General features: G+C 48.8%; 1 protein-coding gene and 1 pseudogene across 1 annotated transcript; both read left to right on the forward strand.

Moving 5' to 3' along the window:
- LOC130034683 (histone H3.1-like) overlaps nt 1–1,065 on the forward strand; it is a 1,810-nt pseudogene extending 745 nt beyond the window's left edge.
- Nucleotides 1,066–30,495: 29,430 nt separating this feature from the next.
- TAGAP (T cell activation RhoGTPase activating protein) lies at nt 30,496–39,474 on the forward strand. The gene is made up of 10 exons (XM_056126286.1): nt 30,496–30,557; nt 31,103–31,186; nt 31,278–31,331; nt 31,618–31,684; nt 33,506–33,672; nt 34,511–34,672; nt 35,166–35,275; nt 35,932–36,127; nt 36,945–37,059; nt 38,243–39,474. The coding sequence occupies exons 2-10, from the start codon at nt 31,160–31,162 to the stop codon at nt 39,472–39,474; spliced, it is 2,130 nt and encodes a 709-aa protein (XP_055982261.1). The 5' UTR covers nt 30,496–30,557; nt 31,103–31,159.
- The last annotated feature ends 13,426 nt before the right edge of the window (nt 39,475–52,900 follow it).

A 52,900-nucleotide genomic window follows, 5' to 3' on the forward strand; every position in this document is an offset into this window, starting at 1 on the left:
CATGCAGGAGTGGCTGAGATTAGTACCAGCAATTTTGCAGCATGACTTGGAGGCCAGCCACACATGCTAGGGGAAAAGGAAGCTCAGATAGAGAAGAGAGCACCAAATAAAGGGTGCTGTGAGGATCCTCCCAGGGTGGGAGAAGCATGCTGAAAGTAGACTGTAGACCAAACATGATTGCCACTCAATGCCTCTCTTGCAAAACACCCAAAAGAAGAGAGAGAGAACAAGGGGGAATGCCCTGCCACAGAGGCAGGGTGGGATGGGGGGATGGGGGGTGGGAGGGATACTGGGACCCGTGGTGGTGGAGGATGGGCGCTGGTGGAGGGATGGGTACTGGATCATTGTATAACTGAAACCCAAGCACAAAAATTTGTAAGTCTACAACTGTACCTCATGGTGTTTCACTAATAAAAAAATAAATAAAAATAAAAAATTTAAAAAATGACTGCTTTGGAGCCCACGAGCGCTTAGTTCTGGTTTTCTGCTCCTGACTTCCAAACAGAAGATCCTGGCAAGTTACTGAGGGTATCCAGCCCGCACGGCAGAGCCTGGCAAGCTCCCCATGACGTACCAAATATGCCAACAACAGCAGCAAAAATGGGTCTCATTTCCCTAACCCTGAAGGAGTCTCCAGCTGAGTTGGGAGGAACGAGAGGACTTGTACTAAGCAGATGACCCGCAAGTCAACGGGCGGGAAGGCGCCCCGCAAGCAGCTGGCCACCAAGGCGGCCCCCAAGAGCATGCCAGTCACGGGTGATGTGAAGAAGCTGCACCGCTATAGGCCCGACACTGTGGCATTGCGCGAAGTCCGCCACAACCAAAAGTCCCTGAGCTGCTTATCTGAAGCTGCCGTTCCAGCGACTGGTGCTCGAGATCACACAGGACTTCAAGACCGACTTTTGCTCCCAGAGCTCGGCCATCATGGAGCTGCTGGAGGCGTGTGATGCCTACCTGGTGGGGCTCTTCGAGGATACCAACTTTTGCATTATCCACACCAAGCGCATCACCGTTATGCCCAAGGACCTCCAGCTGGTGTGCCGCATCCGTGGAAAGAGAGCATGAAGTTTACGATGCTAAAATCTCAGGGCTGGGACAAATGGAGATGCTACTGGCGCTCACTCAAGCAAATCGGTGATGAATGGGATGACAGTGCTACGGGGCTTCAGTGCTACTGTACAGGCCGATAATCCTGTGGCAGCCAACATGAAGCACACATGTCTGTCCCGTCATGCACCTGGACCAGCCCACACGTTCTCACAGGCCGTACAGGGTCTGCAGTCTGACTGAGCCACTGCATAAAGGGGAGGATAGAGGAGAGAGTTGAGCAGCCAAAGGAAGACATGCATAGGATGAGCCCCAGAAGGCCCCGGGCATATGGACCCTGTGTCTGCAGAGCTGGGTGGGCACATGCTCACCAGACAGTGCTCCATGCCCTGCAAGACTGCGCGCTCACAGGGTGCCACTTCCTCTTCAGGCAGGACCCACCCTTCACCTCATGTTCAGCCTCTCGTCTTCCCAGATGGCACAGAGGGACTGAAAGTTGCCGTATAAGGTTCAGTCTTTCTACTGGCCAACAAGCACCCCGAAGCTACCTAGAAGCCCACCGAGATGAAAGTAAGAGATGCCCCCAGACCCGGGCGATTAAGGGATTGCGATCAAATATTAGGATAGAAGATGCTTCTTTCGCTGAGACCCATCATGAATAGCTTTGTAAGGGCCTATCTCACAGTGATTCGGTAAAACAAAATTAAAAATAAATAACTCGTCATTCAGACATTTTACCCACTGGTTTTAAAGGTTTAATTTTCCTTTAGAAAAGGAAATTCAGATTTACTCCCCCAATCCTTCCTCCTCTTTTGTTTACTGTTGTTGTGAGACGGCGGATTCATACAAGCCCACGAGCCTGGTGAATGATTGTGTGTCAGGGGTCACACACCCTGTGATTGAGTCCTAACATCAGTGGCCCTGGGATCCCACCAGGCACGTGAGCTGTGCCGGGGGACAAACCCACAGCCTGATGCCTACAAGGGAGCAAACTCACAGCCTGACGCCTACAGGGGACCTAGGCTTCCCACCACAGAGCTCCGAGCCCCACAGGAAATTCGTATTTCTAGAGAAAATGCCCTCTGGTAAAGAAGAAAAGTCCCTGTCATAGAGACAGGCTGGGGTGGGGGATGGGGACTGGGGGTGATGGCACCAGAGAAACTGGGGACATTGGTGGTGGGAAACGTGCACTGGTGAAGGGGTGGGTGTTGGAACACTATATGACAGAAACCCAATCGTGAATAACTTTGTAACTGTATATCTCATAGTGATTCAATTAAAAATTATTTTAATCGAATTTTAAATGTTAGTTCAATTAATTAATTACATTCAATTAATTTAATTTTAATTCAATTAAATATATATTTTTTAAACAAAAATGCTCTTCAGGCTCTTGTCACTTAGGAAATGAGACTTTCAGGGGTAAAGTCAAGAGTTGTGTTGGGAAGACAGAGAGATCCCCCAACTCTCAGGAAAAAAAAAAAGGAACGTGTTTCGATTTCCTTTTTTTTTTCTTCACTGGAACAAATGTAAAATAAAAAATACGGCCCAGTCCCTGACATCTGGCTTCTCAGAGCCTGTGGCAACAGACGTGGGGGTGGGGGGGCGGTGTGTGAAGGTGAAGTTCTGCAGAACAAACTGACACAATGATAAGAACCCGAGAAACGTGGCCGGTGCCTTTCCCTCTGGCCCGCCCTGCCCTGGGCCCTTTGGCTTTGAGGCAGAAACACAAGACACTCCTGCATCTCTGTATTCTGAGCTCTGCAGCGAAGTGTTGCTGCCAGTATAGAGTTTGCCCAGCAGCTGGGCTATTCCAGAAGGCCAGCGCCTCTGAGGCCCTCTGAGAACTGCCACTGGAGCCTCCACTGCCTTCCACCCAGGGCCCCTGCCCCGTCCCCAGGTGCCCAGGGCGTGGAAGGTTGGGCAGCTCTGAACCCACAGGAGCTGAAATGTGGCTCCCTCTGCACACCCCTCCTGCCTCACTCCTCGTACGCATCTCCATCCACATGTGCAGATTAAACAAGCTCTGTCCCCTGCATCCGGGGCAGGAGGAGGTCACTCCGACCCCGCCAAAGCCACTGCTCACTGCCCATCATCCTCGCTTCCTGGAAAGGAGAGCTTGAGGCTGGAGAGATAGCACAGTGGGTAAGGCTCTTGCCTTGCATGCAGCTGGCCCGGGTTCGATCCTGGGCATCCCATATGGACCCTTGAGCATTGCTAGGAGTGAATTCACAGCCACGAGTAAACCCTGAGCACTGCCTGGTGTGGTTCCCAAGCAAAACAAAACAAACAAACAAACAAAAATAGAAAGGAGAACTTGTGGCCAGGGCGATAGCACAACGGGTAGGGCATTTGCCTTGCATGCGGCCAACCCAGGTTTCATTCCCAGCATCCCATATGGTCCCCTGAGCATCGCCAGGAGTAATTCCTGAGTGCATGAGCCAGGAGCAACCCCTGTGCATCGCCAGGTGTGACCCAAAAAGCAAAACAACAACAACACAACAACAAAAATAGAAAGGAGAACTTGGGACTGGAGCGATAGCACAGCAGGTAGGGCATTTGCCTTGCACGCAGCCAACCCGGGTTCGATTCCTAGCATCCCATATGGTCCCCTGAGCACCGCCAGGAGTAATTCCTGAGTGCAGAGCCAGGAGTAATCCCTGAGTATAGCTGGGTGTGGCCCAAAAAGCAAATCATCATCATCATCATCATCATCATCATCACTGTATCACTGTTCTCCCGTTGTTCATCAATTTGCTCGAGCGGGCCCAGTAACATTGTGAGATTTGTTACTGTGTTTGGCATATCGAATACGTTATGGGTAGCTTGCCAGGCTTTGCCGTGCGGGCAAGATACTCTCGGTAGCTTGCCAGGCTCTCCGAGAGGGGCAAAAGTATCGAACTCGGGTCGGCCATGTTGGCCACGTGCAAGGCAAATGCCCTAACAGCTGTGCTATCGCTCCAGCCCAATAATAATAAATTAAATAATTAAAAATTTTTTAATTAAATTTTGGGCTGGAGCAATAGCACAGCGGGTAGGGCGTTCGCCTTACCAGCGGCCAACGTGGCCGACCCGAGTTCGATTCCTCTGCCCCTCTCGGAGAGCCCGGCAAGCTACCGAGAGTATTCGATATGCCAGACACAGTAACAACAAAGTCTCCAATGGAGACGTTACTGGGCCCGCTCGAGCAAATCGACGATCAACGGGAGGGCCTTTACCTTTACCTTTTAATTAAAAAAAAGAAAGGAAGGAGAGCTTGAAGGGGATCCGGAGTCAGGGGCAGAGGGACAGCTCAGCGAAGAGCCCAGCCTGCATGCACTGTCCGGGATATAGCCCCCTGTACACAGTGCCCCCTGAACCGCCTGGCATCACGGGTACTTCCTAGGCTGGGTTCTGCCAGGAGCGGCCCCTATCAAACAGAGAGACCCAACCTGCACGCGGTGCCAGCTTCTGCCTGAGCAGATCCGCTTTCTCCTGCTTTCCAGGAATCGTGGTCTAGGACATGGTGGTGACCACGTCGATGAAAAGTGACATTTGGCAAGTTTGTCCTCGTCCGGAAGGAGTTTCCCAGCATCCGTTTGTACGCCTGAGTCTTGATTTCACCTCCCAAGCAGCTCCGGTTCATCCATTGAAAGGAACGCGACTCCACAGGAGTTTACAGCCTCGTAAGTAAAGCATGCCAGACCCCAGGGGCCTGGACATAAACGCCCCTGACCACAGATAACAAGGATGATTCAAGCCAATGGAACAAGTTGTGCTCACAGCTGTTTCACTTCTTGTCTGCTCAAGGCTGTGAGAATGCACCTGGCAGGGGGCACCCAGGCACTAGGCAGGAGGGCGTGGGGTTTAAAAACATCTCTCAGGTGACAATTGGGGTTCCGAGTCTCTTAGGCTTGTGAACCCTCATCACTGAGTCCCCTGAGTGCCCTCAGCAGTGAGTCCCTTGTATGTGTGTGTTTTGGTGTGTGAATAAAACCTCGAAATATCTGTCCTGTCTCTGCATGTCTCAGTCAGTGGCTGAGCTCAGACTTGTGACCACTTAACATTTGGAGGTTCCACCGAGATCTCTGGCCACTTGATCACACTTGATCACTTGATTTCCAGTTAATCTTCGATTTGCTGGGGGGCGGGGGGTGGCTAGTAACGTCTCCATTTGTCCCTGTTGCATGCTAGTGTAGCCCAATGGCATCTGTTCATCCTAGGAAAACAAAGAGCCTCAAACTGATCGTTCATGATCTTGACGAAGAAGTCTGACCATCTGGTAGGTGGGCGGCCACGCGGTCTTTTGACATCCTGTGGAATCCAGTCGGTAACGGCTCTAGTCCAGCGGTCATCTCTAAATCTCATTATGTGTCCAGCCCATCTGATTTTTGACGCCTTGGCAAACAAGACAGTGTCCCTGACTCTTGATCATCAACTCTGGCCACTTAGCACCACAAATATCTCATTTTAATTTATTATTATTATTATTATTGCTTTTTGGGTCACACCCAGTGATGCACAGGGGTTATTCCTGGCTCTGCCTCAGGAATTACTCCTGGTGGTGCTTGGGGGACCATGTGGGATGCTGGGAATCGAACCCAGGTTGGCCGAATGCAAGGCAAACGCCCTACCCACTATACTATCGCTCCAGCCCCAATGTCTTATTTTTAAATGCCTACGATAGGCCTGACCCTGTGTATTGCTTTTCATCTGTCCTGTTATGCCTTGGATTTGAACCAGCACCAGCCACGGTCTTCAGAGAAGGGAGAAGGAAACGTCCTTCCTGACTTTTGTTGCTTTCTCTAAACAGCAGGATCAGACATGTGAACCTTACTGGCTTGATGATGGAGACAGCAGCCCGTCTCCCCACCCCCAGCATCACAGACTAGATGAAGACGGGAGGGGAGGGGAGGGGCACCCTGACTCAGTGGCTGACGTCCCATCCTTGGTGCTATGACAAATCTCCCTTGCCACCAGGGCCTGGGCATCTGCTGGGAATGACTCACATGTGCCAACAGGCTCCAGGTCCGCCCTCACAAAAATCCTCACACTTGTGGATCTAGAAATGTCACTAGTGAGTATCTCGTCTTTCCAGGCTGCAGGGGATAAGGGGCGCCCTGGAGCCCAGCTCTGGACAGACACAGATGGGGACAGGGCAGGCAGGTGAGGGATCCTTGGGTTGGGGAGAGGCAGCATCGCTGGGAGAGCCCCCCAAATTTCAGACTTGGAGAGCACGGATCACATTCTCATTCCCCTTTATTCCAGGTCTTCCAAGAACTCGCGATACTGACAGAGTCCATCTCTCTGACGCGGGTCATCTCCTGGGAGAGAGACACACAGGGCCAGGATGCTCCATGCACCCCAGAAATGCCTCAGTCCCCTGGCGTCTGCAGTACTGTGTCCCGCGTATCGGAAACTCACAGAGTCCCTTTCACTAACGCTTCCGGCTAGTAAGGGAGTGTGGGGGCAGGCATTGCCCTTGCTCAGAGCTATTTCTGCTTCCCAATACAGTTGCTTTTAAAGAAATAAAAGTAGGTTGTGGGCAAAAAAAAAAAAATCAGGAAGAAAGTGAAATAGTACATTCATGCCACTTCAGTTACCAATTAGGGGGCCCGGGTTGTTAGTCTGACTGTCTGATTATCCTCTACTGCACAGCTTGAAGAGTCCAACTTGAGGCCAAAAGTAATTTGGGGTCCCACAGCAGATACAAGAGGGTCTCAAAGCCTCACGCTAAGGAATCGAGGCCCCCACCAAGTCTGAGGCGGTGCTCAAGGGCAGGAAATGACTGGTGTGATTCTGGTCATGCTCCTGCATTCTCCCCGGCCCTGTGGACCTGGGGTCCCCACACAAGACAGGTGCTGGGTGAAGTGCCCACCCTATGAGCAGGGAGGCCTGGGAGGCTTCATGGGGGGAGGGCCAGCAGCTCCCTGGGGCGCCCCCTGTCACAGTCCAATCAGGCCCCAGGACACTCCATAGGTGACCCACTTCCTCTGACCACGTGCCTTTGTCTCCGGTGAGGCAAGAGCCTTCCAAGCGGGGTTCACCCACGGAGTTTCCTTTTCCAGTCTTTCTGCAAGTCACCCCCAACTCTTCCTCTTGACGTACGTTGGAAGGTTCACGCCATCCAGCCTCAGGTGACCAGCAGATCAGGGGGGAGGAACCCCACTGATGCCAGTCTGACTCAGCCCTTAGATAGGGCCCCTCTGATGTAGGCCTCTCAGCGCAGGCCCTCTGGGAAAACCCTCTGCCTGGCATGTGTCTCTGAGTCCCCGGGAGGGAGCGTGGCCCAGGGGGTCCACAGAGCTGTGTCTGCCACAGCTGCTACAGGAAGGGCCTCTGAACGGAGGAGCAACTGCAGGCAGATGGCCCAGAGGGGAGTGTGATGGGCTGTTCAGGTGGGATCATGGGGGCAGAGAGGGGTTCCTTCGGACGGTTAGCCTATGACGCAACCCGGGCCGTCTCCTTGCTGTGCCTGCTCCAGCCTCTCCCAAAGTGGGCGACAGGGTCCCTCCGAGTGCCTCTGGGCTGATGGGGAAGGGGGCTGGTCTCAGGTGCTGTGGAGGATGCTTTCTGCCTGTTCCCTTAAGAAGGTGGGTTGCAGGACAACAGGACAGCAGGCAGGGCTTTGGCCTGGCATGCAGCCAACCAGGGTTCAACCCGTGGAACGCCATGTGGTCGCCTGCACCCCCCTCCTGCCAGCAGTGACCTCTGAGCACGGAGCAATGGGTAAACACTGGGCACCATTGGTGTGATGCCACCAGGGGACAAAGGGGGCGGAGTAGATCCCAGTGGGCACTGAGTGACACTGGTTTCTGGGGACGGCGCTAGGTCCAATGAGGCTGAGACCTCTGGCCTCCACCTGCTGCCGTGTGTGCTTCATGCTGGGTCCCACTGTCCCCTGTGGAAAGGACAACAGGCTTAACTGAGTCTGGGTGAAGGAGCTGGATTTAACCCAACGTCCCCTAGAAAGACATAATCTTGGGGCTCCACCATATGAATCTGGGGTTGAGACCAACCACATCTGAGAGGTGGGAGCATCAGGGTGGGGGCTGGGAGAAACGTGACAAGCGCCTGGAGGACAAGTCCCCCCTCCCCCGTCCCTCCCCACCCCTGTGCTTCAGGTGACCCCAGGAGAACACTAGAGGCGGGTAAAGGAAGATTAGTTTGCATCAGCTTGAGCTTCCTTCGACCCAGCAGCCCTGGAGAGATCAGTCAATGGGGGCCAGGGTGCGAGTCGGGGGTCTGGCCGGAAAAGTTGGTGGGGGAACCCCAAGACTGGAGCAGCAGAAGGAAGGAAGAGTGGTCACCACAGGGGCCTGGCCTTTCTCTGGGCCCTTCCAGCCTGTAGGAGGCTGAACCTGCCCCAGCGGCAGAGACATCATGGGGGGACCCCGGACAGCAGCGCTGGTGGCTGGCTAGAGGGATAGAGTCCAGAGTGACTTCCTGAAGTTTGCAGTGACCACTGTGTGTTCTCTCCCCCACACTGGGCACCCATGCCCAGGGCTCCTGGACCATGTTCCTCCTTCCCAGCACCTGCCACCTGGCCCTCTCCCCGCCTCCTCCCTGGAGTCTCCTCTAAGCCCCCCCAGTGAGTGGGCTCAGGGCATCAGGGCGGAAGGAGTGCCAGCAAACACTAATTAGACATGTCCCATGGGGTCAGGGGACCCTCCTCTGTCACCGTGAGCCTCACACAGGGAGAAGTGGGAAGACTTGGGGATGAAGACCAGGGCTTCCCATGGAGAAGAGTGAGCAGAACATTCCAGAAGGGGAACTGGGCACCTATAGACACTCCAATCCAGTGGTCCCTGCACTGTCCCTGCACAGGTCCCTGCACTGTCATCAAGGTCATGGCCTGACCCAGCACGGAGTACTGTCACGAGACAGAGATGCTGAGTGAAAAAGGTGCCACTACTCCAGCTTGCTTTTCCAGAAGCTGTTTACTCCAGTTCTTGCAAACTCCTGTGCTCCGTCAGAAGCGGCCCAAGAAACCCTTGCTGCCTGAGGGAAAGCCCCCTGCCACAGCCTTCCTGAATAAATGCATCTTTTATATGATGGGGACAAAATCCAGGTTCTTGAGAAGAGCAAGGCTGTCATGTGAGGTTTCCGGGAGAGGGGAGGTACCGAGCCTGTGGGCTGCGCTTGCTGGAGAGAGTCTCACGTAGTGGGCCACAGGGCGAAGCTTCTAGGATGGGCCCCGCACGGTGAGAGAAGCAGAACTCAGAAGCGTTGGTGAGGCCATCTCGGACTTCCACTGGGGCCTCACCATAGCACTGTAGCACTGCCCTCCCGTTGTTCATCGATTTGCTCGAGCGGGAACCAGTAACATCTCACAATACATTGTGAGACTTGTTGTTACTGTGTTTGGCATATTGAATACATCAGGGGTAGCGTGCCAGGCTTTGCCATGCAGGCAAGATACTCTCAGTAGCTTGCTGGGCTCTCCGAGAGGGGTGGAAGAATTGAACTGGGTCGGTCGGGTTGGCAGCATGCAAGGCAAATGCCCTACCCATTGTGCTATCACTCCAGTCCGGGGCCTCATTAAGGCTTAGGAATAAAGCAATAAAGAGTCTAGGAATAAAGCTGGGGGTGAGGGGATTGTCAATGAGCTCCTGGGAAGTAATAAGACTGAGACGTGATTCAGATAAGTAACAAGCCCTGATGTGACTGGAGCACAGTACCAAGGGTGGCATCCTCTGGCAGATGCAGGAGCCGAGGCTGATGGGACTCTAACCAGTCCAGACAGCCCGGAGGACAGAGCCAGCAGGACCATGTGGCTGTGGGGAGCACAGGGGGACAGGCACAAAAAGCCCCCAGCCGTGCCCTGGACGGCAGCCCCACCACATGCGCCTGTCCCCATGGTGAGACTATGTGGGTCAGTCGGGAGAAAGCCTGCGGGACCGACCCTGCATGGGTGGATGGCGCTGCCCACTCTGGGGTCCCCCATCTCGGCTTGGGGTGTCAGGCCTTTCTCTACTCTGTGGGTCGCTCCAGCCTCTCTGGGGAAGCCAGGCTCCCTCTTGAACATTTCTCTCTGTCTCTGTCTCTGTCTCTCTGTCTCTCTGTCTCTCTCTCTCTGTCTCTCTCTCGCTCTCCCACCCCCCCACCTCTAAATAAAGCTGTTTTCTTTGCTGGGAGGAAAAAGCACCCAGGCAGAGGTCTAGGATGGTTCTTCCTTCCATCCTGAGCTTCATGACTCCCGAGACGCAGTGAGGATTCACTCCCCTGCCGTGTAGGTCACAAAGCACCCACTCATAGTCTGACGTCACTGAGCAGGCCGTGTAGGGCACAAGCACCCATGCCGTGTGGGTGCTTATGGCATGTTTTCTCAGTCCTGGCCAGAAAGGCTCTTCCGTGGGTGACCGAGGTGGTACTCACCTCTCGGGGCTACTACCTCCCTTCTCCCCACTTCTCTGAAGTTACTTGTCATCAAAGTCATGGCCTGAAACGAGGTCCCCCCTAGAGGTGCGCAGGGCAGTGAGGATAGCTAGGCAGTCACCCTTAGGAAGAACTCAAATGCCAGCATGAGGGACTTTGAGTTGATCCTAGAGCCCAGGTTCCCTCTTGCCTAACACAGCAGTGCCATCAGCATCGGGTGCCTGACCGCAAAGGACTAGGTACCAAAGATGAGCCTGTGACCTTTCTGCCCCCATCCCAGGAGCTGGGGACTCCAAGGAATGCCTTTATCCCACCAACAGGAAACTCACTTTTCATTTGCCACCCATAGGTGGGGCTGATACAGTCTGTCAAAAGGAGCATTTGCTGGATGAGCCCTGGGCCTCGCTGTGACTGGAACCCTGTCTGTCTGCTAGTAATGCATCTGAGCTCCCCATTTATACTCTTACTGTGAAAGTTTGGGTCAGGTTTTTCTTTAAAGCCCACTCTGAGTCAGACTGAGTGAACTCGGGCCTGGGCATTTCCAATCACTGAGCTTCTGAGCAAGAGTGGAGGCGGGACCTTTCAGCCAAGGCTACTGATCCTGCTTTGAAACGAGACCGTCGCTACCCAGCTTATTGAGAAGGAAATTCCTGTAAGAGCATTTTAATTTCAAAGATAGTCTTTGCCTTTTATTTTCATTGGCTTCTAACTTTCTGGAAAAATTCTATTTGGGGCTCAGTTTTCTCTTGATTGTTTTCAGTCTGCATTTGTTTTGGTTGGGGCTTGATTAATGGAAAGTTCAAGCACGGGGGGGAAATCCCTTTGGTGGCTTTTGAGTTATGAGACTGAACAATAAATATTTTTCCAATTAAAAGAAATATTCGGCCTTTTCTGGTCATGAGAATTTTTCAATTTGAGAGCCACGCTGCTCTGGCCGACTCCTCTGATTCCCAGAAAGTCCTGTGTGTGTGTGTGTGTGTGTGTGTGTGTGTGTGTGTGTGTGTGTGTGCGCGTGCACACGCCAGGAGGAGGGTCCCGAGTCCTGAGAACCTGGTCTGGGTGCAGTCAGGGACCTGGGGGCCTTCAAAGGCCCAGGGGTCTTTGATCAGGCCCCCTGCACCTCCAAACCCCACCCAGGATGGAGAACTCAGAGGGGTACTGAGTTCTAACGGGGAGAGAGGATGGGAAAGTCCCACTGACCCCTGGGTGAAGCAACAGCTCTGGGAGAGTGACCGGACATCACTCTCGGACAGAGGCTTATCACGCCCACTTGGCAAGGGCTCCGCTTGTCCCCCTGTGATGCGCTCTCTGCAGGCTTGTGCAGCTCCCGGAAACCAGCATCTCCTGCCTCTGGCCACGAGGCTTTGCCTGGTGGTTCCTGTGTCCAGGCCACCCTGGCTTGGGGCCCTCAGCTAGAATACAGACAAAGACAGACGGGTTCCCACCTGGGAAACAACTGCTCCTTGGAGCCCCATGACTGAACCCGGGCCCTCTGCTCCCTCCCTCCGGGTTGGAGCCACCTGAGGGGAGCTGGGTGTCACCTGCAGCCACACAGACACAGCCGTGTGTGTACTCTGCTCCTGGATGGCGCGGTGAACAGGGATGTGTGCAGGGACCCTTCCCAGCATGTCTGAGAGTGCAGGGAATGTGTGCCAGGGAGGATTTAGAAAGCCCCGGGTGGAAGGTCATGAAACACGAGCGTTCGTGTTGACCCCCCAGGCTCCATGGCTAGGTCCCAGGCCACAGGCTGTGGCATAGCTGATGGCCAGTGTAGACGAATCCACTTAGTTTCAACCAAGCAAGGGGGAGTTTGACCTGACATTCAGAAGAGCCTGTTTGGAACTAGAACAACAGAAGGCTCATGGGGGGGCACCAGGCAGGCCCCAAGGGGGTGCTGAAGGTCATATCCACCCTTCCCAGCCTCGGAGACCTTTGGGGCTTCCACCCAGAGGACGGGGTGTCCCGGATGCGACTCTGGCATTTGAGACCATTTCTATATTTGACTCATGAAATAAATCCTGAGTGAATCTTCCCCCTCTTTCTTTCCACGGCTGAGGTACTGCAGGCTTTTCTCCTCTAATGCTTTTAATGTCTGTGGGCCCCACTGGTGACTTATGTGAAGCAGAGAGGAGAAAGATGGTCACTTTCTCCTGATCTGCCTCTGTCACCCGGAACCCAGGGTTACTGGGTTCTTGTCTCACCTCGCTGAAAAGAATTTCAGGAGTAGACAAGCAGTGAAGTAAAACGGATTTTATTTGGAGGGTTTTTGAAGGTGTGTGTGTGTGTGTGTGTGTGTGTGTGTGTGTGTGTGTAAAGAGAGAGAAAGAAAGAGAGAGAGAGAGAGAGAGAGAGAGAGAGAGATGCTCAAGAGAGAACCTGGGCTTCTCCAACGATGGCCATAGCCCCTACACACATCCCAGCATTAGACATGAAAGCATGAAAGTCCACATCTCAAGTGGGGAGATGTGGATGACATACATGCTCAGGCACCACATGTGCTCGACCACCTGGGCGCAAGTAGCACATGGGCTCGGGCAGCATATGTGCACCCTTCCTTTGTTCAAGGTGGCTTTTATTGAATTTTTCTTTGCTTTCTGGGTCACACCCGGCGATGCACAGGGGTTACTCCTGGTTCTGTACTCAGGAATTACTCTAAAACAAATTATTCCTGGTTCTGTACTCAGGTACTCAGGAATTACTCTAAAACAAATTACTCCTGGCGGTGCTCAGGGGACCAAGTGGGATGTTAGGAATCGAACCCAGGTTGGCCACATGCAAGGCAAATGCCCTATCCGATGTGCTATTCCTCCAGCCCCTCAAGGTGGCTTTTATAGAGTGGCTTCTCAGGATGTCTTGGTCTGGAATGTCCTGAAGTCTTCTCTGATCTGAATCACTAGAGTTAATTGGATTAAGGGAGCCATCTGAGGAATATTCAAGGAATTTCCTTCATCCGGAAGGGTCCAATCTTCCCAGGGTCCGTTGCTGGCGCCAGGTGAGGGTCTTATCGGGACTTAGTTCCTGTTTCCTGCAAGGTTGGCCTTTGCAACCTCAGAGTTATTACTTCCCAGGAAGGACCCCTACGTGCCTGCCTACATCATGTTCTCTCCATCAGGCTAACATGGGAGAAATGGGCCTAGGAATAAGGAAAGTCCTTCTACGGAGCCCTTCAAGGAGGCTGGGGTTGGCAGCCGGGAGAAAGGAAGGGGCTGCCTTCGTCTGCCACCGATGGTGACGGTCCAGTTTGGGCCCAGGCAGCCTGGACTCTGGGGACGTTTTCCTTGTGTCCCTTTGAAGCCAGGGCTACTCCTGCCGCTACAGCTCCAGCCCTTCTGAGGGGTGGACAGGGCATCTCCTTCGGGCCTCAGTACGCCCCTGCTCCCCCACCCCAACACGGAAGCTGAACCAAGGTGTGAGAGAGCCAGAGCAGGGCAGGGGCCCCAGGTGAGGCTGAAGAGATCCCGTAACCCCGTCTGTTAGTGGGGTTCCGAATGGACACTCTCCTCCTCCACACCACGCCAGGCCTGGCTATCTGCAGGATTCCCCTCAGTAAGAACGTGCCGCCCGGTGGAGGGATGGGTACTTGATCACTGTATAACTGAAACCCAAGCACAAAAGTTTGTAAGTCTACAACTGTACCTCCTGCTGTTTCACTAATCACTATCACGATCATCCTGTTGTTGTCTATTGCCTCGAGCAGGCACCAGTAATGTCTCCTTCTTCCTAGTCCTGAGATTTTAAAAGAGCCGTTTCAATGCTCTTTCAGGGTTAGGAGAATGAGACCCATCATCATTACTGGTATTTGGCCTATTGGGTTTGCCACGGGGAGTTTGCCAGACTCTGCCATGCAGGCAGGATACTTTTGCTAGCCTGCCAGGTTCTCCAAAGGAAAAATGAGATAATAAGATGTCACACATCTGCAAAATGCGGCCGCGTGCTTCAGGGAGCTGGGTTTTATAGTCTCTGCGTCTTGGCCATTTATGGGACCAACCTGGCGCTGGCGGCAGCTGGTGGGTGTGATGCCTACCTACTGGAAGATGGGGGGTCTGGGTGGAGAAGGCCCAGTCCCAATCCAAGCAGGCTTGGAGATCTCAGCCCCGGGATCCGCATGCCTGGATTCCTCTGCCAGTTCTTTCAAGCATGAGGCCTGTCCGGACGTGTGGAGAGTGGTCCCAGCATGGCCGTGGCTGGCTCCGGAGGTCCTTAGCTGCTAGGGCTCTGCTTGGGGAAGTCGGGGGTGGGGGGCGGGGGGAGAGAAACTCAACTCTCCCCCCTCCAAGGGGCCCCGGTGAGGACAGCCAGACGCGGGGGCAGGAGACTCTATTTTTGACTAATAAAAATTTTTAAAAAAGAAATCAGTCCTTGCAAAAGCCACTCAAGAATACCACACCTGTGAAGTCACGAGTTCAAGTCCTGGCAATGTTATTTGTTCCATGTGTATCCAAATGCCCATCTGCCAGATGGGCTTTTTATTTCAAACGCCCCCAATTAGAGAAAAGGGAACCCCAGATCTTTTTAAGGAAGTCCCAAGTAAAATAGCACATGGGACAGTTTGAAAAATGAGAAGGAAGAAAAAGAACCGCCAAAAAATGTAATTTCCTCTTTGACAATTCTCTCTGCATAGGAACTTGGGCAATCTCATCAAGAAGGTGGGTTTGGCCAGGGATGTGGTTTTTTACCAAGACTGTGGTGCAGCGGATGCCTTGCCTGCACAGGAGAAGAGAAAGCCATGCTTCTGGGCCAATGCTCTCTCTCAGTCATGCAGAAACTTGACCCATTATTTTGCTTTTGGACCACACCTGGCCAAGCTCAGGGCTTACTCCTGGCTCTGCACTCAGGGATCCCTTGTTTTGTAGTTTGTTTGGTGGGGGGGCGGGCGGGGAACACCCAGGTGTGCTCAGGACTCACTTCTGACTCTGCGCTCAAGGTTCACTCCTGGCTGGGCTTACTGGACCATGTGGGATGTCGGGGTGTTGGGAGGATCCGCCCAGGATGGGAGATGCATGCCGAAAGTAGACTATAGACCAAACATGATAACCACTCAATGCCTCTTTTGCAAACCACAGCACCCAAAAAGAGAGAGAGAACAAAAGGGAATGCCCTTCCACAGAGGCGGGGTGGGATTGGGGGGTCGGATGGGGGGTGGGGGTGGGAGGGATACTGGGATCAGTGGTGGTGGAGAATGGGCACTGGTGGAGGGATGGGTACTCCATCACTGTATAACTGAAACCCAAGCATGAAAGTTTGTAAGTCTACAACTGTACCTCATGCTGTTTCACTAATAAAAATTTTTAAAAAATCAGTCCTTGCGAAAGCCACCCAAGAATATGACACCTGTGAAGTCACGAGTTCAAGTTGTGGCATTGTTATTTGTTCTAGGCAGGAACTGCCGAGTAACAAGCCTCCCAAACAGTGATGGTTTCTCATTTCCTGGTGGTACAATTGGCTTGTTGACTCAGCCACTTTTCCTCAAACTCGGGTAAGAGGGTATAACTGGGGGTCCCGGATGCCCGGGCGTGGGGAGTGTGTGTGCTCAGAGCTCCTGGCCTCTCCTCCAGTGCCAGGCTGCTTCCCGCTGCATCCAAGGCCTGGAGGTAGAAGTTGCCGGGCCCTTGGAGGTTTAGCTTCCAGAGCGTGCCTGACGGCCCTTTGAGCTGCACCCCACTGGTCAGCCCAGTCACGAAAGGAGGAGGCCTGTGAGGCACGAGGAAGTGGGCCCCATTGCTCTAAGGGAACGCTGCCAAGAACTGACACCCATTAAACTGCAACAGATCCAGAGCCACCCTAAGTCTGTCACTTTCTGAGCCAAAAAAAAAAAAATGAGTCAGGGAAGTGTCTCTTCTGCATGGAAACTGAGGCCCAGCCTTCAACCCTGGTGGGCAAGTTCCAGTCGCTTCTCGGGCTGTTCCTGACACTGGTGTCAGGAAATGATCCCTGATGTTTTCACCTAAAAAGCTACCGCTCGGAGGTCTAGGCAGTGACCTGAGTCCTGGAGATCCGTGAAAGTTGCCCGTGAGGCGCTAACAGAGAGTGATGACCGCCTCGGGCTGTTGCTGAAACTTGAAAGTCTTTTCTCGCTTGGCAAGAAAGAGGGAACTGACCCTTATTTCTTCTGCTAGGCTGATCTCGTGTGATGTGCAGCGAGCGGGAGGATGATCTCACACATGTGTGCACACACACGCACACGGATACATACAAAGACATGAGCACACGCGTATGTGCCCATGTATGTGTATTCTGGGAAACGATAATGAAGAAAGCTTGTCTTCCAGTGTTTCAGGATTTGCAAAGGGGTGTTTTGTGGCACAGCGGGTAGGGTGTTTGCCTTGCACGCAGCCAACCTGGGTTCGATTCCTCCGTCCCTCTCGGAGAGCCCGGCAAGCTACCAAGAGCATTCGCCCACACGGCAGAGCCTGACAAGCTCCCTGTGGCGTATTCAATATGCCAAACACAGTAACAACAAGTCTCACAACGGAGACGTTACTGGTGCCCACTCGAGCAAATCCATCAACGGGAGGACAGTGCGGTGCGCCAGTTTTGTGGTGAGCTAAGCTATCTTCCTGAGGAATGGACACCCAGTGGCCCTCTCCAAGGGCCAGAGCAGGCAACTTGCGGTCAGCTTGCCTAAATGCAGGACGACGGGAAGTGAGCCATGGGTAGGGGAATACCACATTCACTTGAGAAAAAAATCGGAATAAAATAGGGGAGCCTGTTTCCTTGCACGTGGGGCTGCAGCACTCTGAGTGGTCGGCAGACGCCTCGTCTCTCTTGGGCTCCCTCAGGAAGGGTCAGGCTGGTTCCAAACACCAGGTAGCCCCGGACTTTTACCTGGGAAACAGCTCTAAGGTTAGTGATCGGGAGCAGATTTGTGTCCAAGAAAGCAGAAGCTCAGCTTTCGAATGGGAACCTGGCCTTTGCCTCACTCTCAAAGGGCGCTTTCACGGCACTTCCTGGTGTTCGCGCCCAGCTCCAGGCGGATTTTGGGGTTAAAACACGTGCGGGGAAGCCAGCCAAGGCTTGGGATGGGGAACAAACTAGGTGAGGTGAAAAAACTCAGGGACCCAGTCCCGGGTTAGTGTGGGGCGGGGGGGGATGTCTGGCACTGCTCCATGCCCTTCAGCATCGGGTGCCCTGCCTGGAACTTCATGAGAAATGCACATCCCTGTCTGCAGGGGAGACTCCCAAGCAGTGATCAGGGGTGATGGGGTGGGGGGAGGGGCGGCAGGACCACACCTGGCAACGCTCAGTCAAGCAGGCCAGCGGTTCTGTGCTTGGCCACCAGGACTCACCAGCAAGAGGCGCGGGGACCCTGGGCTTCCTACGCACAGAGGCACACACCACGGGCTCCAGCTGTCCCCAGTCCTGGTTCTTGGGCCTCTCCAATCTTGGGCAAGGCCCACCATGTGACACTTTGATCTCCCCCCCCCCCCCCCGCAACTCCCTGGGGCATTCCCACAGGACCCTCAATGCTTGGCTCTGTTTTGGGTAAGTCTATGGAAATTTTAGAAAAGATATATAAAATGTTTGAAAATCAGATCTCCCTGGGCTGAACTGTGGGCACAGGAGATAAAGCACTTGCTTTGCATGTGGCCATTTTCCCCAGAACCCTGTTTCGATCCCTGGTACCACATTTGGTCCTCCAAACCCCACCAGGAGTGCCCCCTGAGCACAGAACTAGGAGGAATCCCTGAGCTGGGGAGGACCCAAAAACCTAAATAAATGTCTCTTGGTTCTCAGGGTCTGGCATAAAGCTTATTTGTTTGTCTTGGGATCATGCTTGGGGCTCACTCCTGACACTACACTCAGGGATCACTCTTGTCAGTGCTCAGGAGACCATATGCAGTGACAGAGATCAAACCTGGATCCACCCGCCACGTGCAAGGCAAACACGTTACCGGCTGTACTATCTGTCCGGCCCCTGGTATAATGTTTTTGATGCAAAAGTTAGAATGAGAAATGTTGTGGGTCTCTGGCCAGGAGGAAGGGTGCAGGAGGAGAGGGGTTCGAAGGCCCCGGGGAAGCCCAGTCCCTCTGCTGGCCTCTGGGAGGGGGCAGTGGGCAGGGGAGCAGGGCACACACCAACACCCTCCCTCGGCTCTCCTCTCCCCTCGGCAGCCCCTCAGTGGCCCCTCAGGGTCCTACCCTGTCCTCTGGACTCCAGGTCCTTCATGGGAGAGATGGCGCGGGTTTGCGTGATAGCTCAGAACTGGGCCAGGGCTCAGCGTCAGAACCAATCTGAACAAGCGCATCAGAAAACCTCCCGTTTGCAAGGAAACCTCCTGTTTGTGACATGTGTAATGTCACTCGTCCAGCCAGGGAACAGAGGCCGTGCTAGGGGCTGGACCTGAATTAAAAAGGGAAAAGGAAAAGTGAGAGCACCCAGTGAGCAAGTCGTGGACACACCTGTTCGTGGGCATGCCTGTTCAGGAGGGGCGGGGTTTGCACGGACACCCTCTGGGTCCTTGTTGCTGGCTATACTGCCCAGCATGCAATCACACCCTGAGACCACACCCAGCCACCCCCCTGACCAGGCCCAGCCTGCAGTGACCACACAGCCCAGGTGTGGCCAGCCACGCCCCAACCACACCCAGTCTACAGAGCCCACAGAGAGATTTTTCTTTTTTTATTTCTTTTTTTTTTTCTTTTTGGTCACACCCGGCGATGCACAGGGGTTACTCCTGGTTCTGCACTCAGGAATCACTCCTCACGGTGCTCAAGGGACCATATGGGATGCTGGGAATCGAACCCAGGTTGGCCACGTGCGAGGCAAATGCCTTACCCGCTGTGCTATCACTCCAGCCCCAAGATTTTTCTTAAGACACCAAAAATGAAAAAATATCTGAGAGAGAAATTACCCACATTCAAAATCACAACACTTTCCTCTTGAAAAAATCTTAGAACTAATTTTGCGTCCACTGAGTGGTTCCAAGTCAACCTGGCCCGTGGGTTGAGAACTCTGGAACCTTCTCAGGATGCGGGGTGGACCAAATTCCCCGCCTGCTGGGCAGCCCGGAACCCCACCCACACCCAACTCCTGCATGTAAGTGGGCCCAGCTCCACAGCTCCACAGCTAACTGGTAAGCCACCCCAGTGCCACAGCTCCTGTTGCCCAAGGCCACGTATGGGTCTGCGTGACACCTTGGAATTTCAAAGCCCAGGAGCAACACAGCAAGTCAGATGGGAAAGTGTCCTAGAAGCCCACTAAGCTCAACGAGGGAAAGCAGAAGAATCAACTAGCCGAACAGCTCAGTAAAGGACAATGACTCTAGTGACACCCCTGTGAGATGTGTTGGAACAAGCAATGGAAAGTCAATTAATTTGTTGTGCCTTTGAAGGGGACAGCTGAGGGGGTGCTAAGGGGGTGGGTGGACACTGGGGGCATTGGTGGAGGGAAGGTCGCAGTGGTGGTAGATTTGGTGTCAGAACATTGTAGGCCTGAAGCAACTGTATTATGAAAACAAATCCTGGTGTTTAATAAAATAAAAATAAATTAAAAAACAAATAGTAGGGGAATAAAAATCCCTGGAGAAAAAAATTTTAAACCTTTTCTTTTCTTTTTTTTTTATTAGTGAAACACCATGAGGTACAGTTGTAGATTTACAATTTTTTGTGCTTGGGTTTGATTATACAATGATCAGATACCCATCCCTCCACCAGTGCCCATTTTCAACCACCATGGATAATATCCCCCACCCCCATCCCCCCATCCCCCCCTGCCTCTGTGGCAGGGCAATCCCCTGTGTTCTCTCTCTCCTTTTGGGTGTTGTGGTCTGCAAAAGAGGCATTGAGTGGCAAACATGTTCAGTCCATAGTCCACTTTCAACATGCATCTCCCCTCCTGGGAGGATCCTCCAAACACCCTTTATTTGGTGTTCCCTTCTCTATCTGAGCTGCCCTTTCCTCTAGAATGCCCGACTGGCCACTAAGCTATGGAGTAATCCTCCTGGTGCTGATCTCAGCTATTCTTGGGTATTAATCTCATATTTTGTTACTTTATGTCCCCCAGATGAATGCAATCTTTCTATGTCTATCCCTCTCTTTCTGACTCATTTCGCTTAGCATGACACTTTCCATGTTGTACCACTTGTATGTAAATTTCATGACTTCATCTTTTCTAAGAGCTACATAGTACTCCATTGTGTAGATGTACCAAAGTTTCTTTTTTTTTTTTGGAAGGCTTTTTATTTATTTATTTATTTAAAATTAAAAAAAAAATTTTCCCTTTATTTTATTTTATTTTTTTTTACAGTTGTAGATTTACAATTTTTTGTGCTTTGGTTTCAATTATACAATGATCAGATACCCATCCCTCCACCAGTGCCCATTTTCCACCACCATGGATAATATCCCTCCCACCCCCATCCCCCCATCCCCCCTGCCTCTGTGGCAGGGCAATCCCCTGTGTTCTCTCTCTCCTTTTGGGTGTTGTGGTCTGCAAAAGAGGCATTGAGTGGCAAACATGTTCAGTCCATAGTCCACTTTCAACATGCATCTCCCCTCCTGGGAGGATCCTCCAAACACCCTTTATTTGGTGTTCCCTTCTCTATCTGAGCTGCCCTTTCCCCTAGAATGCCCGGCTGGCCTCTAAGCTATGGAGTAATCCTCCTGGTGCTGATCTCAGCTATTCTTGGGTATTAATCTCATATTTTGTTACTTTATATCCCCGAGGTGAATGCAATCTTTCTATGTCTATCCCTCTCTTTCTGACTCATTTCGCTTAGCATGACACTTTCCATGTTGTACCACTTGTATGTAAATTTCATGACTTCATCTTTTCTAAGAGCTACATAGTACTCCATTGTGTAGATGTACCAAAGTTTCTTTTTTTTTTTTTTTGGCAAGGCTTTTTATTTATTTATTTATTCGGGTAGGGCGTTCGCCTTACAAGCGGCCAACATGGCCGACCCGAGTTCGATTCCTCCGCCCCTCTCGGAGAGCCCGGCAAGCTACTGAGAGTATTCGATATGCCAGACACAGTAACAACAAAGTCTCCAATGGAGACGTTACTGGGCCCGCTCGAGCAAATCGACGATCAACGGGAGGGCCTTTTAAAATTTAAAAAAAAATTTTTTTTCCCTTTATTTTATTTTATTTTTTTTTACAGTTGTAGATTTACAATTTTTTGTGCTTTGGTTTTAATTATACAATGATCAGATACCCATCCCTCCACCAGTGCCCATTTTCCACCACCATGGATAATATCCCTCCCACCCCCATCCCCCCATCCCCCCTGCCTCTGTGGCAGGGCAATCCCCTGTGTTCTCTCTCTCCTTTTGGGTGTTGTGGTCTGCAAAAGAGGCATTGAGTGGCAAACATGTTCAGTCCATAGTCTACTTTCGACATGCATCTCCCCTCCTGGGAGGATCCTCCAAACATCCTTTATTTGGTGCTCCCTTCTCTATCTGAACTGCCCTTTCCTCTAGGATACCCGGCTGGCCTCTAAGTTATGGAGTAATCCTCCTGGTGCTGATCTCAGCTATTCTTGGGTATTAATCTCATACTTTGTTACTTTATATCCCCCAGATGAATGCAATCTTTCTATGTCTATCCCTCTCTTTCTGACTCATTTCGCTTAGCATGATACTTTCCATATTGTACCACTTGTATGTAAATTTCATGACTTCATCTTTTCTAACAGCTACATAGTACTCCATTGTGTAGATGTACCAAAGTTTCTTTAACCAGTCATCTGCTCTTGGGCATTCAGGTTTCTTCCAGTTTCTGGCTATTGTAAAGAGTGCTGCAATGAACAAACAAGTGCAGATGTCACTTCGACTGTACAAAAAATTTTAAACCTTTAATTTTATTATTATTATTATTATTTTGCTTTTTGGGTCACACCTGGCGATGCACAGGGGTTACTCCTGGCTCTGCACTCAGAAATCACTCCTGGCAGTGCTCAGGGGGCCATATGGGATGCTGGGAATCGAATCTGGGTCGGCTGCGTGCAAGGCAAACGCCCTACCCGCTGTGCTATCTCTCCAGCCCCCAAGAAAAAAAATTTATATGACAAAAAAGAGTGATAAGTACATAAAAAAGAAAAAAAATCAAAGTAAACCAAAAATCTTTTTTTTAAAGGCAAATGTTTTTGAAAGCATGAGGTTAACTAAACGTTTTTCCTTCATTTCTACTTTTCTGTTGTTCAGATGTGCTGTGACAGGCTGCTTGAAAAGAACCTGATTTCCATAAATTTCTTTTTTCTTCCCCTTCAAAAATGTGCTGAGTGAGGTTGCAGTAACTGATATTGGGGGCAGCTGACATGCCCTCTTCTAAGAATTGCATTTTCTTTTTGTCTTTGGGTCAAATCCGGTGGTGTTTAGGGCTAATCCTGGCTTTGTGCTCAGGGCCTGGTGGGCTCAAGGGACCCTATAGGGTGCTGGGGATCAGACCCAGATCAGCTATGTGCAAGGCAAGCGCCTACCTGCTGTTCTATCACTCTGGCCCCTCATCCTATTTTCTTTGTGCAATTTTTCATGAACACCATGGAAAGGATGGGTTTCACTCTCCTGGTGATCTCTGCAGTTCAGCCTGGCCATCAGTTAGGGCCTGAAGTAAGTGCCAACTGCGGTTTGCAGACTGTGGTCCCCAAGTGTCAGAGGGGTTTACTTCATTCCTCTCCTCGATCTCCACTGATGCAGGCAGTTTAAAAATATCATTTTGTTCTGGCCTTATTTTCTAAGCCAGCTTTCTGAAAACATGAAGGTAGAGGCAAATTCCAAAATACCACTGCAGCAAGGTGGCCTTGTGGTCATAGCAGGTAAGTCTGCAGCCTTTGAGGAATGCATGGCCCCGGGCAAACCTCACTTTGCCTAGAGAAGCCCAGTGCAATGGCAGAGGTAGAACTTGGCTGGAGAAAGTTGCTTTCTCCCTCCAGAAGCCCCAGGGCTGGGCAGGGCAGGGCAGGGCCAGGGGTAGGAAGAGTACCAGGCTGTCTCTGCCCACCCACCCCCCATGCCCATCCAGTCAGGCTTTGGTCCCAGGAGGGCAAGTCACTGGGGAACCAACAGGTGGCCTCCAGGTCACTGCCCAGAAGTTGTATCCTGACTCACCATCGAACTCGTCAGAGCCCGTCCCAGCTGCCTGTTCCCTGACCGCAACACATCTGGAGGGCCTATGGGCTTAGCTGTCCAGTGCTGGGCTTGACGTCTGCTGACCAATGCCCAGAACACAGGGCAAACACCCAGATATTCCCACCCAAGGATGGCCAAGAAGACCAGAACACACCTGACACCAAGAATCTTGCTGAGGGGGAGGCTCAGGGTTGGTATGGCTGTCGGGGACAGGCCAGGGTTGTGCCCTGGACCCTGCATGAGATGGACCCACCCTGCTTTCTGGAGGTGCAGGCTGAGCTGCTGTGGTGGGATCAAGAGTTTGATTAGCTCTGGCAGTTCTCTGGAGAGCTTCATCCAAGCCTGGAGGACAGAGGCAGCTCTCGAGGGAATGACTGATGCATGGGACGCATGTGGGGAGGGAGGAGGTACCATCAGAGAAACGGCGGGAGGCTTGTTTTGAGGTTTGTTGTGGTACCTGGAAGAACTTTCTAAAGGGTAATGCATAAAGCAAGCCTTAGGCAGTGGGCACCGGGGTGAGGCAGAAATCCTCAAAGAAACAGCCCAGGCTTCGGAAAGTGACGCTCTGTTAAGGATCTCGGGCATCTGGGTCACTGGGTGAGCTTGGAATGAAGAGACTGGTTTGGGCCAAGTGACACTCAGGATCCAAAGGGAGGGACTTCTGAAATCTCACTTCCAACAGTCAGGAACCAAATCATAACCGGGCACCTTTGAGGGGGCCAACACAAGGGCCCCAACCTAGAGCCGGGGTCCTTGTCCTGCACCCTCCTGCCAGCCAAATGGGACCAGTGCTTTGGTGAAACGCCTATGCTATCCAGGAGCTAAGGAACAGAGGCCTGGGTGAGGGAATGAATTATCTTTGTGGGGTAGACTCCAGCCCTGACATTTTCTGGACCTCACGAAGCCTGGAAACCGTTTCTACCTTGTGAAGACATTTCCCCCACAGACTCAGAGCTGGTTGGCTCTTCAAAAAAGGAGGAAGAGTCTGGAGGGAGGGAAACAAAACCTTCTTTCCTGGGTAGACATGTATACATGCTCTGCTATGGCTCAGAAAACTACGACCAGCTCACACAGAAGTTTCCAGATTGAAACCCAAGCACAAAAATTTGTAAGTCTGCAACTGTATCTCATGGTGTTTCACTAAAAAAAATTTTAAAAATATATATGTTAACATGTAAAAAAAAAAAAAGAAGAAGAAGTTTCCAGAATCCAAGCTCCAACTGTCAGTATCTCCCTGGGAGCCATGCTCAGGTGGGGCGTGAAGGAGAGGAGATGGTGGCTTTCCTTAGGGACAAAGCCCACCTGCTCCCGAAACTCAGGGTCAAACTCTCCCAGGAGGCCCAGAAAATGGTCCATCCTTCCTCAAAAGAGATTCCTGCTCTGAATGCAGGCCCATAACTTCCCTCTTCCTGCGTCCCCAGGGGGTTCTCACTTCCAGTTCCCAGAAGAGAGGCGGCTTCCTGTCCCACTAAGGACACAGAATTTCTGACCCCAAGAAACGCCAATCAGAAGAGAACAGTTTCTGCTGCTCACTGAACCTTTGGAGTGATATGTTTTCTAAGATGCTAGAAACTGATTCTATTTATTCTTATCACTGGCTGGAGCAATAGCACAGCGGTAGGGAGTTTGCCTTGCGCACAGTCAGCCTGGTCGAGCCGGGTTCGATTCTTCCGCCTCTCTCGGAGAGCCCAGCCATCTACAGAGAGTATCTCGCCCATATGCCAAACACAGTAACAATAAGTCTCACAATTGAGGCGTTACTGGGCCTGCTGGAGCAAATCGATGAATAACGGGAGGACAGTGCTACAGTGCATTATTAATGAGGCTGACAGAGGAGATTTCCGAGTTTTGAAAGGTGCCTTCAGCCTGGCACTTGGCAAGGGAAGACCCCCCACCTCTATCACAAGACTCCACCAGGACTTGCCTGCTGGATTGTTAACCAGGTCCAGACATGTTTCCCGGGTCTAGACATGTTTCCCATAATGCGTGAATCACTCATTCTTGAAAGTCATCAGAGAAGAGCACTGGGCTTAGTATCCAGGGGCCTGAGTTCCAGGCCACTCAGTGACTACGGGTGAAGTGGCCGGTGGAGGGGCTGGGATGTGGCACCTGTGTGAGTCAGCATCAGCACTCCCAGCTTGCTGCTCCCACGCACTCTCCCAGGGTCTCTCCCTCTCCCTGGCACTCTTTGCCCTGTCCCTCAGTCTTACTAGACATTCTCACGCGCTGTGAGCTTGATGTGCAACCAGGTCGAGTCATAGATGGTGGGTGTGAGGTGGGGAAGAGAAAATATAGCCCTCTAGGAACCCTCTAGGACTCTCTCTTTCTCTCTCTCTTTCTGTGTATGTGTCTCTCTGTCTCTGTCTCTGTCTCTCTCTCTGTTTCTCTCTGTCTTCTGTCTCTGTCTCTCTCTGTCTCTGTCTCTCTCTGCCTCTCTCTCTTTCTGTGTATGTGTCTCTCTGTCTCTGTCTCTCGGTCTCTATCTCTCTGTCTCTGTCTCTGTCTCTCTCTCTCTCTCTTTCTCTCTCTCTCAGAGAAGCATCAACAGCAGCTTCTCTGGAGGACTCTTCAGGGTTACCTCAGACCCTGGAAAGGAAAGGTGTCCCCAGGACAAAGAGATAGTACAGAAGATAGGGCGCTTGCATGTGGCCAACCAGAGTTTGATTCCCGGCACCATACACGGTTCTCTAAGCTCGGCAGGACTGATCGCTGAGTGCAGAGCCCCGCGCACTGCCTGGTGTGCCAAAAAAATTTTTAAAAAAAAAGGATAAAGGAAAATGATTCCCTGACATGTTCTCACAAGAACTAGCCCACCACCCTCCAAGGATTCATTCGCCATTGACGCCAGCCCAGATGGTCTCTCCCCTGAATACTCTGTTTTCCCCTCACATCAACCCTTCTCTCTTGAGTACTTGTCCTTTGAGTGGCAAGTATGGATCTCGGGCTTAAGAGCACTATTGAGCCGTGAAAAGGCTGACTTCAGAATGTGTTTCAGTGGTTTGTGAATGAATATTTTGAAGCACCAAGCACAAGCAGAGCACAGAGTTGGTGTCAGACGCTGCACCTCTCTTCTGCCTGCTGCTGTTGGCAAGTGCCCAGGAGTGCGACCGGCCAGAAAGGACACTGCAGGCTGGACCAGTGAAGGCATCAAGGTCCTTCACTTGGGGGAGGCAGGAAGTGAAAATCCGTGGGAGGCAGACTTCTGGTGCCTAGATTAGGGAGTGGCTTACCCCTATCACGAGACGGCTTTTAAAAAAAATTTTATTTTTTTAAAAATTTTTATTATTGAGAGTTTGTTTGGAGGTTCTAGCAGGGGAGCGCAGCTACTCATATACCCTCGACCGAAGACCCGTCCGTCTCTATTTGGGGAAGGCTGTCCTCTTCGAACAAGTGTGTAGCTTCCGGAGAGATGCACATGGAGCGGTGAGGGAGGAAGGGGACACCCACCTAGCCTGCCAGATCAGCCGAATCAACTCTGGCAATCAATGGGGTGACAGATGTTGCAGCCAGATCGCCCTCACATCCTGGAGCGACAGCACAGTGGTAGGGCATTTCCCTTGCACGCAGCCAGCCTGGCTGAGCCGGGTTCGATTCCTCTGCCCCTCTCAGAGAGCCCAACAAGCTACCAAGAGTATCTCGCTCGCGCGGCAAAGCCTGGCAAGCTACCCGTGACATATTCAATATGTCAAACACAGTAACAACAAGTCTCAAAATGGAGACATTACTGGGCCCGCTCGAGCAAATCGATGAACAATGGGAGGACAGTGTTTGTTTTTGGTTTTTTGTTTTATTATTGAATCACTGTGACATACAGTTACAAAGCTTTCATGTTTGAGTTTTAATCATGCAATGATCAAATACCCATCCCTCCACCAGTGCACATTATCCACCACCGATGTCCCCAGCATAACCCACCTTCCCAACCCCTCCCCTGCCTCCAAGGCAGACAATTTTCCCCATACTCTCTCTCTGCTTTTGGACATTATGGATGAGACGATTTCTAGAACAGTCTACGGGTGGCAATTTGGTAAGGGATGCTGCAGAGATTTAAGGTAAAAATTCAGACTAGAAAGAGAATCTTGAATTGGTTGGTGGCTTGAAACCCACTCAGTGGTGAAATCCAGGGCTAATGTATGTACAAAATTTAGTCTCCAAAGAAGAAAAGAAGAAAGGGGGAGGGAGGAGGGAGGCGAATAGCAAACTAAAGAGTTTTCACTGAGTATGATTTCTCACACTTTTAATCTTTTGCCTTTCCAAATGTCCAATGGGCACAATCTTGTTATCAGACATTAAACCCTTTCTCCAGTTTTCCTGAGTTTTTACCAAAGTAAGCATGCTCATAGAATTATATTTATTATTGGCTCACAGTAAACTGAAAGACATAATCTTCTAAGTAAGAAGAAAATACCCCAACTACAGTCAGATTTATCCTGTCACTGTCCTCCTGTTGTTCATCGATTTGCCCAAGTGGGCCCGGTAACGTCTCCATTGTGACAATTGTTACTGTGTTTGGCGTATCGAATACGTCACGGGTAGCTTGCCAGGCTTTGCCGTGTGGGCGAGATACTCTCGGTAGCTTGCCGGGCTCTCCGAGAGGGGCGGAGGAATCAAACTCCCGTCAACCCGGTTGGCCGTGTGCAAGGCAAATGCCCTACCTGCTGTGCTAAAAAGTACAAAATAGTGGGCGTGGAGGTGGCTTTGCTTCACCTGTGAGAAAAGCAGTTTCTATCCCTGTCCCTGCATGTCCTGCCCAGCATCCTGGGTGACTCCTGAGCCTTGAATCGACTGTAACCCTGAGAAGCCCTGGAGGTGACTCAGAAAGCAAAATGCCTGAGAACAACACATCCAAAGGAGCTGGTGCTTTCTTACAGTCGTGGGTCTTCATGTCCCCACAGCCCGCGGGGCTAGCTGAGTGGACAGTGAGGGTCATTTGTGTTACCAGAGGATCCGTAAGTGAGCAGCAAATATGTGTGTGCCAGGCTGCTGGGGCCGCAGACACAGAGCCGGGGCAGAGGATGAGAGGGGAACTCTTCGAGCACGGGGCTGGATGCTTCCTTCCAAGATTATTGACATCCGAGCAACAGCGTGCAAGAATGGACTATCAGACCACACCACCCTGAAAACACTTTTCAGTGGAAATGGCTGTGGCATAGCCAAGGACAACAGGCAAAGCATTCGCTCGGGGGGCCAGGGGTTTTCCCCCACCGGCCCTCCCTGAGTGTCCCCTGCCCCGTGGCTCTGCCTACGGCTGAGTGTCCCTGTCCCTGCGGGCCCTATGACCACCTTCTAGGTGCACATGCCGCAAGTTTTTTTTTTATCTATTTGGAGGCCACGTCCACCCAGGCTCAGAGGTCACTCCGGCAAAATGTCTCCCTCAGCCATGTTTGGGGGACCGTGTGGTGCCAGGGATCCAACCCTGGGTTCCAACATGCAGAACATGAAGTTTCAGTCCTTTGAGTTTTTTTTCCCTGACCCAGATCACAACTTTCATGTCCACTTTGCATTGAGGACCTTGAGCTAGAGAGAGTCCCAGGAGCAACCTCAGATGACTCACCAACTCCCATCTAGTCTGAATGAGTCTGGTCAAAGGATTTTTTTGTATGTTTTCCTCCCAAGGTAGCAGAAGAGTTGATGAGACAATAAATTTGATATGAACAATTTGACCAACGGTGAGAAAACAGCTGCCTTCCATCTCTGCCATCATCTAAAGTAAAATTCCAGGATCAAGACCCCGCCCCAGGCTGAGTCTCATCTGGGGCACCCTGGAAGGGGGTAGGTGAACCCACCACCCATCCCAACAGAGTCCCAGCAGCCAAAAAATTCCAGATACCAATTGCCATCATGCTCACGACTGATTTCCATGGCTAGGGATGAGCACCATCCATGAGAATGGATCTGCTGAAAAACTCAGGTAGCGGGTTTTGTAACTGAAATCTCCAGGCTCTCATGGAGTCAGGAACGGGTGACCTCCCCACATCTCCCTTTTCTTCTGGGAGCCTGGCAGTCATGGCCAGGAACCGCCTCTGGTGCCATATAAGCTCATTAATTAAAATTTTAGAATTCCTGGAACAACATCTCATACTCTACATCACTAATGTACCAAGAGTAGCACACCACATTTGATGAGGTGTAAAGGAGAAGGCAACTGACCTCATCCTGATCAAATATATGTGTGTGTGTGTGTGTGTGTGTGTGTGTGTTAGCATACAAAGGTTCAACCTGTAACAACATGTTAGTAATCTCTTATACAAGGGCTCAATTGCTCCAGGGTGAGATACAACAATCACACACTTTCCTCTAAGGAAACTTTTTGGGATCATTTTTAGTGCATGATTCATAACAAGCAATGCAAAATAAATTATTTAGGACCTGCTTTGGGGACATGTTTGGGTGGTGGTGGGAAGATTCAAAATAATGGTGGTGGGAAAGTGAAATGGTGTTGGGATTGGTGTTGGAATATTGAATGTAATAAATTATTGTGAACAACTTTTTAAATTTAGAAAGAAAGAAAGAAAGAAAGAAAGAAAGAAAGAAAGAAAGAAAGAAAGAAAGAAAAGTGCTGGGATATTCTGGAGAAGTTTCCCTGGTTCTCTAGGAGAATATCTTACCCACCAGTCAATAACCAATCAATGTCCGGTGGCTGGTAGAAGGGTGTCCGCCCACAAACGGGATCCTAAAAATAAACAGGCCCAGCTTTTGGATGGCGAGTGGTATTGATGTGGGGAATGAGACCCTTGCTCACACATCCCACCTGTGACATTCATCGGTCTTCACCTCTGGGCCCCATGTCATCTTTTCCACCTCTGGGAAGTTTTCACATTGTCTGTCTCTCTTTCAAGTAGAAGGCTACGAAAAGGAACAGAGCTGCCCTAAAAGGAATGAGGAAGTGAGCGTCTCCCCGCCAGGCGGGCTGACTGAGCCCATGTGCTTTCCGGTCCTTGGTAATATTCTGAATTTCCACCTTCCCGCCCCCTACTTAAAACGCAGAGCACATGTGGGCGCGGGCAGTCTCCTCTCCACTTCGCTGTGATGCGGTTCCTCCACAGCGCGTAGGAGCTAAACTCACTCTGGCTGGAGCCCTCCGGGGTAAGTACCAGAAACCAGCACCTGCCTAACCCCCATCCCCCAGCTGCCCCTGGGAGCAGCAGCCGTGTTTCTAAGGACTCCAGGCAACAGGGCTTTGCTTCTGAATCCAGCCAGGCTCTCTGGGGCACAACCATTCTGTCAATATTAGCCATGTGGCTTTTGTCTACTATAAGTAGTATCTTGGGAATAAGTTCTTTTATCTTTTTCTCTTTTGGGTGAAATGAGAAAAGCCAAGACATTTGCACAGGGCTTGGCAGAGTGAACATTCCAGATGGGTGTTGGTTGTGACTGTGATTGTAATTATTGTCCCGTTATGACTTCGTGTGGCATGGCCCAATGAAGCCAGCAGGTGTAAATAATTTTGAAGTTTGTAAACTGGGGGTGCTGTTTTTAATAGCCCAAGCCATCTGGTATCATCTACCAGACTTTAAAGGAAACCTTTCTACTTAATTAATAGTTCTAAACTTTGTGTATTTTGGCTAAGCGGCCCTAAAGTTGGCTAAGTCAGTGCTCCATCTAACTCTTTTGCCTGTGATTTCTTGTAGACAGAGCCAAGGTCACTTGGCAGTGGAATTCATCACTGGAAGTTAGCCTCAATTCTAATGAAATTAATAAGCAGTCACAATACTGTAAGTACGCCTCTTGCAGTTATTAATTCATAGTTTCTACCGGCTAGAATGAAAAGATGTTTACCTAATTTGATTCTATTTTCTTTTTTAGTCAAAAACACTAAATGCTGAAAATATGGAGACATTAATTGAATGTCAATCAGAGGTAAGGAAGCAATTTTTTTAAATCAAAATAATTTTTACCTGAACATTGAGATAAAAAATCTTCGTGTTTTCATTGTCATTGTCACAGCTTAGTTATCAGAGTAGAAAAACAGCGTTATACATGCAACCAGTTCAATACATTAGCCGAGATGACTTGAATCATGATTCTACAAGCTTGAGAAATATCAGTGCACTCCGTGGATTCACTTTTAAGATGCATAAAGTGCGTTCTGTGTACTTTGAAAGGAAATGGGGAAAGAACTTAATTAGAATCAATATATTTTCAGGGGGACCTGAAGGAACATCGGGTGTTGGCATCATGTGACAATGAAGATAACATCTGCCAGCTAATTGGTGAGTTTTGAAAACATACCAGCCTTTTATGTAAGTGCTAATAGGGAGTGTTCTTGGTTTGCAAAACCACAATGCTTTACTAGGAATTTTTTTTATAAATGTTCTCTTACTGACCACAGAACATTAACACTTAACTGACAGGCATGCTCTATCCAGTTCACTAGAGCAGCTAGGTACTCTGACAGAGCAAGTCCTCTTGCAGAGTTAGGCCCCCACTCAGCTCTCCGAAGGCTTGATAGTGGGGTTGAGTATCTTGTGGCCCTTCCCTTGGACCCTGAAAGCAAGACGTGCAGATGAAAACGGGGCAGTGCTTCGCCCTTATTCTTCCTTTTTTGTTATCATTGAATCTAAAACCTCAGATGCAACTCTTGCTGATCTCAAGTCACAGAGAGTCCCCCCTACACTTTTATTAATGTTTTTCATAATGCATTTCATTGTATGGGGACTCACAGGACCTTTGTGCCCAGCCTGTACCCCTCCCTATTTTAAAGGGTATCCAAGGGCAGTGACCATGTTCTCCCCCTGGGAGGGGGCCCTGCTCCCCCACCCTTCTGTACCTGGAGCCCTTTCTCTCCCGTTCTGCCAGACCTCGAGGGTCACCCCTTCACTCCCACCACTGTCTGGAAGCTCTGGCTCAGCCAGGCCAGTGGCTGGCTGACCGTCCTGATGGGCTGCATTATACCTATGTTACTAGTACAAACCCAATGCCACATTTTTATAATTGTGATTAAACTTGATTGCACACACACACAAAAAATGAGGCCAGAGTGATAATAAAGCGGATAGGCATTTGCCTTGCACATGACCAACCCAGGCTCAACCTCTGGCATCCCCTATGGTCCCCCAAGCACTGCCAGGAGTGATTTCTGAATGCAGAGCCAAGACTAATCCCCAAGCATCACCATGTGTGACCCAACCCCTTCCCTCCCCCCAAAAATAAATAAATAAATAAATAAACATAACCTTGTAACATAATTTTTACCCCCTTATCCTGAATCATAAAGAAAAGCTGCTTTTCTATCTTCTACTGGGCAGTAGAAACTATGCATTTAAAAAATATTGCTTTTCTAGTTAGATTTGAAAAGAAGAAGAGAGAAAAAGGAGGAAGCTGAGGGATGCAATACCCATTGCACACATATGTCCCATTTGGTAATACAGATCACTGCCGATTGGCAGGTCTATGTTCAAGCCTTTCTAGAACAGTTTCTGCTTGTCCCCAGGCATCTTGGGGCAGGCGTGGGACTGGGCTGTGGGATGGGAAACCTGCCCATGTCATAGGTGGACAGTAAGCAGGCCGAATGATGCCGCTCCCTCTAGCAGCTGGTGCCACTGGCAAAGGTTGTCGAACTTGCTGGCTCCGCTAAGTACCTTCCTCACCCATCTTGAGCAAGTCGGCTTCCTTCCAAGTTTCATTCACCGGTTAAAGGAGGGAATTAAGTAATCTATTTCATGCCTACATTTTCCATTACATTCACTAAGATCAAGATGGTTGGATGGTTGTTTCTAGACGCACAGTCAAGCTTTGCTAATTTTCAGTAGCAAACAGCTGCTGAGCTGTGAAAACAGGAAAGGTGGAGCCCTTGAGCCTCCTCAGAGTTGCTGTTTAGGGGCTGGTCGCCCTGGCAACAGCACAGTTGTTCTGGGGGGGCTGATTTTTCTAGAAGATTCATTCCCTTTGCTGTCTTAGTTTTCCAACTTCCCTCACACGGCACACCATAAATGACATTAAGTAGTGTATGATATCCACTGTCTTACCTAGATCTCTGTTTATTAACATTTTAATTGAATCTTTCCCCCTTTCCCTTGTTTTCTTCATTGCAGAAGTTAAGAAGAGGAAGAAGGGGCTATCCTGGCCTTCTCTCATGAGAAGGCTCTCTCATTTATCTGATTTTTCTGGAGCTTCAGAACCAGAACTGAAAACATCCCTCTTTGATCAGCCCTTGTCAATTATCTGCGGTGACAATGACACCCTGCCCAAACCCATTCAGGTAGGGGAGCATTTACTTGTACATAATCTACTTCTATTCTCTGTTGAATGTGAAGTTTTGGGGAAATTGGATTCTTTGTGGACAGGAGGACTCAGGGCCACACTTGGCTGTGCTCAGGGCTTATTCCTGGCTCTACATACAGGAATCATTCCCAATGGGACTTGAGTGACTACAATGGGGTGCTGAGGATAGAATCTGGGTTGACTGATTCTAAGGCAAGCACCTTGGCTGATATATTATCTCTACAGCCTGGAAATTTGGAGTGTCATTCTAACTTATTAGGACCAACCTTGAGTTTTTCTGCATAGAAGGGCAATTAGGAGAACACGGGGCTTTGTACCATCTAGAAGTTACTCATATCTGCCAGTAACCTCAGATTGATGGTTCTACCAACCCACCCACCCATCTTTCAGACTTCCTGAGGTTAAGAATGTTAAAACTCTCCTGAAAAATCAAAAGGCAGAGGTGGTGTAATAATGTAAAGCAAATGATGAAAACCCCAGTGTTCGTATGTGATGACTTGAAAGGAGGCAGGTCTGGAATCATTCTACAGTGTGTAAAGTCAGAGCTTTTATGATTTGCCTCTCTTGAAAAAAATGGCAGAATTGAGGAAGACAGTTGATATAATTAAACTGAAAGTAAGACTTGGATTTCTGAGTGTCTCGTTAAGACTGACACCAGATGACAGAGAGGGCATGTTAGTAAAGTTGGCTACTGTTTCTGTGCATAATTTTCCTTCTCTTTCTCCCATCTAAACATCAACTTTTCATTTACTGTTGGCAGCAAAGTGGGTCTTCAAACCAGAGGTAACCTGTCAACCCTACCCCATTTCCTACAGGATATTCTCACTGTTCTGTGCCTGAAAGGACCTTCCACTGAAGGGATCTTCAGGAAAGCAGCCAACGAGAAAGCCCGGAAAGAGCTCAAAGAGGAGCTCAACTCAGGTGGGGCAGTGGAGCTCCGTGGCCAACCAGTGCACCTCCTGGCCGTGGTCTTCAAGGTGAGCTCGGCACCGTGTCAAGCACATCCCCAATAGGCATGTGACACATGAGCTCCAGGAAAGGAAAAACTATGCTCTTCTCCTGATAATCAATTCATCCTGGGGTTGAATTCTTTCTAAGTTAGACCTTTGTTTATATCAGCATCTCTGTTTTCGGAATCGCAGATTCTATCAGAAAAAGATACATTTAGTGACCCCTCACCATAACACACACACACACACACACACACACACACACACACACACACTGAGGAGAAAAGACACTAGATTATCCTGTGGCCAAGCAGAGGCCCCTTAGCTGGTAGCTTTCTGTGACTAATGTTAGGAAGTTGCTGAGGGATTCCCCCTGAGGGATGGGTCAAATGCAGAAGGAAGGGAATGAGTATGGCTGAGTGAGCTTCGGGTCTCTGAGAGGGATCACACTGCTGGAGGTGGGGGCTGTCTGCATATTAGACAATACACACAGGCCAACCCATCCCTGTCTGATCCTCAGGACTTCCTCAGAGGCATTCCTCAGAAGCTGCTGTCATGTGACCTGTTTGAGGAGTGGATGGGGGCCCTGGAGAAGCAGAATGAAGAGGACAGGATCGAGGCCCTGAAACAGTAAGTGGGCAGAGCCGTTTCAGACAGGAGGCCTGAAACCAGGGAGAAAGCCACACTCACAAGGCCAACATAAAGCTCTTTGCAAACAACAACTCTGAGAAATTTAGAAATGATCCCGAACCACCACTTTCTTACTTGATCCCCTGATCATGTTGGTAAACATACCTTACAAATATCTATTTTCCGTAAAGACTTCTCGTAAGAGTATAAAAGATGCTTCATCTTCATTTGATAATCACAGTTCAAACTGAAGGCAAATGGAATGCCCAAAACACAGTCCAACGGATGGTATTTGAAACACAGAGTTTCTACACAGCTAACAGATTACTCAAAGACATTTTACAAGTTTTAACGCCGCAATTGAACACAGGTGTTCACCCTTCATAACTGGAGAAACTATGCAAAGAGTCAAGGCTGTGCTCTTGGTGCCCGTTACAGGAACTGGTGTCCTTGGTCTTCCAGACCTTCTGGTTAACCAGTTTCATTCCAGGTCATCTGCCTGAGTTTCTGAATGAGCATTGCACAATGTTACTTGTTAAAACCCCCTTCCTCATTTTAAAGGAAGTCTGGATTGGGCTGAATCTTTCTAGCTGCTACATGAAGTCCCCCTAGGCTGGGGCTGCCTCCAACTCTAACTTCCTTAAACTTGATTGCAGGGTTGCAGAGAAGCTTCCCAGGCCCAACCTCCTGCTTCTCAAGCACCTGATCTATGTGCTTTACCTGATCAGCAAGAACTCAGAGACCAATAAGATGGACGCCAGCAACCTGGCCATCTGCGTCGGTCCCAACATGCTGGCCCGAGACAATGACCAAAATCTGTCCTTCGAAGCCCAGAAAGACCTGAACAATAAGGTTTGTTCTAGCTTCTCCCCGACCAACTTCTCGTTTATGGCCTCACTTTTTATTTCCAAAAGTAAAACCCTGGGGTGTTTCTGAATTTGTTTGACTCTGGATCACAGAGACTCTATGATACTCTTTTGCCAGAAATTACGTGCATTTAACTGAACTGAATATATTTAGGCCTCTGTGCTCTGTAATCCCATGAGGCAGAGGAGGACGCTACAGATCTTTGTATCTCTGCCCCCCGGATGCAAAAGCCCTTTGCGTGTGTGCACCCTTTTGTGCATTGAACTCTGTTGGTCCAAATAACAGATTTGGAAAACTGACTAATGAAAACTTTTTTTTTTTTTTTTTTGCTTTTTGGGTCACACCCGGCGATGCTCAGGGGTTACTCCTGGCTCATGCACTCAGGAATTGCTCCTGGCGGTGCTCGGGGGACCATATGGGATGCTGGGAATCGAACCTGGGTCGGCCATATTGGCTGCGTGCAAGGCAAATGCCCTACCCACTGTGCTATCGCTCCAGCCCCTGGACTATATGGGATACTGGGGATTGAACCCAGGTTGGCTGCATGCCTACTCACTGAACTATCTCTCCAGCACTGAGTTTAAAAAAAAATTTAAATCACAGTGCATGCCTCAAAAATAACTTGAATATACACGATTCTATGAATTTCCCATCTGCTCCTGTCACATAAAGATATCTTATGTTTATCCTGACACTTCCCTGACAGAGGCCCCACCCCATAATGCCCCCACTCTTTGCCCAGCCCAAAGAGAAAGAGCAAAAGATGTCTTCAAGCTGACAGCCTGTTTATTCCTCCTCACAGGTTAAGTCACTGGTGGAATTCCTCATTGATAACTGCCTTGAAATATTTGGGGAGAACATTCCAGCACATTCCAGCATTGCTTCTGATGATTCCCTGGAACACACTGACAGTTCAGGTACAGAATGTGAACTTGACTGTGATGATGGGGCAACTCTGTGCCAGCCTACAGGTCCAGCAATGTGAAGCCTTACTGGTGCTGGGAACAAGTGACTTTCACAGATTAACAAACCACGTAGACTCCAGACTGGTGGCAAGTGGGGAAAACCTAGTTCTCAAATTCCCCTGCCCCATCTCCTGGGCCTGCACAGTCAGCCAGCAACCCTGTTCCTATTCTCAATCTCGAAGAACTACAGAAGTCACTAAATTACTATTAGCCAGTGGCTTTCAGTAAGAAAAAATCTGGTTTGCACAGTCTGGAAAATGGGTCCATTTAAATTCACTAAAATGGAAAAGGACTCATGGGAAAAAATGATCCACAGCAGAACCACTTTTATGTTTAAATAGTGAATTTTTCACTTTTCACTTCTCCTTCCTCCCCTCCTCTTCTCCTTCTCTTTCCTCTTTCTTTTCCTCTCGGCCCTCTCTTCCCCTACTCCTCCTACTAAAAATGTGGAAAGAAACAAAATATTAATATAGAAGATTTCTTTTCTACCAAACCTCAAAGTAGCATCAACAAGACATTCCTGGGCAAAAGCAACAGAAATGAAAACTAGGAGAACTGGTCTTTAGTGGGAAGCTGGGGATGGTGTGTGTGTTGTGTGTGTGTGTGTGTGTGTGTGTGTGTGTGTGTGTGTGTGTGTTGGGGAAGAGGGGATTAGGACAGTGGAGAGAACTCTAGAACAATGGTGGGGGGAAGTAGTCAACCCAGACGAGGGGGTGCTGGTAGGTCAATTTTGTCCATGAAACCCCATCAGTTACAGTACTATAAACCACGGTGCCAATAATGGTTCTCAGGTGTGTTTGCTCTTCAAACCCCCATTCTCCCTTGAACATACACTCACCTGCTTGGCTCTCTGCTTCTTCGCTTGCTTATTTGCACTCTGCAGAAGCTTGTGTCCTCATTGAACACGTTTCTCCTCTTTCTCTCCTCTCACATCTTTCCAAACAATGTCAATGAAAACTATCTTGCTTCACCCAAAAAAGTGCCCCTCCTAGAGTCAGTATGGTGGGTAGGTGGGAAAAACTGGGGACACTAGAGGAAGGAAGTGGACGCTGGGGGAGGGATTAATGCTGGAGCTTGTGTGCCTGAAACCAATCATGGGCCTCCATAAACGTATCCCACCTTTTCTTTCTTGCAGACACGTCCACCCTGCACAACGACTCAGCCTATGACAGCAATGACCCCGACGTGGACTGGGGCAGCACCCTGGGCTCCCCTTGCAGTCAGCAACAGGTGCCCTCGGACCAGGCCGCCAGCTGGGCCCCCCAAAGCACAGAGCGGCAGTCGTGGGAGCTGAGTCGGGAACCCACCCTGGCCATGGTGGCCAGGCTCAGAGGCACTCTCGGGGCATCAGACAGGAGCTACTCGGAGCCCAGCATGCCATGCGCTCCAAGGGACCCCGAGAGCCAGAGGTTGAGCCCCCTACTTGGAAGGCAGGTGCGGGGCTTCCAAGCGGAGCACTCAGACAGCGAAGACCCCGAAGACCCCTTCCCGGAGGAAGAGGCAGAGGAGGAGGAAGATGAGGAGGAGGAGGAGGAGGACGAGGAGGAGGCGACTCCAGGTGCAGAGGGCCCAGCCCAGCGCCTGCTGGACCCCAGCGGGAAGCAGACGTGCCCACGGGCTCCCCAGGCCCCCCGGGGCTCTCTGGACACTTCTTCTGAGGGCTCGCCCACCGCGTCCCCCGCCAGCCCCAAGCGCGGCTTCTTCACTCGACACCAGTCCTTCACCAGGTGGGAGAGGAGCAAGCCTCAACGCACGCTCAAGAAGCACTCGCTGTCCTTCTCCTTCCCCTCGCCGCCCAGGATGCTGCCCACTGTGCCCAGTGCCAGTCCAGCGTCCTGCAGAGGCTGCCACCGAGACCAGCCCGCCAAGGGGCCCAGGAAGGAAACGCGGCTGGCCGGGCGCATGGTCCGGGAGAGCCTGTGGGACTGGCCAGGCCCCATGGCCCCGCTGGACTCCAGTTCAGCGCGTATGCTCGGGCAGCTGGACCAGCAGCGTGCAGGGCATCCTCCCTCTTACCAGGAGGCCATCCGGACTTCAGGCCTGGCGGCCAGCGGGTGCAGGACCGTGGGCAGCATGAGGGCCCGGATGCTCAGCCTGGACGCTGGACGCCTCCCGCTGCTTCCTGCCCAGCACGCGGGGGATGCCCTTGATGGACACACCAGCTGCCCTGGGATCAGGAGTTGGAAACCCAGTGAGACTGTGTGTGCTTCTGCGGACACTACAGAACCCGGGCGGCCGGAGCTGCACAGACTCACAACCATGACTGAGTCCAGACCCGCGGACAAGAGGGACAGCCTTCTCTGGAGGTGCAGTCAGCCCGTGTTTGAGGCTGAGCAACTACAGTGTGCTAAAGAATCCTACATCTAGGCCCGGCCCAGGTACCAGCCTCTGGGCTCTCTGAATAAATGCATGGATGTCTCCAGAACATCTGCTTTCCAAGAATAAGCTCCTTTAGAAAAGTTGTGTAGACGCCTCCTCCAGGAGGCTGGCTATACACAACTTACTGAGTACTGTCCATTTACACCTGAATTTGTGCAATAGCACAGCAGTAGGGCGTTTGCCTTGTGTGCAGCCAGCCCGGCTGAGCTGGGTTTGATTCTCCGCCCCTCTCGGAGAGCCCGGCAAGCTACCGAGAGCATCTTGCCCGCATGGCAAAGCCTGGCAAGCTACCCGTGGCGTATTCAATATGCCAAACACAGTAACAACAAGTCTCAAAAATGGAGACGTTACTGGGCCCACTCGAGCAAAATCGATGAACATCGGGAGGACAGTGTTTGTTTGTTTTGTGCAATCTATAGCAAGTGTGCAAAATGCATTCTAGACAAGACAGTTTTGCAAAGAAGTCTTGACATGTGTCTGCCTGTTGGAACTTGCATCTGAGGGTGGTGTTGTTGTTCTTTGCCTCCTGGGCACTTTCTGATTGATTGTTGGTTACAAATATTTATATAAACAGATACATAGATAGATATGTATATGAATATATATATTTAGAGAGCGAGAGAAAGAGACTCCAATCAACAAGTTTTAAATTGTCATGAATGAGTGAAAGACATGGTTATGTCTCTAATAACTGAGTACTCCAAGCTTCTTTGTACTGGTAACTGAGGATTTCTGAGCACTTCAAGCTTCTTAGTAGTTCAACTGATGTTTGGTTCAGGCATGTGGAAGAAATTACTTACATGCCATGGGGGTCATTTAGATAACCATCAATATAAGCTCACTACAATAAATTGCCTTTCTTATTTCAAAGAGTGGCTTCTTTCTGACACATTGCCTCCTCTTCCTAACTCATAGATAACCACATGAAGAGTTTCCCTGCGTTGTCTCATCCAGAAGCTTCTATTGCTTGTGCATTCATTACTATATCCTAAGAGGCAGAGGGTCACCACTGTTTCTCAGTGGTAGAACATGTGCTTCACATGTGTGAGGACCCAGATTATATACCACACACACACACACACACACACACACACACATACATATGTATATACAGGTGGGTTGAACATCTTTAGGCAGAAGAGTTCATCTGTCCCTACATTCCAATCATTTGCAAAGCCATAACAATGTCATGACTTTAAGCCATTTTTTTCAGTACATGATCATTCAGACACCAGAAAATTAGGTATGTAAACATGACTGTTGTAGAATAGCAACTATTTTCTAGGTTCAGCAGATTAAATTTTGCAGTACTTTTACCCAATCTTATTTTTTTTTTTTGCTTTTTGGGTCACACCCAGCGATGCTCAGGGGTTACTCCCGACTCATGCACTCAGGAATTGCTCCTGGCGGTGCTCAGGGGACCATATGGGATGCTGGGAATCAAACCTGTGCTGCCCATGTTGGCTGCGTGCAAGGCAAACGCCTTACCCAGTGTGCTATCGCTCCAGCCCCCTACCCAATCTTATTTTTGTAATAATGAGTTTTCTTGATTTCTACCAAAGTTATAATAGTAAAATTTTGTCATACATTAGTTGTTCAATGGTTAGCATACTTACCTAGTATCTTTAATATACTCCCATTTATTGACTTTCTTCATAAAAGACATATTTTTTATTTCATCTCTTAATTGAATCATTGTAAATTACTAAGCCACAAAGATATTTATGGTTGAGCTTCAGGTGTGTATTTTTCCAACACCAATCCCTTCACTCGAGCCCGCTAGCCTCCAGCAATGTCTCCAGTTTCCCTCCCACCCCCAGTCTGTCTCTGTGGCAGACACTTTTATCCTCCCCCCATCCCCACTGTCCCGTGCTCCCTTCCCTAACTTATCCCCTTCACCCCTGCCCCAGTGCCAAGCTTCCTACTGCATTTTTATTTCTTAAGAAAAATGTAAGTACCCGAATATGAAGGCCTATTCTTTTGGGGTGTAAGTTAATAAGTAGTACAAATTTTAAATACTGGAGTCAAGATTGCTTGAGGCAGTATGTTCATATGTAATATCACTAAAATTACTTTTTTCAGCACTACAAAGAAATGCATAAATTCCAGGAGTCAGATCCTTTCCCTTCCACCTCTGACTTTTAAAAAGTGATCTTTCTCCATCATTGAACATTAATAGTTAAAGTTACGATTTTAAGCATCTTCCATGTATCTGGCACTGTTCTAAGTGCTTCAAGATGGAAAGAAAAATTCCCTGATGTTTTCAGTAGGTGCTTAGTGCACATTAGAGAATTCTCATCCACAGAATGAGATAATGAACTAAGAAGTCTTCAACATTTTCCTCTTACCTGACCTCCATAAGACCCTTCCTAAATCATGAAAACCAGACCCAACACTTCCTCATTTAAAAAAAAAAAACGAAAGTGGAGTAAAGCAGGAAGTTCTATCTGCTACTCACACGCCACAATTGTCACGATAGTAATTATCTTTGCACAGTGGAGGAAGAGGGGTGGGCATTTCAAATACTGTACAAAATTCTGTTCCACCCCTACCCAATAACCTTTAAAATCGTGTTGCCCTAACCTGCTTCCCAAGCATATTCATTTGTGAGGGTCACCGTAACAAAGTTCCACCAAGTGATTTAACCACAGAAATAGACTCATGGTTCTAGAGTTTAGAACTGAGATCAAGGTATTGGCAGGCTTGGTTCCTTGGGAGGACATGATCCAGGCTGTCTTCTTTGTAAATGGTCCTCTCTGTGTCACCACATCATGGCCCTTCATGTGTATCTGTCCCCATATTGTCCTTTCTTACAAGGGCCTCATCCATATTTGATTAGGGTCCATGCCAATGACTTCATTGTACCTCATTAACGTTATCTTTTGAGAACTGAGTTAGGGCTTTGAAATATGAATTTGCTAAGCTAGGGGGCACACATTTCAACTCATACACCAAATTTCACAGAATACATTTCATGAAAGCTTGAGCTTGCTAACAACTTTTAACATTTTCCCAGAACTAGGGGCCCCAAGATTATTGTTGAATGTTCCTGGCATCTACTCTTCCAGGGACCATGTAGCTATCACACAGTCACCAATGGTCCTGGCATACAAATACAAGGGGTCTGGGAAAATCAGGTAGGATCCTAAGGCCTAAGACTGAGCTCACAGCAGGACAAAAGCCAAGGGCTGGTCTCCATCTTCAATCACTGGATCTCCCCAGTCCCCTGCCCTAGCCCAGCACAGGAGTGACCCTGGCTGCCTTGCCAACTGATGGAGGGAAGTTTGTATAATGAAAATGCCATGACCAACACCCAACCTTATTCCTGAGGAGTCTGGAACGTCTTCCTCATAAGAAAATATAGGACATTTCTTCTCCTCCCATGGAGAAAGGAAGAGGTAGAGTGCCCCTGCTGTTGCCAACTTTCCCCAGGATACTTGTGATGACCTGGCATGTGCCAACTCCAGCTCTTGGTCCAGAAATCTGGACATGTAGAAGGTAACCTAGGCTGTGAGCTTGGGCTGGAACTGAGCAACAGTACTTACATACCTCAGAGCTCACACCCGGGCAGCACACCCATCTTACATGTCACAGAAAGCTACCAGACACGGATTGGAGGACTGATGAAATAAACTTGAGCACATGGTCATCTGTGCTTCCCATAGCCAGAGGTGATACTATCCAGCAGCCATAAACAGTCTATCCTGACCCCCACTAAAAGGTTAGTCCTGATGAATTCCCCTGATGGTGATCTCTAGGATGGCCCTTGCATGCATTCTTCCTGAAAGGGTCAGGTCAACTGCAATTTGCATCAAATGGGATCACCCATAACTTGAGTTTTCTTTTGTAATGGAAATATGTAAGATCTTTATCTACAAAGGGAGAGTTATGAGGGAAGCAGAGTGTAAATATTTTGCAAGAGGTGGAAGCAAATCCATTTGAGGCAATTTTTTCATACGTGCATACAGTCCCTGCACATTGTCTGCTGGAGAGCAGAAATAACATACAACAGAGGAAACTGGGAGAGGGGTGAAGTGTCAGTCTCCTCCAGAGTGAGGCCGGGCAGACACAGAACCCTACAGAATGAGGCAGGAAAAGAAAGGCAAAGTACTAACACAATATAGAAGCTGTGAGCACGTTTGTTCAGGATGTGTAAGTCCCATGGTCTTTAAACTGGCCAGAGTTCCATGGTGACCCAGTGATTGGGAAGGGCAGTGACCTTGAAGGGGAATGACACTCAAGCACCACACCCAAAAAGTGGCATGACAGGGGCTGGGGTGTCAGTATAGCGGGTAGGGTGTTTGCCTTGCACTTGGTGGACAGGCTTCGATTCCTAGCATCCCATGTGGTCCCCTAAGCCCCTCCAGGAGTAATTCCTCAGTGCAAAGCCAGGAGTAACCCCTGTGCATTGACCCAAAAAGAACAAACAAACAACAAAAAAAAGAAGTAGCATGACAGACAGTATAAGGAAGCCCACAAGGGCACGTCTTGAAGGTCAGGCCTTGGCTTCCATGCAAAAGGATTTGTACCCGGACAAGTAGAGACTTTAGCTCAACAGCCAATGTTGTGTTTCACACCAATTTGGAGCTTCCTATGTGAAATCTCCAAATCAGAAATGAAAGCTTTCAACGACATTAGACATCAGGAATGATGACAAGAGGTGCCAGCTAAGCATTCCTGTCAATAGACTATGTCATCTTTGAAAAGAAAATTGTTTCTTTTTCTGATTTTTTGAGGAATAGGCATTTCCTATCCCCAAGTTTCTTTTAAAAAGATAAAGCAGGAACCAGACAGATATCTCAAGGATTGAACATATGGTTTGATGTGGGAGGTCTGAGTTTAATCCTTGGTTCCCCCCAAGTACCACAGGGAACCCCCCACCCAGAGCTGGAGCCAAGAGAAGACTCCAAATCCCACTGTGTATAATAAAGAAACAACCAAAAGCAACACAAAGACAAAGTAATAGACATGTGCTACTAAGTCAATTGTTTACTTGTTTATTTTTTTAAAAACAACCCTTTCATCTTGTTTGGTTTCTTCCAAAACCAAAGCTCATGGAGGAGTTTCTTAACACCAGTGTTTTATCAAGTAGAAAATGCTCTGCCACTTGCAGTTCAAAGATCTCTGTAATCTAGCCTCATCCTGAGGAACAGAACATTTAATTATTTGACTCTCCAGTGGCTTTCTACCACAAATAATAACAACCACAGTGAACACGAATCGTGTATGCTACTTTCACAACCCAAGCTAGACCTAAAGTGGCATTCAGATGAAAATTGATGTCTTTGTAGAATTAATTTTAAAATGAATGAAGTCAACATCCATGAATGAAGAAAATAAGTAATCAGATGGGGGGTGGTGGCTCAAATGGCAGAGCAGATGTTTAACCTGTGTAAAGCTTTGGGTTGGATCCCAGCACCAGATTCCTTCCCTACCCTACAGCTAGGTATAAGCTTGGTAGCCCCTGAGCTTTGCCACAAGAGCCCCCCAAAAGAACAAAATGAATGAAATTGAAATTAATATTTAGAAAACAGAAAAGTACGGGTTGTGGAGATAGGACACGGTACACGTACCCAGCCCTATTCAACACTATGCACACCCCTTGGTTTCACACCCCTTGGCATCATTGGCCCTGGAGGTCAAGGAACACCCCTGGGATGACCTTGGTGTTCCGGAAAGACAAAACCTTAGCAGCATCACCTCCTTTGGCGCTTGCATCGAATCTCCATCCCGATTAGCCAAGAATCACCTAGAGTGGCCCCAGGACTCCCTGAGCACAATTTAGGAGCCTCCCCAGCTTTCTGTCACTAGAAAATAGAACTGGAAAACAAAGCCAAAGATGCTCTTGAAATGCAAGTGATAGTTAAAGCAAGGAAAAGAGAAAAATCAGAATATGCAGCATGGAAAACGATCATGGGAAAGCAACAAGACAGAATATGAAATGAATCAAGTTCCTTTGCAAAAATGCTGTAAAAATCCTTGAAAACATAAAACAAATGATCATTTTTCTAGGAGAATACGATGTTTCCAACCTAATTTCTGAAAAGCATCTAATAGTCATTACGTATATGCAACAGTGAAAGTTCACAGCTCAACCTTTTCCTGAATCACCAGGTGTGGTGGTTTCACAAGGATTTCCCCCCAAAACTTAAAAAACAAAACTGTCCTCCCATTGTTCATCGACTTGCTCAAGAGGCCCAGTAAAGTCTCCATTTCAAGACTTGTTGTTACTGTGTTTGGCATATTGAATACATCACAGGTAGCTTGCCAGTCTTTGCCGTGCGGGTGAGATACTCTCGGTAACCTGCCCGGCTCTCTGAGAGGGGCGAGGGAATTGAACCTGGCTCGGCCGTGCTGGCTGTGCGCAAGGCAAATGCCCTACCGCTGTGCTATCCATTCTAATGCAATAGAAAATGAGAAAAAACTCTCAAATTCTTTGTATAAAGCAAGTATCACACTGCTACCAAAGCCAGCATGAAAAGGAGAACTACAAATTAGTCATATAAATATCCATGCAAAAATCTGAAATAAAAAATTAGCAGATAAACTGCATGGGAACCAAGTGAAATTAGTACAGGAGTAGAATGATTCCATGTGGGAAATTTACTAAGTCATCACTTTGTGAGTTATCAGAAATGTAATGTGTTTCATAGGCACGAAAATGGCAGCTGTCAAAAAGTAATCTACATCAATGAATTAAAATAAAAATCCTTTGGGTGGGGCTGGGGGTCTCCCAGGAGTACTCCGGGACCCTGAGGGCCCCTCGGGTTCTATTCAAGGATCTGGAGATAAGGTGCTAATCCTATGTTGCTGGGGATTACCTGTGACACTCTGGTGACAGCGGGGGTTAGATGTGGGGACCTCCAAAGATGCATCCTGTCTGATGGTCTTGTGCACGGGACCATGTGATGCCAGGATCACACTGGGGTCAGCTGAATGCAAGGCTTATCCCCTGTACTAGCTTTCTGAGTCCTAAAACAAAACTCCTTCATAGTAGAGAAGCCACTAATTTTGTTATCGCTTGTTAATTTTTTTAAGTTATTGATATCAAACCAAAGGTAGTTTCTGACTTTAGTGAGATAACACTATAAATTCCCACTGAAGACAAGACAGACTCAGGTTGGCAATATTTTCATTTATCATCTACCATTATGCTAGAAGTAGTGCCTAAAGTAATGAGACAAGAGAAAGAAATCAGAGGACTAAGGAGCAGGCGAGTTTATTGCTATGAGACATTAAAGAGAATCAACTAAAAGCAGCAGCTCCTAGAATTTAAAGAAAAACCCATTCAGCTGCTCAGTTTCCTGATAGGCAAAAAGCAAAGGCCTCATAGAGGCAGCAATAGCAGAAGAAAGTGAAAGAAATTATTCCATGCATACTGGTAACAGATAAAATGTCTAGGAATAAGCTTAACCAAGTCAATTTGACAAAAAGCTTTAAACCATTCTTGCAAGGTAAAAAAGTGGAGTTGGATGAATAGAACACGCTTTACTCTTGGAGTGCAAGAGTCAAAATCATAATATATGGTTTTATATTTTCCTACATGAATATAGAAATGTACAGTATTTAAATTTTTTTTCTTGGTTTATATAGTTTTTGTTGTTAATTGGAGTCAAACAAATTCTCAAAAGAAGCCAGGAAATTAAATAAATATGAACAGGAGGAAAAGTCTAGAAAAGAGGAGACGAAGCAAGTAGCTGTTCTGTAAGCTAAGGCTCTCAAATGGGTGTCACGTGGCTCCTTGTGGGTCCCAGAACCAAAGATGCCACAGGTAAAAATTGCATAAATGCGAAGCGATCACGGCACATTTTATTGATGCTTCAAATGTTGATTGCTTTTGCTTTGGACATCTAACACTGTCCATATTATAAAATCAATTGTATTATATTCATCCTATTCTTAATATTTCATTTTAATAAGCAATTGATTTTGTTGGACTCAAACTGCAAAGTGTCTCATTTTAGGTGGTGAGCAATGAAAATCTCATTTCAGAACTCTTAACTCCAAGCTGCTTTGCATCTGTTTTTTGTTTTGTTTTGTTTTATGATGTGGTTCAAAAATCAGCTAAAAACCTGGGCAGGGTTCAAGCACAGAATTTGGCTCACACCTCTTGGAGCATTAATCTCACAGTCTCTCTCGGCTGGATCCCCTCAGACGCTATCCTCTGATTCCTAGCACAGAAACATGACAGACATTCTTCCAAAGTCACATGTTGAAACTATGACTTGGCCTCTAGACAAAACTGAATGTCATGAAATTTGGCCTCCTCTAAGACCCAAAGCCCCTCTACTTTTGTTCATACTCCAGTTCCCTGAGGCCACTGTTACTGTACTTCCTCTAGAGTTTGCAGTTACAGTTGATGGGAAGATTGAACTGCTAGGAACATCTTCCCGCCTATCTCTGGACATGTCCTCAAAGCCATGTATGAAGTGCTGAGTAAAAGAGGGCTGGGCCACGGGTTAGGGTATCCTTCATACCAAATAGATTGATTAAAAGGACAAACTATAATGATGTTTTAGCACATTCTACGAACTGCAAAGTATAAGGTAGCATCTAGACATATCTAGAAATAGACCATTTCCTCAAACTATAAATATAGTTCCATCAACTGTTAAGAAAAGTAACTGAAAGTCTTAAAGAACCCCAGAAACACATAAAGTAGAGGAATTCACCCTGGAGGGTGACAGGGATGCCATCTGTCATTTTATTTGAGACCAATTTGTTTTCATCTGTGAATAAGCAGTTAAAAAAAAAAACCTGATGATCCTTACATTGTGATGAGAAATGACAAAAATAGTAACTCCATTTCTGGAAAAATTTTTGGTAGTATGACATATGAATTACTGAGAAAAATTCTATGTGGCAAGACTCAGATTTCTACCTGCTCCTAGATATGTTCCCAGCCTGAGACCTCGGAGAACTGAAATGTAGACAACTAAGTCCATCCCTTTCAGGAGACTGATTCATGAAGTTCAAGAGTTCCTTTAAAGACAGGGAATTCTTTTAAAGATGATTCTCGAGACCAAGAACATTGCCAAAAGACCCATCGCAGCAGATAGCAGATCTGAGTGAGGAAAAAATCTGTAAAATTAGATATTTATCACTAAAAGAGACCCCCCCCCCCGGCCCGCCTCAAATTACCCAATTGCTGTTGCTGAATCTAGAAGTTCATGCCCTGAAGTTTTCACAGGTGTTCATTTGCATGTAAGAAATCCCATCTGTTCCAGCAGTTTTTTGTTGTTTTGTTTTGCTTTTTGGGTCACACCCGGCGATGCTCAGGGGTTACTCCTGGCTCTGCACTCAGGAATTACTCCTGGCAGTGCTCAGGGAACCATATGGGATGCTGGGAATCAAACCCAGGTCTGCCGTGTGCAAGGCAAACACCCTACCCACTGTGCTATCATTCCAGCCCCTGTTCCAGCAGTGTTTAAGCATTTTTTGATCTGGGTTCATGTCAAACTTGCATAATTTGGTGTCTCTCTACCCCCAGAGCAGAGATAGTAATTTTTCAAACTCACGGTCATTCCTGGAAATGGAAGGCTCATATTAAAAGGGATTTGAGCTCATAGTCTCAGATTCCCAGGCTTATGTCTTCTTATGTCATATCCTTGTCTCAATTGTTTTTGCTAGAAAACTGATAACAACGTTCAATGACTAAATGACCCGTATCCAAACCTTCCTGCATCAGGTGTTCCCAAACTTTGCAATCCCACCCCCTTGCCTGGCCCACTAGCGGCTGTCTCTTTGCTCTTGGAGTTCTGTCTGCTCCCCACCCTCCCCAATCACAACCACAGTCACATCATAACCCCCAGTGAAGCCCTTTTTCTGACTTGCCTCCACTACTGACCTGCCTACTTCTCCAGTCAACTGCTCTAGGCATGGGGTCTCGGCCATAGGCAAAGCTAGGCCATCCTGTGCTTCTGCCCACCAGTTCCTCACCTGAACTGTTCACATAGGCCACCCTCTACCGTCTCTCTGCTGCTGACGCCTCACCTCTGCTGTGAAGCACTCAGAAAGCCCACCTCCTCTTCAGTGTCAAGCCAATTCTTCCTCAGCAGTACCCCACATTTTGATGTCCTTACCCTTTGCCCTGTGTAGTGAGCAATGCCTTCTCTGAAGCAGTCCGCATTTCTCTTTGTATTCCCCATCACGATCATGACGATCACGACCATCCTGTTGTTCGTCGATTGCCTCGAGCAGGCCCCAGTAACGTCTCCTTCATCCTAGCCCTGAGATTATATTCAAGGCTCTTTAGGAGAATGAGACCCATCATTGTTACTGGTATTTGGCATATTGGGTACGCCACGGGGAGTTTGCCAGACTCTGCCGTGTGGGCAGGCTACATTCGGTAGCCTAGCCTGGCAGTTTGTCCAAAGTAAGAATGAGATAATAAGATGTTGCGCGGCCACAAATGCGGCCACGTGCTTCCGGGATCTGGGTTTTATAGTGTCTGGGTCTTGGCCGTTGATGGGATTACACGGTGCCAGGGGGCCAGTTGGTGGGTGTGACCCCTGCCTACTGGAATATGGAGGATCTGGGTGGAGGATGCTCAGCCCCGATCCGAGCAGGCTTGGAGATCTCAGCCCTGGAACCCGCATGCCTTTGTTCCTCTGCCGGTACCTTCATGAGTGTGGAGAGTGGTATTATTCCCCATACTGAGAAAAAAAAAAGGGTCCTGACACATGTTAAATGTTCAACACATCATGGACGCAATGGAAGAATAAAGAAATAAGCATCTGCTCTGGACAGGAGTGACTCCATTTTACCCTGAGCCACACCATGCTAGGCCTATGACCATGTGACCCTCTCCTGGGACTGAAACCAGCGTGGACTATAATCACAATCAAATCACAACACAAACACAATCATTAATTTGATAGAACAAAGAAGAACATGGTACACTTCTGAGGATTAAGCCTCTGTATTCTTACAGACAACGATCCTTACTTAGATCTTAGGCAGAGCGTAGTTCAGCGTGGGTATGTCTCTTCTCTTGGACCAAAGACCCATCTGCCCTCATCACAGCTGAGACTCTTGATCTCCAAGTTACCTTTAATAAATCTCTGCATTCATTGCACAGACACGCCTGCTTCTTTCTCAAATTATCATCTCAATCTGGGGGAAACACACTCTTTCCCACAGTTGAACTAATCTTTAAATAACGACGATAGTGTTTCCCTGCGTATGATTTGTCCGCTTACACCTCGTTTTATTAGAAACCTTTGCGGAACGGGAATTCCTCCAAACTTCAGTCCCTCATCTTTCCATCGCTTGCCTCAGTGTGTGTGAACTTCAAAGACCCCATGATCTAATCCTGCCCCTTTGATCCTTCGTGCTGTTGCATTCTAGATCCCAAATTCCTTGGGAGGAGATGGAAGGCATTATCTTTCTTTTTTATGCACCAGTTGAATGTCTTCCACGTGCCAGGTGGCTTTTAATTACTGTTGCCACATTTCACTCTCATGACATCATGAGGCAAATATTAACATTCCTGTTCTTATAAGTGAGAAAACCCTCATGTGATTATGCACCCAAGGTCCCCAGGGAACAAGAGATGAGGATGGCCCTGGAGCAGAGAGCCACGTGGTTCTGAAGACTTGTTCCTTGCATCCCAGCATGGAGGCCAAAAGGCAGATGCTCTCGGCTATCTGCTGGGTTGACATTCTTTCTCTAATAGATTTGTCTGTTCTCAGAGAGCCGGGTAGTTTTTAAACCACAGAGTAGTTCTATCAGAATGAGTGGAATGTATCTTTGATCAGATAGAGAGGCAAAGAAATTCTAGGTTTTGAATCAAACAACCTAAATGCAAAAGTTATTTTATTACCCAAGTGCATTTCTCTGTGTTTTTAAACTCTGTAATACCAGACCCTCTGTCCCTGTGATCAGTGGGCAGAGAAGGGGGCAGTGAGGGTGGCACCCAGGATTAAGTGTCACAAACCCACAACTTCTTACCATTTCCATTCATTTCCAAGAATGTATTTGGGTCCCAGAGGCTTTGACAAAAACAACTTTTATTTTTTTAACTAGAAAGACTTTGGGGGAAAGTTAATTTCTTCTTACAAGAAATTTCCATTCACTGTCATGAAATTTTACTTTTTATTCAAAAGCCCGGGCTGTTTTCAGTCTGAAAACTTTGAGGGAAGCAGGGCACTAGTCTCTCGTCCTGAGTCATGGTTGTATTCTGAGGAGCTCGACAGCGTGGATCCCCGGCTCTTACTAGAGAGAACCTCTGACAGCCTTTGAGGTCAAAAGGAAACGGGGGTAAATATTTTCTCTGAGCTGGAGTGCTTCCGTCGGAAATGGAAAAACAGAGATTTTACCATCCTATTAACATCACATTCAAATAACAACTTGGCAGAATTCTTCTGAGGGGCCGGATGCTTCTAATTTTGGAGACCCTCAGTAAGACAAAAAGCACACGCTGACAAATATGACCATAGGAATAAACGCTCACCTTTGCTCCGAAGGAGAAATGAGTCATCAAATGTAAAGTTACATTAAATACAAAAAGTTTGTGAAGCTATGATCTGACAATAAACAACTACCTGCTCAAAGTTACCTAAGTTGACCAAGAACCTCTTGACATAATTTTAATGATCCCCCCCCACCCTATTCGAGGATTTATACCCTTTTGAATAATTCTATTAGTAAAGATAATCATAACATTCTTCTGCTAAGAGAATAAAAGTCAGCTCTAGTAGCGGACTTCTTTAAAGCACCCGTGATGAAAAAGTGGAGATCTCTTCAAATCAACTGGTTTTGAACAACTTATTTCTGCTCTCAACTCTTGGTTGGCAGTGCCAGGTGATTTTTTTAGGGCTGTCATCAAATCTGCAGTCCTGCTGAGTCTCTCTCATGTGGGTGGTGAAAGTCAGGAAAACATTTCCTCAGAGTTGCCCCAGTCCATCCTCCTCTCTGCTCACGTCCCCTCAGAGCGAGTCTGTGGAAAGTCTCCACTGTGCCTGTGGCAATGGGGTGATGACACCCCATTGCCCAGGCCAGCACCAGCAGCCCTCCAGTCCGCCCCCTAAAACCTCCTCACCAAACCCAAAGAAAACGTACCCCAAACGTACTCCCTTTAGCTGCCCCAGCCCCAGGGCCACTGGTGTAGGGGTGAGGTGGGTATGGAAATCCACACCTGGGTGCAGCAGAAACCTCTTTGCCAAAGACCACGAAGCCACATGCGCTTGGGGCTCCACGGGGGCATCTGAGGCTTCCTGGAGGCCCAGAGGTACACGGGACAGCAGTCCTTACAGCTGCCTCTGCTCCGTGGTCAAAGGTCGCTCTGGGGCAGAGACTCGTCATCCTGAATCACCCACACAGAGTCTGTGAGGGGCGCATTTGAAGACCACCCGCCTCCCAAGCCCTACTGCAGGGTGGTCTTCCTGGAAGAGGCAGAGGGGGACAGTTTCAT

This window comes from Sorex fumeus, unplaced genomic scaffold, assembly GCF_029834395.1.
Source record: "Sorex fumeus unplaced genomic scaffold, SorFum_2.1 ptg000061l, whole genome shotgun sequence".
NCBI classification, from domain to species: domain Eukaryota; kingdom Metazoa; phylum Chordata; class Mammalia; order Eulipotyphla; family Soricidae; genus Sorex; species Sorex fumeus.

Excerpts from the sequence above, each read along its gene's own strand:
- TAGAP (XM_056126286.1), top strand. The coding sequence starts at position 31,160 with ATGAAATTAATAAGCAGTCACAATACT. Across the intron at positions 31,187-31,277 it reads TAATAAGCAGTCACAATACT|TCAAAAACACTAAATGCTGA; the intron begins GTAAGTACGCCT and ends TTTCTTTTTTAG. Across the intron at positions 34,673-35,165 it reads TCCTGGCCGTGGTCTTCAAG|GACTTCCTCAGAGGCATTCC; the intron begins GTGAGCTCGGCA and ends TCTGATCCTCAG.